At 36.2% G+C, this 72,089-nt stretch overlaps 2 protein-coding genes across 2 annotated transcripts; both read right to left on the bottom strand.

Moving 5' to 3' along the window:
* Positions 1–29,920: 29,920 nt before the first annotated feature.
* On the bottom strand, positions 29,921–41,253 carry LOC100367285 (proprotein convertase subtilisin/kexin type 9-like). The gene is made up of 6 exons (XM_006822757.2): positions 41,119–41,253; positions 34,401–34,641; positions 33,440–33,583; positions 31,498–31,623; positions 30,678–30,881; positions 29,921–30,111 (listed from the first exon to the last, which is right to left on the bottom strand). Exons 1-6 carry the CDS (start codon positions 41,179–41,181, stop codon positions 30,026–30,028), a joined length of 864 nt encoding a protein of 287 aa, XP_006822820.1. The 5' UTR covers positions 41,182–41,253; the 3' UTR covers positions 29,921–30,025.
* A 5,980-nt stretch (positions 41,254–47,233) lies between these two features.
* Positions 47,234–62,515, bottom strand: LOC100366986 (uncharacterized). The gene is made up of 13 exons (XM_085493079.1): positions 62,365–62,515; positions 60,929–61,005; positions 59,105–59,225; positions 58,431–58,524; positions 55,244–55,381; positions 54,352–54,461; positions 53,389–53,484; positions 52,508–52,591; positions 51,907–52,033; positions 50,140–50,245; positions 49,196–49,378; positions 47,693–47,767; positions 47,234–47,453 (listed from the first exon to the last, which is right to left on the bottom strand). Exons 1-13 carry the CDS (start codon positions 62,447–62,449, stop codon positions 47,370–47,372), a joined length of 1,380 nt encoding a protein of 459 aa, XP_085349205.1. The 5' UTR covers positions 62,450–62,515; the 3' UTR covers positions 47,234–47,369.
* Between the last annotated feature and the right edge of the window lie 9,574 nt (positions 62,516–72,089).

The raw sequence follows: 72,089 nt of genomic DNA, 5'->3' as shown, positions 1-72,089 counted from the left end.
CCTAAAATGTTTCCCACCAAATTGTGCTTCCTAAAATGTTTCCCACCAAATTGTGCTTCCTAAAATGTTTCCCCCCAAATTGTGCCCCTTGAATATTTCTCACCAAATTGTGCTTCCTAAAATATTGCCACCAAATTGTGCTCCCTAAAATGTTTCCCACCAAATTGTGCTTCCTAAAATGTTTCCCACCAAATTGTGCTCTCTAAAATATTGCTCACCAAATTGTATTCTCTAAAATATTGCTCACCAAATTGTACTCTGTAAAATATTGCTCACCAAATCGTGCTCCTTAAAATATTGCCACCAAATTGTGCTCCCTAAAATGTTTCCCACCAAATTGTGCTCTCTAAAATATTGCTCACCAAATTGTATTCTCTAAAATATTGCTCACCAAATTGTACTCTGTAAAATATTGCTCACCAAATCGTGCTCCCTAAAATATTGCCACCAAAGTGTCCTCCCTAAAAAGTTTCCCATCAAATTGTGCTCTCTAAAATATTTCACACCAAATTGTGCTCCCTAAAATATTGCTCACCGAATTGTGCTCCCTAAAGTATTGCTCACCGAATTGTGCTCCCAAAAGTATTGCTCACCGAATTGTACTCCCTAAAATATTTCTCACTAAATTGTGCTCCATAAAATATTTGTCATCGAATTGTGCTTCCTAAAATATCGCTCAGCGAATTGTGCTCCATAAAATACTGCCATTAATTTGTGCTCCCTAAAACATTTCTTCCCAAATTGTGCTCTTAAAATATTGCTCACCGAACTGTGCTCCCTAAAATATTGCTCACCGAATTGTGCTCCCTAAAATATTTCTCACCAAATTGTGCTCCCTAAAATATTTGTCATCGAATTGTGCTTCCTAAAATATCGCTCAGCGAATTGTGCTCCCTAAAATACTGCCATTAATTTATGCTCCCTAAAATATTTCTTCCCAAATTGTGCTCTTAAAATATTGCTCACCGAAACATGCTCCCTAAAATATTGACACCAAATTGTGCTCCCTAAAATGTTTCCCACCAAATTGTGCTTCCTAAAATGTTTCCCACCAAATTGTGCTCCCTAAAATGTTTCCCACCAAATTGTGCTTCATAAAATATTGTCACCAAAATGTGCCCCCCTAAAATGTTTCCCACCAAATTGTGCTCCCTAAAATATTTCTCACCAAATTGTGCTCCATAAAATATTTGTCATCGAATTGTGCTCCCTAAAATACTGCCATTAATTTGTGCTCCCTAAATATTTCTTCCCAAATTGTGCTCTTAAAATATTGCCACCAAAGTGTGCTCCCTAAAAAGTTTCCCACCAAATTGTACTCTCTAAAATATTGCCACCAAATTGTGCTCCCTAAATTATTGCCACCAAAGTGTGCTCCCTAAAACGTTTCCCACCAAATTGTACTCTCTAAAATATTTCTCACCAAATTGTGCTCTCTAAAATATTTCTCACCAAATTGTACTCTCTAAAATATTGCTCACCAAATCGTGCTCCCTAAAATATTGCTCACCGAATTGTGCTCCCTAAAGTATTTCTCACCAAATTATGCTCCATAAAATATTTGTCATCGAATTGTGCTTCCTAAAATATCGCTCAGCGAATTGTGCTCCCTAAAATACTGCCATTAATTTGTGCTCCCTAAAATATTTCTTCCCAAATTGTGCTCTTAAAATATTTCTTACCAAATTGTGCTCCCTAAAATATTGCCACCAAAGTGTGCTCCCTATAAAGTTTCCCACCAAATTGTACTCTCTAAAATATTGCCACCAAATTGTACTCTCTAAAATATTGCCACCAAATTGTACTCTCTAAAATATTGCTCACTAAATTGTACTCTGTAAAATATTGACACCAAATTGTGCTCCCTAAAATGTTTCCCACCAAACTGTGCTCCCTAAAATGTTTCCCACCAAATCGTGCTCCCTAAAATGTTTCCCCCCAAATTGTGCCCCTTGAATATTTCTCACCAAATTGTGCTTCCTAAAATACTGCCATTAATTTGTGCTCCCTAAAATATTTCTTCCCAAATTGTGCTCTTAAAATATTTCTTACCAAATTGTGCTCCCTAAAATATTGCCACCAAAGTGTGCTCCCTATAAAGTTTCCCACCAAATTGTACTCTCTAAAATATTGCCACCAAATTGTACTCTCTAAAATATTGCCACCAAATTGTACTCTCTAAAATATTGCTCACTAAATTGTACTCTCTAAAATATTGCCACCAAATTGTACTCTCTAAAATATTGCTCACCAAATTGTACTCTGTAAAATATTGACACCAAATTGTGCTCCCTAAAATGTTTCCCACCAAACTGTGCTCCCTAAAATGTTTCCCACCAAATCGTGCTCCCTAAAATGTTTCCCCCCAAATTGTGCCCCTTGAATGTTTCCCACCAAATTGTGCTTCATAAAATATTGTCACCAAAATGTGCCCCCCTAAAATGTTTCCCACCAAATTGTGCTCCCTAAAATATTGCTCACCGAATTGTGCTCCCTAAAATATTTCTCACCAAATTGTGCTCCATAAAATATTTGTCGTCGAATTGTGCTTCCTAAAATATCGCTCATCGAATTGTGCTCCCTAAAATACTGCCATTAATTTGTGCTCCCTAAATATTTCTTCCCAAATTGTGCTCTTAAAATATTGCCACCAAAGTGTGCTCCCTAAAAAGTTTTCCACCAAATTGTACTCTCTAAAATATTGCCACCAAATTGTATTTTCTAAAATATTGCCACCAAATTGTACTCTCTAAAATATTGCTCACCAAAATGTACTCTCTAAAATATTGCCACCAAATTGTACTCTCTAAAATATTGCTCACCAAATTGTACTCTGTAAAATATTGACACCAAATTGTGCTCCCTAAAATGTTTCCCACCAAACTGTGCTCCCTAAAATATTTCTTCCCAAATTGTGCTCTTAAAATATTTCTTACCAAATTGTGCTCCTTAAAATATTGCCACCAAAGTGTGCTCCCTAAAAAGTTTCCCACCAAATTGTACTCTCTAAAATATTGCCACCAAATTGTACTCTCTAAAATATTGCTCACCAAATTGTACTCTGTAAAATATTGCTCACCAAATGGTGCTTCCTAAAATATTGCCACCAAATTGTGCTCCCAAAAATGTTTCCCACCAAATTGTGCTTCCTAAAATGTTCCCACCAAATTGTGCTCCCTAAAATATTGCTCCCCGAATTGTGCTCCATAAAATATTTGTCATCGAATTGTGCTTCCTAAAATATCGCTCATCGAATTGTGCTCCCTAAAATACTGCCATTAATTTGTGCTCACTAAATATTTCTTCCCAAATTGTGCTCTTAAAATAATGCTCACCGAACTGTGCTTCCTAAAATATTGCTCACCAAATCGTGCTCCCTAAAATATTGCCACCAAAGTGTGCTCCCTAAAAAGTTCCCCACCAAATTGTACTCTCTAAAATATTGCTCACCAAATTGTATTCTCTAAAATATTGCTCACCAAATTGTACTCTGTAAAATATTGCTCACCAAATCGTGCTCCCTAAAATATTGCCACCAAAGTGTCCTCCCTAAAAAGTTTCCCACCAAATTGTACTCTCTAAAATATTTCACACCAAATTGTGCTCCCTAAAATATTTCACACCAAATTGTGGTCTCTAAAATATTTCACACCAAATTGTGCTCCCTAAAATATTTCTCACCAAATTGTGCTCCATAAAATATTTGTCATCGAATTGTGCTTCCTAAAATATCGCTCAGCGAATTGTGCTCCCTAAAATACTGCCATTAATTTGTGCTCCCTAAAACATTTCTTCCCAAATTGTGCTCTTAAAATATTGCTCACAGAACTGTGCTCCCTAAAATATTGCCACCAAAGTGTGCTCCCTAAAATGTTTCCCACCAAATAGTGCTTCATAAAATATTTCCCACCAAATTGTGCTTACTAAAATATTTTTCACCAAATTGTACTCTCTAAAATATTGCTCACCAAATCGTGCTCCCTAAGATATTGCCACCAAATTGTGCTTCCTAAAATATTTCCCACCAAATTGTGCTTCCTAAAATATTTCTCACCAAATTGTACTCTCTAAAATATTGCTCACCAAATCGTGCTCCCTAAAATATTGCCACCAAATTGTGCTCCCTAAAAGTTTCCCACCAAATTGTGCTCCTTAAAATATTTCTCAGCGAATTGTGCTCCCTCAAATGTTTCCCACCAAAGTGTGCTCCCTAAAATGTTTCCCACCAAATTGTGCTCCCAAAAATGTTTCCCATCAAACTGTGCTCCCTAAAATATTTCCCACCAAATTGTGCTCCTAAAAATGTTTCCCATCAAACTGTGCTCCCTAAAATATTTCTCACCAAATTGCGCTCTTTAAAATATTGTTCAAAAAATTGTGCTCCCTAATATATTGCCACCAAATCGTGCTCCCGAAAATATTTCTCACCAAATTGCGCTCTTTAAAATACTGTTCAAAGAATTGTGCTCCCTAATAAATTGCCACCAAAATGTGCTCCCAAAAATGTTTCCCATCAAATTGTGCTCCCTAAAATATTTCTCACCAAATTGCGCTACTTAAAATATTACTCAACGAATTGTGCTCCCTGAAATATTTCGCACCAAATTGCACTCTTTAAAATATTGTTCAAAGAATTGTGCTCCCTAAAATATTTCTCACCAAATTGTGCTCTTTAAAATATTGTTCAAAGAATTGTGCTCCCTAATATATAGCCACCAAATCGTGCTCCCTAAAATATTGCTCACCAAATCGTGCTCTCTAAAATATTGCTACCAAACTGTGTTCCCTAAAATGTTTTCCACCAAATTGTGCTCTCTAAAATATAGCTCACCAAATTGTAAAAAGTACATGCGTATCGAATTAACGGTACGCACAACTAATTAAAAGTATATGTACATTGAATTACTGGTACGTACTATTAAGTAAAAGTGTATGTACATTGAATTACTTGTACGTACTATTAAGTAAAAGTGTATGTACATTGAATTACTTGTACGTACTATTAAGTAAAAGTACAAGTACATTGAATTACTTGTACGTACTATTAAGTAAAAGTACAAGTACATTGAACTACTTGTACGTACTATTGAGTAAAAGTGCATGTACATTGAATTACTGGTACGTACTATTAAGTAAATGTACAAGTACATTGAATTACTGGTACGTACTATTAAGTAAAAGTACATGTACATTGAATTACTGGTACGTACTATTAAGTAAAAGTACATGTACATTGAATTACTGGTACGTACTATTAAGTAAAAGTACATGTACATTGAATTACTTGTACATACTATTAAGTAAATGTGTATGTACATTGAATTACTTGTACGTACTATTAAGTAAAAGTGTATGTACATTGAATTAATGGTACGTACTATTAAGTAAAAGTACATGTACATTGAATTACTGGTACATTGAATTACTTATATGTACTATTAAGTAAAAGTACATGTACATTGAATTACAGGTACATTCTATTAAGTAAAAGTGTATGTACATTGAATTACTGGTACGTACTATTAAGTAAATGTACATGTACATTGAATTACTGGTACGTACTATTAAGTAAAAGTGTATGTACATTGAATTACTGGTACGTACTATTAAGTAAATGTACATGTACATTGAATTACTGGTACGTACTATTAAGTAAATGTACATGTACATTGAATTACTGGTACGTACTATTAAGTAAAAGTGTATGTACATTGAATTACTGGTACACATACTATTAAGTAAAAGTACATGTACATTGAAATACTGGTACGTACTATTAAGTAAAAGTACATGTACATTGAATTACTTGTACATACTATTAAGTAAATGTGTATGTACATTGAATTACTTGTACGTACTATTAAGTAAAAGTGTATGTACATTGAATTACTGGTACGTACTATTAAGTAAAAGTACATGTACATTGAATTACTGGTACATTGAATTACTTATATGTACTATTAAGTAAAAGTACATGTACATTGAATTACTGGTACATACTATTAAGTAAAAGTGTATGTACATTGAATTACTGGTACGTACTATTAAGTAAATGTACATGTACATTGAGTTACTTATATGTACTATTAAGTAAAAGTACATGTACATTGAATTACTGGTACATACTATTAAGTAAAAGTGTATGTACATTGAATTACTGGTACGTACTATTAAGTAAATGTACATGTACATTGAATTACTGGTACGTACTATTAAGTAAATGTACATGTACATTGAATTACTGGTACGTACTATTAAAGGGGAGCAGAGGTGTGGCTTTTGACACTCTGTACATGAAATTTGAGATCTATGAATGAATTCTGTCGATAAAAATAATGTATATGTGCTGCGAAATGCCCTAAATATCGGGTATAAAACGGGCTGTGAAGCAGACGACAAACGCCCGTTTGGCCTGGTGTCACTTCGCCTCTAGAGGGCCAGTCAGATGATGTCATCAGTGAACACTGATAATTGAACCCATTCTTGCTAGTACGTCAATCCCTTAGAAATGCTACTATGAAAGACCTTATTTACTGACAACATATATGTTGAAATATGGGGAGGTGTTGTGTTGTGTTATGAATGCCATAACGATTCATGTTATGTTTATCAAAATCCCAAATAAAAATTCACGTTGCTGGTTGCGAGAAATCGGCGGAAGAACTAACCTGAAAGTGAAGACACGTACAGCGTTCTGGCTATAGTAAACAGTGAGTGAATAAATATTGTACGAGTTAAAACTAAATGAGAAATATGCTAATATCACTTAAACCACAGTACTCATTTTGCCCAACTTCCCACTTTTTAAACGATCGCTTAATTTCCGACCTTACTGTATTTTCCAACCGGAAAACGACCACATTTTTACCGTTTTTTTTTTCTCTCGCTCGCATATTGAAAACACCGACCGCTCGCTCAAACACTGGTCACCGGCACAGGAGTAGTCAAAATGTTTGGGGATATACAACGAGTGTTAACTATTATAAATTCTGAACGGCTCTTCAAATCTATACCACTCTGTATCATTCGCGAACAACTTCATCTGTGTTCAATACTAGAGCCGGTACAATATTGAAAACAAATGCCATGATATCTCAGTCATATCGCTATTGTATACACTACCTTTTTTTATTCTGGTTTGCACAAACGTTGAATAGCCGTCAAAAATTCAAATATATTTAGTTTTTAATTATCTATAATTTGACCCTTTGACCTAGATTTGATTGGGATGGAATATTTTATTTTAAACAATATTCTGACGTTACTTACTGCCCCAAAAATGTTTCAACACAATTTACAAGTACATCGGGTAATATATTAATAACCATTCTCACCAATGGCTAGCTTAGGAGAGAGTAGGAAATCAAACAGCCGCAGGTCGCCCGCCTTTTATGCATAGATTTCATGACGCCGTCTGACCGCGGTCGGGTACGAAAAGCTCGCACAGCAATTCACATATATTGTCAAAACAACGAATGAACAGAGAGGACTGGGAAATTAAAAAAGATTATATTGCTACAAAATCAAATAAATCTGACTGCATCAAAAGCTTGGAAACTAGTTATAATATTTTGCAAAAGACTGAGTGATCAACGACATCATTTTGGGACGCAATTGAACTTTAAGTACTTCATTGCGTAACTTACTGCGCAGCGATGCTGACATCAAGTGTGTGTTGACCGAAGTTTGACCCCCAAGTCACGCACTGAACAGGTGCGTTACCTTAGCAAGCTTTTTCTTTCATGCTCCGCGCGTCGATCTTGTAAAATTGTTGTTAGTTCTGCCGGTGCTGTACGCAAACTTGTATATTTTGAGATCGTTTACTTAGTGCGCTGCTTTTCTAATTACGCAAATTTGTTTACAATGTTGTACCGGCTCTAAAAATTTCAACATTGTAATATATCGGTTTCATAATAATTACGCAAAGTCAGTTATTTAATATTGAACACATGTGAAGTTTCGTCCGCGAACGATACAATGTGGTATAGATTTGAAGAGTAGTTCGGAATTTAATAATAGTTAGTACCCGTTGTATCCCCAAACTGTATCACTCAAAACCACTATTTCGATCACTCCTGTGCAAGTGACCAGTGTTTGGGCGACCGGTCATGGTCAGTGTTTTCAATGAGTCGGTGAAAGAAAAATTACGATAAAAATGCGGTCGTTTTCCGGTCGGAAAATACAGTGCGGTCGGAAATTAAGCGATAAGCGGTCATTAAAAGTGGGAAGTTGGGCGAAATTATTACTGTAGTTCAAGTGATATTAGCGTATTTCTAATTTAGTTTTTATTAAACTCAAACAATATTTATTTACTCACTGTTTACTATAGCCAGAACGCTGTACTGTCTTCACTTTCAGGTTAGTTCTTCTGCCGATTTCTCGCAACCAACAACGTGATATTTTATCTGGGATTTCGAGAAACATAACATGACACGTTATGGCATTCATAACACAACACCTCTCTATGTTTCAACTTTTAAGTTGTCAGTGAACAAGGTCTTTCATAGTAGCATTTCTATGGGATTAACGTACTAGCATGAATGGGTTCAATTATCAGTCTTCACTGACGACATCATATGACTGGCCCTATAGAGGCGAAGTGACGCCAGGCCAAGCGGGCGTTTGTCGTCTGTTTCACAGCCCGTTTTATACCCGATATTTAGGGCATTTTGCAGCACATATAAGTTGTTTTTATCGACAGAATTCTTTCATAGATCTCAAATTTCATGTTCAGAGTGTCAAAAGCCACACCTCTGCTCCCCTTTAAGTAAAAGTACAAGGACATTGAATTACCGGTACGTACTATAAACTAAAAGTACATGTACATTGAATTACCGGTACATACTATTAAGTAAAAGTACATTGAATTACTGGTACGTACTATTAAGTAAAAGTACATGTACATTGAATTACTTGTATGTACTATTAAGTAAAAATGTATGTACATTGAATTACTGAGCGAACTATTAAGTAAAAGTGTATGTACATTGAATTACTGAGCGAACTATTAAGTATAAGTGTATGTACATTGAATTACTGGTACATACTATCAAGTAAAAGTGTATGTACATTGAATTACTGGTACGTATTATTAAGTAAATGTACATTGAATTACTGGTACGTACTATTAAGTAAAACTACATGTACATTGAATAACTTGTATGTACTATTAAGTACAAATGTATGTACATTGAATTACTGAGCGAACTATTAAGTAAAAGTGTATGTACATTGAATTACTGGTACATACTATCAAGTAAAAGTGTATGTACATTGAATTACTGGTACGTACTATTAAGTTAATGTACATGTACATTGAATTACTGGTACGTACTATTAAGTAAAAGTACATGTACATTGAATTACTTGTATGTACTATTAAGTAAAAGTGTATGTACATTGAATTACTGGTACGAACTATTAAGTAAAAGTGTATGTACATTGAATTACTGGTACGTACTATTAAGTAAAAGCACAAGTACATTGAATTACTGGTACGTACTATCAACTAAAAGTACATGTACATTGAATTACTGGTACATACTATTAAGTAAAAGTACATGCACATTGAATTATTGGTACATACTATTAAGTAAAAGTACAAGTACATTGAATTACTGGTACGTACTATAAACTAAAAGTACATGTACATTGAATTACTGGTACATACTATTAAGTAAAAGTGCATGTACATTGAATTACTGGTACGAACTATTAAGTAAAAGTACATGTACATTGAATTACTGGTACATACTATTAAGTAAAAGTGTATGTACATTGAATTACTGGTACATACTATTAAGTAAAAGTGTATGTACATTGAATTACTGGTACGTACTGTTAAGTAAATGTACATGTACATTGAATTACTGGTACGTACTATTAAGTAAAAGTACATGTACATTGAATTACTTGTATGTACTATTAAGTACAAGTGTATGTACATTGAATTACTGGTACGAACTATTAAGTATAAGTGTATGTACATTAAATTACTGGTACGTACTATCAAGTAAAAGTGTATGTACATTGAATTACTGGTACATTGAATTACTGGTACGTACTATTACGTAAAAGTACAAGTACATTGAATTACTGGTACGTACTATAAACTAAAAGTACATGTACATTGAATTACCGGTACATACTATTAAGTAAAAGTACATGTACATTGAATTACTGGTACGTACTATTAAGTAAAAGTACAAGTACATTGAATTACTAGTACGTACTATTAAGTAAAAGTACAACTACATTGAATTACTGGTACGTACTATTAACTAAAAGTACATGTACATTGACTTACTGGTACGTTCAATTAAGTAAAAGTGCATGTACATTAAATTACTGGTACGTACTATTAAGTAAAAGTACAAGTACATTGAATTACTAGTACGTACTATTAAGTAAAAGTACAAGTACATTGAATTACTGGTACGTACTATTAAGTACAAGTGCAAGTACATTGAATTACCGGTACGTATTAGAAATATAAATTGTGACACAATTTTGCTTCTTCAAACGTTACTATGGTACAAACAATAAATATAAATTTAAAACAAACCAAAAATAATAAAACATTGGGTGAGATTTTTACTTTTGATCAGATGAAACCAGTATTCTCGTCGTATTTAATTTGCTAACAAACACGACGACGAAGATGCCCTTGACCGTAGTGTGGTAGAATTGCCAAGGTTTTTTGATGAAAAACCTGATCGTCATTTCATGCACATCTGCAACTCCCGTCGGATTGGATCCTCGAGCAAGCAACTTAGACACAATTTAAGATCTCCCGTAACCGGCGCAAATTCATGCCTAACAAATGATGACGACCATCGGAACTCGGTTTTGATTCAGTGATTATTTTCGATACAGCATCATTAAACTAACACCTATTACGGCTGAATAGGATATGTTTCGGATTTTGTGTTGTTAAAAATGGTTTGCTAAGTCCAAATAAAAAGGAACCTCCTCTATAAAACACTTCTCTTTCTGTGGATTCGCCTTAAAAACATTTCTATGTTTCAATATCTTCTGGTATTTTTGTCAGATCACGTCGTAAGCCTTTTTGCATTATATTTCCTATCCACTGTATTACACCTGATTGAGACAAAGTTCAGATTGGGAATACTTAGAAATGAAAACAAAATGTGTTGTGATTCATAATTTGCTGGTGAACGAGGTTACACATTTATGACGTAATCTGGTAGAACAGCACGCGTACAAGGAACCACGCAGATAAAACATTTAATCTACACTTTATTATTTTCAATGGATTATTAAATCCCGCGCGAATTTTCATGACAACTCTTGAAACGGCAACACGCAGTCAGTTTAAATCAAGATAATACCCGACACGCATTTGTTGTTGTTTATTCTTGATAGTCTGATTACCGATGGTGCGTACGACATTGTATTGTAGCTTTCAAACACGCAATACATCAACAAAATAAATAAATTAATACAATATTATTAGATGGGTTTTATTTTCGCACATTTAGCTGACAGCTAAATGCGCTAGAGTAAAAACCAGTGAACATGCAGAATTATCCGTAGAACATTTTGACTCCACAACAAACCAGTAAATCAAAACCGAGGCACTATAACGCCGCTGGTCTATGACGTCAAAAGATACGCGCGCGAAATAAGCGCATATATTCCGTGTGCGGTGCCGTATGTTGTCTCTTAGACTAACGAATTAAATTTAATATCTGTTAATTTGGACTATCAATACAAGCCCATTTTTATTATAAACAATTAATGTTGTTACTGATTGATAATGATCAATAATTGATAATATAATAATTTTGTCTGAGTACATCATATGATCCGCCATTTTGTCCACCCTCGTTCGTAGCTGGACGTGTTGTAAGCGCCCAAATCCTCACATTCAAGATCGGTTTTAATAGCAGAAAAGATCGGGTTTAATAGCAGAAAAGACAAGTTTACCTAGGTGCAAGGTATTCACGGCTTCATTTTAAAAGAATTTTACATTCATCTTTTCCTTAAAGCGAGAATAATGATACTTCGCGATTTGCATGGTCGAATCTGAATGCTTCTTTTCATCTCATTGTAACTATAACCACAATGACGCACGTATACAGAGTGTACATTTTGAAACTGATATGGATTCGACGGAGACAGGCAGACAATCTATCAATACGAGCGTTTGGAGACACCTACCAGGGACAGACAATTATCAGCAGGGCCCACACTTGTGGAATCACTTTCGCGTATCGCGTATGCATCATCTGAATGACGTTCCAGTGCTGCAGGACTAATTGGTTTGGATGATTCAGTCATTAACGTAAGATATTAATGAGCGGTATACTCCAATTATCAATTATGATAATCGAAAACATGGCAATGTCATAGTACAATTGGTGCGTTACGTCAATCACTCGTGCGCGGAGAGCAGCCTGGGTATTGATGAATACGCGCCAGGACATGTGCGCGCTTCGCCAATGAGAAACAAAATTAATGGTGATATTAAAGTAGACGCCCTTTAGTAGTAGATTGATTCATATCGCCCGACGTTACACGATCCATTATTATCGGCCGAGTGCAATGACGCAGTAGCCGGCAAAACATCATCGTGACTAGCTCATACGAATCTCGTACACTCTATTTAATTATCAACTACACGCTGTTTTGTTGATACCTCCTGTCTTGCGGATATTGACGTACACAGCGTTATGCTGTCAGTGGCGTGTGTACTTTGAACTTGTCCTAACTGACACCGACACCGGCAACGACACGAACCCAAATATTGCTGCCTTAGTCTTGAACCACTGTGCGCAAGATACCTATACATTGTCCCTGGAACTCCCTGTTGGTTTTGAGAGTTTACTCGGAAAAACGGTCACAGATTCTGGATTACAAGATTCGACATGGGATGTGCAGGCAGCAAAGACGGTAAGCTGAAATGATCTAGTGTTACGTTTTGAATTCCCCGATGTTGAGAATAGATCTTTGATGCAGCGTTTAATGACGAATTTCAGTGGTAATCCGTTGTAAGGCAGTGAGCGTTTTTGGTGAAGTCTCTGCTAACGAATGCCATGAATACGCCGTCTATGTATATACTGTGCATCTCTGAGATATCTGTTATCATTTCTCAAAATAGAAACTTAGACAATGCGTGCGTGTGTGTCTGTTGTAACAGAAACAGTCTCACTCTACCACGCATTATTCGCCAACTGTGTGGTACGGTTAAATCTAAAAAGGTAAAAACTTCAAATTAAATTGCGTGTGTTTTCTTGTTTTTTTTTTTTTTTTTAAATCGACAAAAAGCAGTTGTATTTATTAAACGGGGTGTTCGATGAAATATTGTTCATCATTTGACACCTTTACATTCGAAGCGAGTAGCATGCCGAGCAAACAGCTGTGAGTGTACATATGCGGGTGTCACCGTAGTGCTTAGAGTATACTCGGCGCTACAAAATTGATTCACACCAGGGAGTCACGTCTTACTGGGAATGCCAGCAGATATCGTTAAGAATGCCGTTATCTTTGCCCGTAATCCCTGTTAACACTCGAAGACATGTTATGTATGCTGTGGGTCAGTTGTAATATTGTTAATATACCACACAGTAACTCAGGATGGGAATATAACAGCAAGATACAATAATTGTAAGTCGTTCTCTTAGGGATTGACCATTTAAAAATTCGGGGTGGCAAATCTAATCTACAGAAATAAACTATACACACGTACTTCAATTCAAAAGAAATACTACATCGTTATAATAAAAATAATCTAGCTCAAAACTCAGGAACTAACATAATAGTATTCACACTATTCCAATCGCCCATCCCTGTTTCTAAAGGTCAAACATTTAGCCGGGCTCCAAGCCAATAGTGACATTGAGCCTGACGCCACGTAAGGGTAATCCGAGGACACGTGTGACGTCACAAGTGACGTCCTCAAAGAAGCCAAGGACAGTGAATTGATGAACTCGAACACCGCTCGTAGAGTGTGGTAGTGTATTTAACTTGTGAGGTCATCCAAATAAAGCCAGAGTGGGGTTGGATGTAATTGGTCCTCTGTATTTTTCCATAAAAAACTTATCTACCCATTTGTTTGCAGTTTCACACACAAAAATGGTTTTACCTCCAGCGACATTTTTCCCCGAACCACCTCCTGGTTTTCTTATTAGGTGACCCTTATTATGCAACGTGAGCTTAGTATAGATATTAAAAACATGTAATGTACACAGTGTATGCGTATATTTTAATATGTTGGAATATATGTAAATTTGATAGGAGATTACTACAAACAAAAAATGTAATTTCATCAAAACAATGTGATGTATTTGACCATTTAGCACAGTCTCCAACTTCTGATTAAATTCCGAGAGATCGATGCTCGTAAAATAAATTTGAAGTAGTAGGTTCAACCATTTTGCACGGAGGGGTTCTAAGTTGTAGTCGTTAGTGCACGCATGCTCATTAAGTATTGCTCTCTCCGGCCGTTCTCGAACTGACGCCAAAAATCCAATAAGTGTTTCATTATCTTGTATATATTTTGCGCGACAATAATCTTACAGTTATACACGTGAGCGTATTAGTAACGAACGCAAATATTTTCACAATATTAGAATTCACTGTCAATAATAATATATTCATCTCATGTCACCCAACAACATTTTGAGATGTAAAGAAAAAACAGTGTAAATATGCCACTTTTGACCATTTTCCATGAAAATGAAAAAAAAGGGTCACCGGATATTTGTTCATGATACAATAATCATGGAAAATGGTCAACACTGTCATTTTTACAATGGTTTCTGGTATCCCGATGGCATGAACTCATAATAATGATGAACATCGCATATAATAATGACTTCCCATCCAAAACTATAAAAGCAGTAAATTATGTATGATTTCCATTTGACTCATGCGACGTATACACACCAATGACGTGACGTGACGTGACGTAAAACACACGAAACTCTTGCGTGCCAGGTAACGACTCTGGCGATTTAAAGGGCAGTGGTCGTCTCTCCGGGCCGACGTGTTTGATATGGAACACCTAGCAACGTACATATCGTGTGTAGGCGACATTGTGTTTTCATGGGAAATTCCACAACCTTTTAATTGTTAGACATGACAAATGTAACATATCAAAATAAAGACAGTGTCCTTGCATTGCCTTTAATCGATCAACCGTGACGCAGCTATCATTTTCTACTCTGTGAAGTGAAATAAATCGTTTAGTATCATTTCAAAATAGAAATACTGTCATATCGAGTTAGGTCGTTGGCTATAACACGCGGCGCTGTATAACAACAACGGAAATGAGTTTCTCTCGTTTAAAGACGTGTTGCACCCGGGAATGCTGTTTTCCGAGCGAAATGGGAAATCCAATAAGTATTTGTGGGTTTCGTGGTCACGTGATACTTATGTCCGAGTACGCCACACATACGCCATATCTTATTTATTATTCTACTTTGTAGCTAATTGCGTTATTAATTGCGTATTCTAAATATCGAAAAGTGGCGTCTTATTTGCAGAAATGATCAGTTTATGGAGCTTTTAATTTGAATATATAATTACGGTTGTGGAATTGAATTGGTAACATAATTACTATTTTCGAAGACAGGTTAATCCGTGGCCTTTACACAAGCAGTAAAAAATGGTCACTGGAGATGTATTAAGCAAAATAAACTTACAGCGTACGGCAGACATGTAATGGTAGGGAGAAGCTAAAACGGGATCGTACGTATATTTTGTACGTGTTACATTTTTCGATTGCAAAATTGTAAAAATTTCCACTTTTTACATTAATAATTTAATAATTTCATTTAATAAAGTTTATGATTATGATTATGCGTCTTTATAACGCATATTTTAGCTTGCATCTGAATTTGTCAAAAGTATTGGAATTAATATCATTTCTAACAATTCTTAAAGAAATTTCGAGAAATATTTTGAGATATTGGTGTGTATTGAAATTGAGAGCCATGATGTTTAAAGTTCAATTAACTCGCACAGATTACTTGGACATCGTTTACATAATATAGAGACATGTAGCGTAGTGATATCTAGACTTGTTACACTGCTTCATTGCACTGAACTGCCATGATATGAGGGATTCATTTGTGACACTACGCACGTAAAAATCATATTTGAAATACCACGAAACAGTCCTAATTATGTGATGTGTACTGGTTCGGGTACACGAGCACTTGACTCTGAAGAAATAGAAAAAAAACGTAGTAGTTGTGATGATATTGGATTCAACTTAAACACAATCTAAATGTCAATTTATTAGAGAGTTTTTTGTTGACAGATTTATTTACCGGTGTATAAAATTCTGCTTTGAATATATGCTTGAACTCAGCCGTGACTTGATATTTTTATACTGTTGTATATGTTCGCGTCTATGTCGTTGTGCGCTGAAAAGCAGCTATGGGCCAGCCTGAAGATTGCTGACGTAAGGAAACAAAATAACATTTGGACACTCGACGTCGCAATCCGTAAATGTAGTTTTAAGCCGTCCGCATGCACTTTAGAACAGCTATAACTTATTTCTAGGTATCATTTATATTATGTTTCACGATAATCACAACATTCGATCGCTCTAGATTTCAATAATCTCAAAAACATCTCAAATCTGATATCTGGAGCAATCACGACGACAACATTCATCACCACAAAACCATGCTTAGTGTCAAAAGTCAAAATATGAAATAAATGGTAACAACTGTCGGGTTTAGTTTCATTCCAAATAAACGAGATTATTTATTTGTTTCCATGACAACAATCGATTGCTCTATTTAATACCTAAGGCAGTCAAGTTTGATTTCCTTCGATGTTGATTTGTGTGTCCGGAAATGAATACATGCTTATTTTTATTTCGATCACAATTATATAACCGCTTTCCATAGGTCCCCATATTAAATTTTTCCGTTTTTACATTTTATGTATTGTATATTTTATATATTAAACCTTTGAATGCCATAATTAGATCTCGACAAAATTTGTGTATTTTTCTATATTTCTTCATTACTTTTGGACCAGAGACCTAATTTAAGCATCGCGCCCTCTAGCGACCTAGAGCTTCTGTGACGTAATAGGGGCGCATGCGCAGTTTACATCTTCGACATTGTTCATATGCCGGACCGTTGTCGTCCGTCAATGCAACATGTTTTTTTTTTTTATCTTTGTGCTCAAGGACGAACCGACTACACAAACGAATACGCCATTGTGACGTACAATGGCTGTTCCGTCGCTAGAGGGCGTGAATTACATGATCCGTGTATTCTGTGACGCTACGCACATAATTGGAACTCAGTCTGTTAAACCCCAACCGCAGCTTTCTACAAAATAGTTACATTCGAGATCTGCTCATTTTACTAAAAAATATTCAAATCCAAACATTTTGTAAACAAAATCACTTCATTTTCATCATAGCTCAAAATTAATGTTGAGTTTTGAGGAAAAAAATCGCGGGAAAAGTGCCCATATTAATATGATCGTTTGAGGGAAAATAATCCCATTATGACGGAAATGGTTTAACACGGAATATAACTCTGCCGTATGAATGAGTGAGCCCAACAATGATCCACACAGCGTAGCAAAAATTGAATATCCACTGCGATTATTACACCTGTCAAGAGCAAAATTTATCGCGCAACCAGGCAGACACAAATAATATCACAAAACAGCGATTAGTAACATAACCTACACCATTAACACTCCAAGGTCACTGACCTTCATATCTCAACTATTTTAATTCACTCTGAAAACTCTACAGTGAAATTTCCCTGGTATGTAAATGAGATATCAGATGCACATCATCAGTAATACTAGTTTTAGCTTCAGTAGGGAGTTATTATAAACCGTAGTTTGGAAATGGAACAATAGAAACATACAACGTGACTAGAGTTTAAGCACGCGTTTATAACAGAGAGAAATCCTAATCATCGGCGATACGCACAGCGAATGAACGGCATTTAGAACTGTCGTGGCTCGTCACAATATGACAATATTTGTCGATGAGAGGGAGAATAATCCACTATTATTTCCCTAATTATTACTGTGATATTCGTTTGTATTATTGATTCAATATTATTCAATTGTGTTTCAGTTCTTTCTTATATTGTTATTGTGTTTATTCAATTCAACCGTCTTTATTACATGCTTATCTCGAAGAGAACTAGCACAAATAATGATAGCAGACGCCATTTCAAATGATATTCTCTTATTAGCCAATCATAGGTCATAGCACTATGAACCAATCAGCACCAAGCCCGCTAAAATGTGTTACGGTGACTGATCCTACCGAGCCTATAAAAGGCCTGAATACTTGTTCTGGCGCGCGAGTACATGTAACCTTTTCCAGTGACGAGTTAATAAAAGCAGTTTCTTGATATCGTTTATTTGTTTCCTGTTCCTTTGATCGACCGTCCCATGTTTTACGCGCCTTGAACTTTACGCTCGTTAGGGTTGAGATAAGTGTGAAACCCTACTCTCAATTCCCCCCACAGTATTAACATTCCAACTATTCAGTATATACACTCGTGGAGCTATGGTTCCCGTAACATAACGCAACATTCTTTTCGGGTTTCTGACAAAATGGCCGCCATTTGCTAAAATACAAGCTAGATATTTTCATGTCACAAACTGGAGAAATTCTAGGTATTTTTATTTTCAGCTTCTATCTTAAAACACAACTCTGTTACGCCAAATAGATGACTTGGTAAGTGAATTTTTAAATTGTAATTTTTAATTAAATGTTATTGTGTGATTATTTATGAATCTAACATGATCTAAATTGATTCGTCATTCAGTAGCGTTAACCCTTTGCCGTTCAATGTATGTTTAATTGCTCGTTCTCGGATTCCGTGTCAGGTTTCAGTAATATCTGTAAAAAGCGCCTATCCAATTTGATGATTACGTATAGTTTCGTGAGTGAATGGCAGATGTCATCGGTCAAGTGAATGTCTGCATTTATTGCAGACAGAATATGATAAAAACATTGGCATAAATGCGTAATCTGCAACTATGCGTTTCAAACATTGCACGAGATTAAGGCCGGCAGATAACACTTGCAATCCTCAGATAAGTACTCAAATGCGGCACCAGGTCATCTTCGGCTGCTCCCTCGCCGACCCAAAGACAGAGACCAAAGCGTATTTTTACTGGTATTAAAAGTTGCATAAAATGTTGATAATGTGGATGGGTTATAAGAAATAACCTGCAGAATATAATTTTAAGCGAGGCCTTGAAGGGCGGGGTGGTTGTCGAGTCATGCACGCGCGATATATGGGTCTCATATAAACACAGATGGCAATTGTGACGGTTACGCAGACCTACTAAACCGAGACGTTGCCAAGCTTTAATTAGGTAATTTTGCGTGATTGGAAGGTACCGAAAATAAATGCGATATTTACTACATGTGACCCGTCTTTATGAATGCGGCATAAAACTGAAATAAGAGACAAGTTGTGAAACGCGTTTTTTAGATTCCTATAAATCAGGAAAAAAATACCAATCTTTTACAAAAATACGATCCATTGGGGGTAATATTAAGCCAACCGATAACAAAATTCGGCCGAATTCGGCGTTTTTGTGTGGAAAAATCCCTTAAATACTAACACCTAATTACACGAAAAACATACAACACTTTCCTGGGATTTCTGTAACCAAAAACTCTTGACCGCACATCGCGCACTACCTCTCCCGAGCCCTCTCCCGGCGACACGCTTCTGACGCTTCTGTGGTATGGACATGACGTAATTGACGGATGGTAGAATGGCCTGCTCATGGCGACATCTTTGTTCAGTTTCTTTGGTCTTGTAGTCGCCTCATTTTTCTCGTTTAATTATTGCCAAATAAATACAATTATTTGAACAGAAACTGTTGATTATACAGAGCATGCAACTACGCCAATACTCCGGATTCTCTGCCGAATTTCAATTCGTGAAATAATCATATGTAATTCGACAAGTCCGACTCCGAGCTTGGTTTTAGCTTCATGCTCGAACGGCAGATGTTATCTAATCAATCATTGGTCATCTACTGTATCTATTGCTGCCTGAATAAGATAACAACATTTGCATAAATACGTAATCAGCAACCATGCGTATCTAAAACATTGCACGAGATTGGGGCCGGCAGATAACAGTTACACATCTAAGACAAGTACTCCGTCAAGACAGCATCTCCTTACTTGCCATCGCTGCGTGTATACATGTATTCAGGGCGTTTGTAGTCAAACATAGACCCCGAATACCGGCTCTGAAAAGTAACGTTTCGAAGCAGATTTAGTGTAAGGCGACTATACACATCCATCATTACCTGCGATGTTATTTATTCAAAAAGAACAGACAGTATGTATTACGTTGATGTTCTCCCCGTGATAGCTTTCCTTTTACACTTGTTCTTCAGAAATCGCTAGAATGAGAGGGATATGGCTCAAGGGAATACACAATCTCGGAAATCTTTTCAGCTTGTTGTTTGTTCTATCTCATCGTGTTTCGTGGAATCATAATCGTTAAGTTGTCAGAGAAAAAAAAAAAAAGATGTGATTTATGTATACGATCTTGTACAATTTACACGATTCTGATCAACAGTATGGATTTATATTTATAAACACGCATTCGAGTAAGTTCATTCCAGACCAAATAATGATAAAATTAAAAGCAACTTAGTAATTAGTCGCATTGCCCGTAAATAAAAAAACAGAGATGTATTGTACGCCTTGACTCATTGATATAAAAGAATAATTCAACGCAACCACGTGTAAATCGAAATGAACAATTTAAGGAATATATTTCCCGGGAACGTCCATCGGAGCTTTAACTATATTGGTTGGTGTTTTAAACACCCCTCCCCCACTCCCCAACCGCCTCCTTCGGCAACTTTTCAATTGTAGAGGGAAAACTCTATGTTGGATCACAATTCGGATATCAACTCGATCGAAATTCGATTCTGCCCTTTTCCTGTTACAGCGCAACAATATTAAAACTTCCGGTATTAAACTTCCGTTTCCGTCATTTTCTAACGTCTACACATGACATATGTACGCCCTACGTTCAAAATAACGGCTATTACTAGCTTGGATAAATATTGGAATGTCGGTGTGTTTATCAAACGAGGTCATCGTTGTCATAATAACGTTAATAGTCCAATCAATCAACCTGAATGAATCGATCGCTTATCTCTGTGGGTGTCACATTGAACGCACTTGCAAATATTTATTATGCTGTCAATATTACACATTTTGTTATATTTTATGTTTCCCGGTCCATTTTTTACAGAACATACTATTATTAAAATTATTATAAATTCAATTTCAAGTAATCCATGTGTATTTTACTAAACAAGAGAATTAGCTTCTTACTAATCAACCTGTTCATGCAACTTAAACATCTATGAGGCTCTTCGACGAAACTATTTTAAGTGTAAATACTTTGGCATTAGAGCATTTAATTGGCGCCTCGGGTTCTAACGACCGTGAAACATGGCAGATAGAACATTAGCGTTGTGAATACTAGGTAATCTCCGGGCATGGGACGATTCTTTCAAGTTTCTATGTATTTTTTTATTTAAGGTTGTGGGGACTACAGAATACACGCTTTCGTTCGTTATAGCATGGAGCTACTTTTTACTTCCATGGTTCTCTTTTTCTTCCATTTACACGTCTTACAAACACTTTAACCATAAATGTCTAAGGCGTGGCAGAGTAAACAGTCGTTGGCACGATCACGTGATTATCGGGGATTTGCCTCACGGTTAAAGCTTTGCAAAATTGCAAATAGTCAATACAATTAGTATTTACCAACAATGTATTTATCAAATTTCTGTAATATGTTTATAGTGTCCCCCTATTTTTTATATTAAACGATACTACCAAGGCATGTGAACCACGTGTGTATACAATGATGTCGCTATGGTAACATAATACTGAGAGAAAGCTATTTTGAAATTGTGTATTTATCATTTAGCCTAAAAAAAGACTGGAATTGACCCTTCGTTCGGTGAAAAAATATTCAATATCCAACTGTCTACATTTGAGTGATGTTATCATACTCCGATCCCTATCGCTGTGATTTTGCCCAAGTATCACGTGGAATAAAAAAAAATACGAACTGAATGTGAGGGTTCAATGACAATGAATTCTTACTGGTCCAACCGCAAATTGGACAAAACCGAAAATGGTGACCACCTGGACATGCCATAAAACATATCACGGCACAGTGAACAACATACAAGCCATAAGTTACACACTGTACAACATAACATGCTAACACTAATTTGGTTGGCTGCAGTGACCTACTAGAGTGATATTACACCACCTATCATTATTACATCGTGAACATTCCCAGAAAAATATACTCCAAATTCACCCCGATTCCTCGCCTTTTTACATGCTATTAGATAGTGGAATGAGAACACGTAATATTGTCGAGAAGTCTTGCGAAATCATTATGTAAACAACTGTCGAGCTCACAGCGTGTTGTTCGTGAATACGTCTATAATCCAGCTACAGGCTAAACGCAGTTCGAGGTAGTCTGTTTCTGAAGGCCTTTATGCGATGTTGCTTCTGGCATTCCGTAATGACCCGCCAGTGTCTTGTTTTTCTTACCCACGCTGTACTACGTGCACAGTTTCGGTAAATGTCTTTGATCATGGCACCCCGTGACATTTAAAATACGGTGATGAAAAAAAACAAAAAAAAAACTGGCCGGATGAGAGGATGCCTCTTACTGCGTCGATTGTGTTTTGATCTGTCAGTGTGATCAGTCGTTTGTTAATACATAATTTTGTTCTTTTGAGGAGTTGTTATTTTTGGAATAATGAACCACTACACAATAAAAAAACAGTTGTCTATTTTTACGGCGTTGTACACTCATGCAGGCAAGTTTTATGCCACATACCAACGCTTTGGCGCTAGAGGGCGCGTTTTACACGAAATAAGTAAGCGCCTCATTGAAGGTAGAACACTGCACAAAAATGAGAATATTGTCATTTTCTTTGCTTTTACATATTTGATATATCATGTTACAAATAAAATAATAAATATAGGGTCACGGTACTCAGTTGGCAGATATTCGACCAATAAAATATAGTGAAAATATTGTTTTCTATGGCAAGCATACATCTAAATATCTCCAAATTTTGTTCGGTGACATGTGGTGCAAAAAAGATATATAGTGTCTCACTAAGTACTTTTTTATGTCTAGAGGTATTTAAACAATTGGCAATGTTTGTTTTTGAATGTCCTTTCATTGTGGTCTATGGAAACCGCTTCAAAAATGCCATTTCCTACTACGTATAAACAGTCCGTATAGACTGTGAACGTTCATATTCTGTTGACTAATTCTAAAATCATTAATGGTAGACAGATTTTGACACGAAATATTTTCACTGCTATATGCTCTAAAATATGCGCACATGAAAAAAAAAATAACCAAAAATAGCATTCCGTCTTAACCGCAACATATGACTATTCTTAACTTTATTAGCAGTCCGAAAACGGGGACTTATAAATTGACCTCTGTGAGCCAGTGCGTCCGCGAATCCGTATGTTCGTGCGTCCGGACCTGTATCTTAGACATTCCGGAGCCGATTACATTCAAACTTCACACAAACATAACATTATACATATGCACATCAATTTGTTTCTCGATCTGATTCAAGATGGCCGAATGGCGACCATTTTTGTACTGAAAAATCATCAAAATCAAGCTTTTCTCGGCTGCTTACAGATGGGTTTTGTTCAAACTTGGTACATACATTGGACATTATTGGTCCTTGATGCAGGTCATTTTGTTTTTCAGATCAGATTCAAAATGGCTGACTGGCGACCGTTTTGTTTTAATGAATGCGGTTCTAGAGCCATATATCTGACATGATTTGACTGAATATGTTCAAATTGTATATATTCATTATACATCATGTAATCACGGCAGGCATCCATTTTGTTTTAATGAATGCAGTTCTAGTGCCATATCTCCGACATGCTTTGAGTGTTCAAATTTGATATACTCATTATGCATCATGTAATAGATATACAGATGTATTGGTTTGACCATTCCAATCAAAACGGACGAATGGTGCGGCCATTTTTGTGCTAGAAAATCATCAAAACTTAAGCATTTCTGACATTCCAGAACCGGATCTCGATCGTTTATGGGTAGATTTTGTTCAAACTTGGTACATTATATTCATTATACATCATAGACATACAGATGTATTTAGAATGGCCGACTGGTGGCCATTTTGCTGTTCCGGTGCAATATCTCACAATATGGACAAGTACTCGTTTGACAATCATATACAAAATTACTGAATATCAAGCATTTTAATGTTTAAAAATCATAATCAAATATCAGCTTCTGGGTCCATATCTCTGACATGTTATATATATCCCAACTATATTACTATAAATATAACTATTTAGACTTAGTAGACTTACCGCAAATGCCGATGTTTACTTAAGCGTGAAGAATCACAACAAATATAAAACACAGTGTATCTCATATTTATTCAAAATGTATTACCCTCCTAAACCATCTCTACAATTGTTTTTCTAGTTATATGCATGCTTCATATATTCGTATAAGAGAATAAGGAAAAAAAGTAAATTTAATATTTTCAAGAAAAAAAAACCTCTATTACATCATTAAATTTAACTAACTGGACTTTGCCATGCATGGCTTGTTTAGGTTGAGCCTTGAGTCCAAGTTCATGACCAAGTAACTGAAATTCAACAACTAAATTCCGGAATTAACAAGGCGCGTTGGTCATATCACATAATCGGCGCCACGACGTCGGGTTCTAGTGCTCGAAGTGTCCTAATGATGCCGTCTGTCAACACGTTTCCCGCTGAACGCTTCAGTAGCGATCGATTTGTGTCGGTAATAGGCCGAAATGACACACCATCTTTTGTACGGCAGGTGTGTCATTTGTTATTTTGCTCACCACAAGAAATTCCCGTAAAAGCGAAATTGGGCAATTTTTTTGAATAACTTGGGTATTTTTTGTATATTGGTCAGTCAGTATTTATTTTTGAAAAACGTGCTGAACTGGGCAAAAACGATTACAAATAACACAGTAGTTTTCGCATGTTTTGTACGTTATTGTTCGCATCTCTGTTTGCTAGAATTCACTGCTCTCGTGCCAACCCTTCGACGTACTCCAGCTACACAAGACATATATGGAAAGAGCCAGCATCCAATTTCCTTACACTCGAATATATTCAATGGCGGGTAACCACGGTAACATCATGGTAAATTAGCACCCGTGACGCAAATTTCTCACGAGACTATTCATCTAGCATTAATTGGTTGAAGTGAAGATGTTTACAGCTATGTGAAGTTAATTCATAACGCGACTAACAATATACTGTATGCTATTCATACACGCACTCAATGAGCCGGTCGTACGCTCGCTCTCTGTGCCACAACACACCACGTATTCCGCTGACATCAATACATATTTCTATTGGACTTAGGGGCAAACTCACGGATACCAATACATGAGTCTTAGGTAATGAGGCATACGTATGATAAGTACCGTCGTTTCAAACTCTTATTTACATGGGCGATTAGAGCGACTGTGAAAATAATGTAAGCTCTTGTTTTGCTGAAGTAAACGTCAAACTGTTCCATAATATACATCGCTTTGCAGTACCACCCACGATATATTACAGTTACTTTTTTAAAATATTTCTGGGGATATTTCTGCGACCTGATTTTCACATTCAGAATGCCCGCCACTTTAAATAATCATGGCTTGATTTCAGTTTGTGTGGTCCCGATTACAATTTGTATATAATGTGGTGCCCAACACGTTAATATCTGACGATGACTTTCGGTCGCAAAAAGATGGAAGCTAACAGCAACTACTCGTTGTTAAAGCGGGAATTGAGTCTTAGAGCGACGATAACAACACGCGCTAAAAAACGCAAAGGCCCATGGGTAGACGCTTGTTTGTAAAGAATTACACACTATAGCCATCTGGCGCATGCGCAGGTGACGACGTTAACGACATTTCCGGTAGTTGATAGATCACGTGCCGATACACCCGGATCGCCGCCACAAAACCGCGATTTACGATTTGGGGTCATATCATAAGTAGAGCAAAATCTCACACTTTTTCAACATTCATGTAGCTAATTAAAAAGTTGATAATAATGGGAAATGAAATGATATTGCAGATGATTTAAAAATATACGTGTTTTTGCCTTAATTAAAATAAATTGCATTTCTATATATAATTATAATTTAATTGAATTTGATTAAACTGTAATTTCATTCCAATAATTTATTGAAATTTAAAAATACCTTTAATTAAAATGCAATTCTAAAATATCGGGTGATTGTTTATTTCTTTCCCTACTATCCGGTATGTCATTGACAATGGTTGGTAAAACTGAGGATTCAATCTGTCAAGATTCATCCTAAATTTTGTATTCTAAAAAGCTAACATTTTTTATTGTTAAACTAAAAATTTGAATCTCGTCAGAATTTTGAATTTTTGATTCTTTTGTTTCAATATCTTGTCAAATTTGATTATACAACCACACGCTAGAGCAACTTACCACACGCGACTTCCTTAATATAATGATATTTAGGGGTATTTTTCCTAAAAATTTGGTTGTAGATATCAAATCTTCTTAAACAGGTTGTCTGCTTTTTTACAGAACTCGACGAAACGGAAGTTCTTCAAGCATTCAAACAGTTCGACAAAGACGGCAACGGATTTATCACCTCCGACGAAATTCAGTTTGCTATGAATAATTTGGGTCAACGTTTCACTGACGAAGAGCTAAACTTGATGATTCGTGGAATGGATATCGACGGCGACGGTAGAGTGAATTACTCAGAATTCTTAAGAATGTGGCGAACGTGAAAGAATTTGATTTTCTCGCCTTTTATATGAAGAGGCACGTTTTGATTTGTTCTGTACGCGGAGGTTCTGTTGTATTTGACTGCTCTGGCGAGCGGGCAATGCATTTACGTGAAACGACCAAAAGCGTGAGATATCTCGAGAGTATGACACCTTGTCTGCTTGTTCGTTTGTTCATTACTATTCAAAATGAAATGTTGCGCAGTTATCCGCGTCTAAGTCACAACGTCATATTATAAGGTCCGCCAATTACCGAAACCATATCTGTGGAGAACTATAAACAGTTCAAGGATAGTACGTTTCAGCTTTCGTGAGAAAAGTCTCAGTCTCGCATGTCGTGGATATGTTTAACGAACACTGAGGGCAGTTCACATCGATATCGCGGATTTTTAATGCACAGTCATATCACATCTTTGCTTGGGTCAGGTAGTGTGTACTAATATTTATAAAAATATTTAAACTAGGTTTTAAGAGGATTTATAACATCATTTGTGCTAGATATTCACAGAATTTAGGATGCAGTAAAACAATACATATCGTTGCCATGGAAACTGGCAGTAACTACAATTACATAATTGTGCACTATCCTCGGGGGCGGACATCCGGGTATTTTCACCGCCTGGCAACCCGCGGCGGTGAAAACAAAGGCTCAAAACTCGCATAAAACGGTACTTTGGGGTGATTGTTGAGACTCCCCTGAACAGTGCAACAAAATTAGCCCTACGTGTGTAACATATATAAATTTGGTTGTTCGCGATTACTTTAAAGTTGAGTTTGTGTTGTTTTCTCGAATTTTCACCGGCTCGACCGGCGTTCCACAGCAGCGCACACAGAGCCCATAGAAATACATGTACAGTGGTGCGCGTCTTAGCAACGTGGAACGTCTGTGACGTAGCTCCGCCCCCGAGGATATTTTGGTTTCTAATTAATTATAGCTAAAAGCATTTCAAAGTATGCGTTATCATTCCATAAGCTGTTTAGCATCCTGAATCGACGACCATGTCAACCGGGATCCATCATTTGAGCTGTACGCATTGTTTTTGACTTGTAATATAAATATAATATATGTTCAAACCATTGTTGTGTTTAGGTCGCAATGATTTGCCTTGCATACTGGACGACGTATACCTAGTATACGACCCAATACAATGTTAACGATGTTGCAACATTTTCGCTATACATTTACTTAATTTGACCCAATTATTAGTGTTCAGTGGTTGGCATGGCATGTGTCCTTATAAAACAGGGTATTAATATTATTATAGCGACTGATTGGTCGCTTTTTGTTGTATTTGATTATTTTTTTATGCAATAGAGTTTTTGTAGAGTTCCTGGTCAACACAACGTATATTGGTCATTGTTGCTGAATACTCCATTACTATACGCTAATATGCCTTATTCGAAAATGGCCGCCGAGTTCTCGTTGAGAGCGAGAAAACGAGTCACGAGACTTGTTTTTGTTCCGAATAATCAATCTCCCACGCAGAGTTGTATTTTAATTTACGAATACAACATGTATATACTGTGGGTGTTCTGGCCGCATGGATCTCCGGGAAGGAGAATACCGAATATTGTTTCATTTTCTGACGTCATCGGAACCATTAAGCGATGGCAGTAGATAATGGAAGATTATACTGTAGGGGTTGCAAAACAAGTCTTGCGGCTCTCGCAATCAACGAGATATCGGTAGCCACTTGCATATAATGTTCAGAAATTCAAACAGCGATGCGGGTTTCCTGGATGACGTGGTATTTTTTCCAGAGTACGTCTCACTTTTTCTGTCATTTTGTATTCCATGTTCGTAGCTGGTTGCTGTAAACTAAGATAATCCTACTTATAAAACTACATATATTTATGAAGTAGCTGCAGATAAACGTGTGAACTGTGTCGGCGAACTGAATGCATGGTACGCACTGGACATACGCGAACAGTTGCCCGTACGCTTCGCGTAATCGAACAACACTGATACCATCATATGCCCACCTGAGACCCGTATGTCGTCTTATGACCAGACACGTGACATATGCTTTTCAGGACTTCACTCATATTACAACATAATAATAAAAACGCAGTTGAGTGTCAACATTTTCTTTCTTTATCACAATAATCCTTACCTAAGGTGCCCGAGAAATGTACACTCCTACGAATATTCACGCTTGAAAACCGAATTGAAGGCGATCGCTGCGCATAAGCGTGCCAGGTGTGTGCGTGTACATAAAACGGTTACATTCGAATGGCTGCTTGAAGGTTTGTAATGATGTAGCGGATATATGCACATGGTTTGCACTTGCGCTATATTCAATTTAAATATGTGCGATTCAGTAGTCAATACAACACACGCATGCGCAGTTATGAACGTACTGTCCTTCAAAATATGTGTAAATTTCACATCATGACGTTGAATAATTAACTGTTAAAATCATACTAACTTGAGTTCGATTAATTTAAAGAATAATAGTTTTTGTGAAAATAAAAGTTTGTCCTTGTGATGATAAACAAGTTGACGTCTAGAGAAACATCATGCATCTTCCTGGGAGAATGTTTTGTGCGGTGATGGCGAGAAAACTAGATATAAGAAAAAGGTACTGTAACAGAGGAAGTAAAACAATAAGCTACAAAAAAGAAAGTTGATTGGCAACGTGTGTGAGACAAGGTGAGTTTTCTTCCTCTGAAAATACTACTAAATGCATTTTAACTACGACTTTACTTTTACTTTGTGGACATTTGCAAATTTGATTATCGATGCCGAAAATTTCCACCTGACCTTTGTCCTAAGCGTCGTTTGCGCAAATTGGACAAAATATTGCTGCCACAGACATTAAGTACGTGTATATGCCAAAAAATGCCAAGAACGTCCGTTTTCAAATGTTGTGTACGTTTCAGTTTTCATGCACAAATATATCTGCAACAGCGTAGTTTGAGATATTGCAATGTGAGAAAAATGACAAACAAAACCAATATTGAATTTGAAATACGCGAGAAATCATGAGACCAAAACAACTATAATATGGATCGCAAAATCGCTGGTTCGTCCAGCGGGAACCAAGACAGACAACAAGAATCGCGAATGTTGTGTTAACTTTATTCGGCTTATCAATCTACCAACCCCGGCCCGTAAACATGAATAAACTGAAAAATATGTCAATAGAATGTTATTACAAGCTTATTAGGCTAGCTCGGTCTTGCAGCAAACAGCAATGGCCCATACGCTGTTGTCATTTCCACCATTCACAGCCTTGCACGCATCCTCGACTGTAAATAAAAATAAAAACGTAAGTCGGGTCAGAATATTTTCGCTGGTAGTGTAATGGTGGACGAAACTACAATGTCATTTGTATCAGTTACGCCCTTTGTCGGAAGTTACAGTTATTTGTCGATAGGTGGCGTAGCTAACGCATTTTTGTGCATGCCGGCCAGGTCATTGGAATATGTGTTGCTTCTTCAAGAAGTACTAACAGGGTCACACTTGACTCCGAACTGTCAATAAAACCTACAGTGACATTCAAGTTGCTTCTTACCGTAACTACTCAGAGGAGAAGAAACAACATAACTGACTGGTGGCAAAAAATTAAAACAAAAAAATTTAAAACAAATCCAGGTCATGTTTCTCAGAGTTTTAAAAGAAAAGCGAACAGTAAAATGTCCACGAAATGTCATTATATAGTAAAAAATAAAATCCGTGTGCGCACCAATTTTTGAAAAACAGATTCACTGGAAACTACTTATTTCCTGGGTCTGAAACATACGAGGTTGTGTGTATTGTCAATGCGCCAACGAAGCTTCCTATCACGTAGACATTGATAAAGAAACTGACATACCTGCGTCTTGATGCAAATCGAAATGATCTATATATGCCCCATCGTTGTATTTCCAGAAAGTATAAGACATACAACCGGTCATTGTCCAACCATTGTCGCAAGTCACAGAAGCAAAGTCGCCATGCTTACTACCACTTGGTGGACTCCATTTCTCTTTGCATATCATGTCGGGGGCGCTGCAACAGGCGGCGTAAGACCATACACCTTAAAAACACATCCTTAATAACTTAATAAGTGTCTAAGCATATTGCAAATATCCAGGATCATCTGGATTCGCAAAAAATAGGTACATCACTAATTCTGAGGGAGGAAAGGTTCGAGTTACGTATACATTTCATACAACAAATGTTTGTAGGTTAATCGATCACCTATCGATCAACTAGGAATGAAGGCGCTATCGATATCGAACAGATAGTCGCATGATATTAAGCGACACTGAAAACAAATTTACACAATTTCTCGAAGTGCAATATTGTTTTATTTGGTGAAATTATTGTCTTTCTTTCCCTGCCGTTCGGCCCAGTACCTTTTTTAATAAATGCATCGGAAGTTTATAAATTGCGACCTCTAGCGACGAAATAAATGTTATGACGTAAATGGTTGTCAGTGACTCGTTGTCTATATCGTCGACCATATTGTTTTTTTTTCTGTGGTCAATGAACATGCCCATTTAAAGGCAGATTCTTAACACAGAACAAATACACAACCAAACAAAACTGTTTATTTAAACGATGTTGCTCACTGCCTATTTGTTTTAACGTCACAAAATCAATTTGCCTCTAGAGGGCGGGACAAACAGTAACTGTTCATTGTACGTTACCTGCACCACCATATCCATTTTGAGCGAAGCACTTCATACTGTTGAAGCTGGAAAGTTCGGTTTTTTGATCGGGAGCGTCCGGAAGAGCACCATCTATTTCGCGCCAGTTCGTGTATGCCATGCAGTCTAAAATGCGAATAGGACGAATACAAAAATCATGATCTTTTTAATTGTAAGCGTATTTCTTATTTTTTGGGGGGAGAAAACTTGAAATAAATGTCTTGGCAACGCTTCAGTTTATATTGCTAAAACACAGATTTAAAGAACCAAAAGTACTCTGTCATATATTTCAACATACTAGTAGTCTAGAATAATATTCTTATTCTTTTGTTTTTATTTAATATAGAAGGCTCTTTGACTTTAGTTTAACCATTTTGGTGTAGGTAATCTCACAGGTGTTTGTTATTTACGAATGGTGTTACTTGTTTATTATTAATTTAATGCACACCATTTGGTATTGAAAACATATTACTGCAAGAGTCTCTTAGGTACCAGTGAGGGCGTGTTTGTTAATTATTGAATGAAGAAGTGTGGCTAACTTATGAAGTTCAATGTGAAAAGTGTGGTATTTACAATGTCTAATTGTGTCAAGTGTGGCGTTTACAATATCTATTTGTGTCAAGTGTGGCGTTTACAATATCTAATTGTGTCAAGTGTGGCGTTTACAATATCTAATTGTGTCGAATGTGGCGTTTACAATATCTATTTGTGTAAAGTGTGGCGTTTACAATATCTAATTGTGTCAAGTGTGGCGTTTACAATATCTAATTGTGTCAAGTGTGGCATTTACATTATCTAATTGTGTCAAGTGTGACGTTTACAATATCTAATTGTGTCGAATGTGGCGTTTACAATATCTAATTGTGTAAAGTATGACATTTACAATAGCTATTTGTGCCAAGTGTGGCGTTTACAATATCTAATTGTGTCAAGTGTGGCGTTTACAATATATATTAGTGTCAAGTATGACATTTTGACATTTACAATAGCTATTTGTGCCAAGTGTGGCGTTTACAATATCTAATTGTGTCAAGTGTGGCGTTTACAATATCTAATTGTGTCAAGTGTGGCGTTTACAATATATATTAGTGTCAAGTATGACATTTACAATATCTAATTGTGTCACGTGTAGCGTTTACAATATCTAATTGTGCCAAGTGTAGCATTTACAATATCTAATTGTGCCAAGTGTGGCGTTTACAATATATAATTGTGTAACGTGTGGCGTTTACAATATCTAATTGTGTAAAGTGTGGCGTTTACAATATCTAATTGTGTAAAGTGTGGCGTTTACAATATCTAATTGTGTAACGTGTGGCGTTTACAATATCTAATTGTGTAAAGTGTGGCGTTTACAATATCTAATTGTGTAAAGTGTGGCGTTTACAATATCTAATTGTGTGAAGTGTGGCGTTTACAATATCTAATTGTGTAAAGTGTGGCGTTTACAATATCTAATTGTGTAAAGTGTGGCGTTTACAATATCTAATTGTGTCAAGTGTGTCGTTTACAATATCTAATTGTGTCAAGTGTGTCGTTTACAATATCTAATTGTGTCAAGTGTGGCGTTTACAATATCTAATTGTGTAAAATGTGGCGTTTACAATATCTAATTGTGTAAAATGTGTCGTTTACAATATCTAATTGTGTCAAGTGTGGCGTTTACAATATCTAATTGTGTCAAGTGTGTCGTTTACATTATCTATTTGTGTATAATATGCATTTGTGTCAAAAGTGGCGTCAACGATGTATATTTGTGTAAAGTGTGGCGTTTACAATATATATTAGTGCCAAGTATGGCGTTTACAATATACATTTTGTCAAGTGCTCTGTTCAAAATAATCATTTAGGATAGCGTTTTACTCATTTGCATACACACACAGCGACAACAATAACATTAACGGGTCATATGAGACCCTTAACAAAATTCAGTTTGTCTGACCTGTTGGGTAAGGGTTGTGGCCGCCAACCTGTATGTCGCAGCTGGCCGTACTCCTTGAGTCATCCGTGCATTCTGATTTGTCTCCTCTGATATAGTAACACTGCATGTCTTGCCACTTGCAACAACGTGCTATTGCCCTCACCCCTACAAAAACAAAATATCATGTTTTCAAGCAACCACGCCCTCTAGCGAGGACGATGACTGAAATCCTTCAATATGGAAGTTGTGTAACCGTTCGTAATTTAGAATATATACGTAATAATTGTCTCAAAAGTAATATTTCGTAATGCTAACGGTTTGGGCGATTTACAACAAAGGGGTGTTGTGTCTGGGCGTGACTTAAAGTGGGAGGTTTGTCACCTGCGCACGCGCGGAAATTGAGTCCCAAGCGATGATAACAAATACGCGCAAAAAACGCAAAGGCTCATGGGTAGACGCTTGTTTGTAAACAATGACACGATATGGTCATCTGACACATGCGCAGGTTACGACTCCCTCGCTTTAAATGAAAGATGTATATGCTACAGGCCAGTAATATAGGTATGATATGAACGATTAGTCAATAGTCAATTATTATTTAATTAATGTAAACGATTAATCAAGGTTGAAAATACGAATTAAAGTGTCTTGACTTTTGATATCAAATCAATGTCACTAAATATCATTTCATCATTAAATACTCTCTGTGCAACAAAGGCATCATCCTTATAAATATGTATAAATTAATAAATTCGACTGAAACGAAAGTAATTGAATGTCATCGTTGTGTACCGTGCTCTTGATTGGATGGTTTGATTCAAACGCCATTGAAATTTATGAATATTTTAAAACAACGCTGAAAATCCCTTTGTTGCGCACGCTTGATCTTAAATTTATATATGGTATATTTTCCCACCCTAGCACCAGTAGTGCGCATGTGCCGCCTACCTTTGCCAACCAAGTACCAGTAGTGCGCCCCTACCTTTTCCTTCGTATCCGTTCTGTGCCACGCACACCGGTTTACCGCCGCTGTCTGCCTTGATGTACTCGCCGTCTCTGGTGCCCGCGTTACCGTTCGGCAAATAACTATTACATCCGGTCATTACTTCGTCGTCGTTGCATTTTATCTCTACCATAGCGTCGTCATCAGATGCCGAGAGTGCAGACCAACGCGAAGTACATTTTGGGTCTTGTGCTGCAGTGATGGCATCAGCGCCGCTTCCCTGGAAATGATATATGTGTTTTATGTTTGAGAACAAGGGAAAGAAAACACATTCTTAAATCACCAGAGGTAAAAGGGTATTATTCGTCGCTTCGCCTCGTGTTCAATGTGGGTCCCATGGCGCGACGTGTACAACCCGTTTCAACTACATTTGTTCACACGAGATTCAAACACTCGATACGTGAAGAGAGTGGCGTTTAAACAAATCTAGACCGATACATTCCCAAGAGCAAATCAAAAAAGTCCCAGAAAATTAGAATTGTAAAATTGTCACAGAACATGAGAGCATGACAAAGAAAGAGCTTCATGACATGAACACATCGCTCATGACTTGCGCCATCTAGCGACGATCCGCCTATGTGATGTGAATGAATCTAATGGGCACCTTTTACAGCGCTGATATTATAGTAGAAGTGTAATCGTCTGTTAGTAAATACTTTTTTGAAAAGTTTGTTTTATTATAAATGACGAACGACATCAATTGGTTGCACCCGTTTGTGTCATTTTGACGTCACGGAATCGATTCGTCGATAAAGGTCGACAAGACTAAGGTGTTCGGGTGTTAATATAGTTGTCACATATTAAGCTGCCGGGCGCACACTCAACATGGTACAATCGCGACTGCCACCAACGAGGCAGCGATGGCGTCACCTAGTGCCGTCTGCGCCACAAAAAACATATCAGAACGTCGATCCAAGAACAACACAATTTAGGTAAGACGCACCCAAAATCCCAATTGGGCGGCGCAGACGGGTGACAAAGACAGTGAGAATGCTTGTTTTGCCTGTGTACTAGTATTTTACGAGCGACAAATCGTACAGTGGTATAATTTCCATATGTTTGTATTTTTGCTGAATACTAGAACTGCACTTATTCGAATGACCGTGTATGCATACAGTTTTTCACGCCATGTATAACCTCACTGGCGGTTCCAGAAATTTGGTAACGGGCGGAGGAGCGGGGGGGGGGGGGTGTTACTGGGATTGAATCGTCCCCCGACGAGGCTGAGGAGATTTTTGTTGCCAGCCGAATGAGGGGGGACCTCTAGGGTATATAGTAACAAAGGGAAGAGGTAGATAAATACGTTTGAAGGCTTAGAGTGTCAGATACAAGTCAGTTCACATTTTAACGTACTGTTCCGCATCACAAAACCCTGTTTATATGTCGGTGGCAAGCTGCAAAACAGTTAGCCAAAATAATCCATGGTGCAAAGCGCTCGCGGCCAATCTAAGCCCATAATATGATGAATCTATGTAAGTATGTGATACTTTGGTTGATACATTTTGTGTGGTTTATCTGATATATAGGAATAATCACGATGCACAGATGCAGCGCTTGTACGTGTAGTTATCACGCAATATTTCTCTTCATTTTGAGTGCAAAGCATTCGCCACTCTTACAGCATGGCCTTTTTTTTCTCGAAATTGAAATAATCTAAAAATTACGAGGTCCGTGCGCACCTAGAACAGCGAAACAGCAAACTGAAGGGAATTGGGGAGACAGATTTTAAGTTCATCTTCGCAAGGGAACAACTTGCCACAATGGGCATACACAATTTATTCAACTGTTAAAAAAGAACAAAAAACTATCCCACATCACACCGTAATTAGATGACGACAGTATCCCCGGGCCAATTTCCACGCTTTACCCACAATAATTCGAATGGTTCGCTCCTGGCGTTAAATAAGGCTAAGAGTGATGTTTACTGCCATCACCTACCAACTCATCTTCGTGTTAATGAACATTTCGTGCTAAAGACAATGTTTATTTTTCGTCATCGCGTGCTGCACCAAATTTACCAAGGTCACGTTTGTTTATTTTACATACAGGAGTCTTTTGATCGGGAGATATTCTCCCGATATTTAACCCCATTTGTGCACCCCAAGAAAAGTTGTTGAGAGATTCGTCAAAAATATAGCAATGCAATGGATACAATTTAGTGAGAATATCCTTTTCGACTGGGGAGATAATAATAATTTTATTAACACTTACACATTCCCCGGAGGGATTGGCAATGGTTACAAAAGTTTAAGAAGGAATAAAAGGTTACCAAGGTTACAAAAAATAAATAGATAAATTAAAACAAACTAAGCTAATACATTACAAAGAATAACACGTATAAAATTAGGATACTACAATAGATAGAAAACAGAATGCAAAACGTGAAAGAAGATTGTCACTGGGGTTGCTGTCTTATTTCAAAACACTTCTTTAGGTACCTTGCTACAGGGAGTGTTAGACCACAATTATTTAGCAAGACTATGAATTGTGTCTTTGGTGACAAGTTTTTAAAGTTTTTAATTTTGGTTTTTGCCATTTCGAATAGGACATTTCTTTCGGGGGTATATCTGGGGAAAGTGTCTGGCAGGAAAAAGAAACTGACTACAAGAAAGAAACTGACTACCTACAGTCGTTGTTGCACTGCGTCGCGTTCGATATGGGTCCCATTCACAACCCATACAATGCGAGTACATTTATACCGTGTTCCTTTACGCCGAAGTAAATTACGTTGACGCAGAGAAAAACAAATGTGAACACGTCACACCGGTATGAAGGGGTTTAAAAATGGCGGGGTTTGAACATCTTTGAAGATGGGTATTATCACAGGCGTATCTAAATATGCAATAGTTTTGTCGGCGTAAAGAACAGATGAGATCATGTCACTTAAAGGTGCCTGGAAGCAAAACCGGCAGATATCGCAAAAGGGTGTTGCACATTGGCGTCCTAAACTGTCTTTTGTTTAAAGCATAGACAAGCTCATAGTGTGTGTCAAATTTTAAGGCAGTTTAGGTCGTTATAATATCGGCATGTATACATCGTTAGACTCGAAATACGCCGCCTAGTTCCAAAGAGCCCGTGCCAAGTGTCACGCACGTTTTTGTCTAAGATATTTGACCTCTTAGCCCGTGCTAAGAATCAGAGCGTGAATGTTATTGACGTTCCAAATAGAACTAAAATGAGATAAGTTCTACGTTCAACAAAGTTAAGTGTACATTTAATTTAATTATTTTAGTAATTATGACATTGTACATAGTCAAGAAGTGTCAACTATTATTGCTTGTTTAAAAAAAGGAACACAAAAGACAGAGAACTATTTGTTATGTACGAGTCAGCGTCATTGTCCTTAGCGTCAGGATCGCCATACTTGAGATACTCTTATCTTAATTTAATTACCGGGTACAACTTATGTCACGTATTTTTTTTATAATTTGCGTTTGCGCACAGCTTCTTAGCGCAGCCTTAGAGGCCAGAAACATTTTAACCTCGGTCTTGGATTCTCAGAGCACGGGCTAACGAAATGTGCGCGAAGTGAGAACACATCAAACACTGTTTGTTTACATGAATTTAAACGTTATACGAGAACAGATAAAAGAAAGAAACAACCGACCAATTGAATCAGGGCAGTAATATGGGCAATCAAGGGGGAGGGAGCTCACACGTCAGTTGATAATATTTCCAACAACTTCCTTACCGAACTGCCTACTTGCACAAGTGACACGGTTATACATTGGAGTGCAGCCGCCGTGAACGCAGTGGACGTCTCTGCTGCAGTAAGCCATCCCGTGGTGGACCATGCAAGGAAATACACAACTGATACAATTCCGAAAATATCAAATCGTAACATGACTTGAATACTTGAACTTGCTGTACTAGACTGCAATGTCAAAACGGCGACTACATTAAAATAGCTGAATTCGTGCGTAGATCATCTTTAAGGGATAGGCCATTTGAATTCTTGGGGGGGGGGTTAAGTGAGTTGGGAATCCGAGGAAGGGGACAAATTTCAAATTGACTTTAGTGTTGTATTTAGCCACGATGTGCGTGCATGTAATCGGCTGTTAAACTATAAAGGGAACAAATATGAAAGTGATGAAATTGTCCTCACTTCCACACTCTAGCTACAGTAATTCGAATGGTTCACTCCTGACATTAAACATGGCCAACGATGTTAATTGTCATCTTCGTGTTGATTGATTTCGTGCTAAAGACACTGTTTATTTTCGTCATCGCGTGCAACATCAAATTTTACAACTGTTCGCTTCCGGGCCTTGCCCAGATAGTAAATTATCTCGGGCACTCACGAGATGCCCCAGATAGCTTTTCGATTTTAGACTAACCGAGATGAACTATTCCACTACCTGTGGGGACGGTCATAGTGGTATGGGAAAACAAATACTATTTACTCAGTGATTTTGCCTGGCCGCGACATACTCCGTGACGCTCGCGATACAAAATCGACACTCAGAATCGAAAATACGGACATATGATCATCGCCAGGCGGACATTCTTGTTTTTGTTTATGCACTTTAAATGCGGCGCGGTTGTGTATTACATGTAGTATATACATCATTTGAACGACCCAAATAATGATTTTTCTCCGAGTATATGTTACTATTATTTCCGCGTTTTTATCAATTATACACACTATTGAATTAAATATTCAGATGTACTCTTAGGCAAAGATAAAGGTCTAGCTTCTCTTCATCGCGTGCATCAGTTTAAAGCCTGTGCATCACACATTTTTTTTTCAATTTTGCGTACTGGTAAAGTGCGCCACATACGGCAGAATAGGAAAATGTGAGTTTTCTGTTTTAGAGTATATTTTGTTAATCCAATTCAACCTTCAGTGCACGAATTTTAAATCATTATTCAATAAATATTAAATATTTGACATATATAGTGTTGTTGTTGCTTATCATTCTTAAAAACCGCCGGAATCACTGCATCATCTTAATTGTTTTTTGTTCAACTTGGGTGCAAAAGCAAAATATATTTCGACCTTATAGTACGAATCGCATGTTATTTGGCTTGTTCCGTTACGGAATATCACAGTCGGTATTTTATTCTGCAACTTAATTTCAAATTCGAATAGATTATATGTATATGAACACACGTAAATTGAACAAAACATATTACAATAACAACAAAATCAAAATCAACAGCTTTCTTCAAGATAGCGGTTCACGTTTATATTATAGAATTGTTTACTACATCTTAGTTAGATTAAATGCGTCAAAGCGTTTCTATGCTGTCGCTCAAAATGATCCTGTTAACCACAACAACGATACTGGAAGACAAATACGTGTGAACCCGTCGACTCTTAAAGTTATTAGGAATTACTAACGTCTTAGTTAGATTAAATGCGTCAAAGCGTTTCCACGCTGTCGCTCAAAATGATCCTGTTAACCACAACAACAATACTGGAAGGCAAATACGTGTGAACCCGTCGACTCTTAAAGTTATTAGGAATTACGCGGCGCATTATAATTATTCGGGAGTTTACCGATTTATATGAATAAACAATATTCACTAATAACTGTATAAAAACTTCAAGCACGCATCATTTTGCAAATAAAGATGCAGAAGTGCTTTCTGGAGTAATTTCTAAAATGCGAGACATTGAAAGGAGATTAACCAGCAGTCTCCAAATTTCTTTTTATGACGTAGAAAACATGGTTGGTGACGTAAAACGCATGATTGATGACGTACTAAAGCATGTTGATGACGTAGAACGCATGGCTGATTCGTAGAAGCATGGCTATCACAGAGAAATTAAAATTGCTGGTGACGTAAAGCATGTTTCATGATAACCTTCTATAACATGTCGTTGACGTACCTGAAGCGTGTCTGACGAAATACTAAAGCAGTGTTTGCGCAAATTAACAAAATATTCAGAACCAACTCACGTGCCCACAGTTACCCAAGTTATTATATTACGATGGACACGCTATCGATATTTGAACTATGGGGTCACTGTAATATTATAATAGCGGTAATTCGTGGAAATGTTTACATAGTTATTGTTGTAACATTATCCATTACTGATCTAACATTATTGACGTTTGCACAGTAGTGATACAAGCACGCATATCATGCTGAAATATTTTATTACACGATGGCGACACTCAGACAATATACATGATGAATTGTATACTCCAAAAGACAATACAACCACACACACGTTAGACCTGTTAACATTATCGACTAGAAATTTGCGAGCGCCGTCAGTTTGGACAAGCGTTATATGTATCAATGGTCTGTACGCGAGACTACGGACAAAACATGCTTCAATGGACCGTAAATTTAAAAAAACGGCTTTTGATATTACGAATTCTGCAGGTAAAACAGATGACGTGTAGAAGCCTGTACGAAACTCCTACAATTTGAGACGATACGCGAGTCGGACACAGTCACTCAGTGGAAGACATTGACAGTCAATTGCGACCGAGGCAGGGGCGGACAGGAAAAGTCCAAAACGGCCGTCTGCTCTATGCTACCCGTCTAGCCTCAGCACTATCTATTGTGCGTGAAAACCGGGAACAATTACAAATAAACTGCCACTCCCATTCGGTACAACCATCTACATACTGCGTCAAAATGCTCTGGCCCAACAAACTTAAAAGCGCAAACATAAAAAAAAAGTAATTTTAGAAAATAAGTCAGAATGAACGAAAACAATTTAAAAAAAAAATATTACCTTAATACAAAATAAACAAACGGTCACCAGTACCGCGAGCAGGTGTACGTTAATTCCCGTCATGTTGTACAGTCTGTCTTCGAATTATGGTGCATTAGATGAGTACGTTGTTGTCCTGTGTGTTCTCCCTGTCATCTAGTGTTCGTGACGACGTCTCGCTGTGAGATCTCGTAAATCATTCGTGACCAAAACTAAAAATGTAGAACTGAATAATTCACGACACGCAACGATGTAGTTAGTTTCGTTACCTGCAAAAGTTTGTGTAAATAGAGTCCACCTGAACTCCGCTACGAAAAAAATACAGGAACAACAATCAGTTTAAGCATCAGAATCATTAAGTAAATAATTTCTAAATTTATTCATTGGTGGACTTTTTTTTATATATTTGACGAGAAAGCGATGCCTCATACCCGTAATACTGGTAGTGATAAATTATAAAGTTAAAAATACGACAGAATTGGTATTTATCTCGCAAGAAGTTTTGATGCAAAAACACGTCCCAAAAAAACTTACATATTAGGGTCAATGTTGTTTTTCAAAACACCATTCCCCTGTGTCGGCCCTTTGGAGACACAGAGATTCTGTGACGTCAAAATGACGTATTGCATTGGTGAAGACAATGTCAAACCGTTATTTGTGTTTGTGTAGTCGCTTTTTTCTAGAATATAATAAAATCGTTCAAAAACTTAATCATCAAGAACGAGAAAGACGGTCTCATGTCACATATTCACTCAGTAACAACAATTCGTCACTGGATGGTGTGAAATTAAAGGACGGTGGTCGTTGCACCGCGTCCTGTTCGATATGGGACACGTAGCGACGTATACAACGCGTGTAAAATAAACTGTTTATTTACATGAAATTGCGCGACGAACACTATTCTTTAACATCTTTCACAACTTTTTTGCGTGAACAGGTTTACCATGAAATAAATCCCCAGATATGTAGGTTCAATTGAATTTAGCACGCACAGTGAGCTGTCCTAGTTCATCTAAAAATGGGGATGACGCGTCTCCATGATTATTGCGTGTAAGAACGGGGTTGTGCGTGATAAGAGAAGATACACAGTAGAGTCCACTATTTAGTGATGGTACTCTTTTACGTTAATGATACACAATCGCTTCATTATGTGACTTGTTGCTTGTAGGTTATGATGAATGTGTAATATTGCAAATGTTTGACATTTTATTGTGTTTTTTTTTTCCAATTATAAAACACAATATTACAGTATTGACCTTTACCGCCATTCTTCGTCTGAGTTCTGGTGGTGGCGCTGTCTGCGGCTGATATGCCAGCGTGTGTGTTCGCGACCACACTGACAAGTCGCGCGAGCATTCGGCCGTTACTACCATCTACTACTAAGAAGTGAGCCACACATTAACATAATTATGTACAGCCAAATTGAAGATCAAAATAAATTTATCACGAATTGGAAAGGCGCCGCTTTAAATTTATAAATGCGGCCCAACGTCACCAGGCGTGATATGAAAAACAGAGGCGGCGGCACGAAGTTTCTCCTTACAAACCTAAAAAAATAATTAAAATAACAGTGTCGATCATAAAGCAAACTGTTCAAATAGGACGAAACAATTGGATTTGCGAGGTTCTCTCCACTCCGCGAAGCGCTCTCACATCAATCAGATTTTCTATTGTCTTTGCTTAAAGCAAGCTATTGTATCACGATATTCATTATTGTTGTTTGGTCATCAGTGCTGTCGCGTCAAGCAATGAAATACAACTCGAATCCTCCGACTGTGTCTCATCTATTGGCTAATGGTGATCCCAAACTCTCTTGGTGGGAGTATGTTTAAAATTAAATTTGAATAAAACAAAAGGCGGGAGAGAGAATGCCCAAAATGCAGCTTGAGATAACATCTGAGCTAAACAAGCCAATTCACATAGCTAGTGCTTACTTTTTTCCGAAGCCTGGCAGGCAGCCTGTGAATACAACCGGAATTATAGCTTACTAGTACAACATATGGACATAACGGTATACAAATATATACAGGGGAGTAGTACATTCTTAAACGTATCAAAATGACTAGTGACTGTTTTTATTTTCATGTTGTTCATGAAATAGAATACGACTTTTGGTATACCAATATCACTACAATATAAATAAATAAACGCTGCTCGGACTGATAAATATGATATATAGAAGATAATATTTGGTAATTGTAGTCCTAAATAACTATTAAAAATAGCTAGACGTTTCGAGCAATGGCTCTTTATCGATAATCTTAGTTTTATGCTATCGATAAAGAGCCATTGCTCGAAACGTCTAGCTATTTTTAATAGTTATTTAGGACTACGATTACCAAATATTATCTTCTATATATCACTACAATATAGAACGTCACGCCTGCGCAGTGACTGTTTTACAAGAACCGGTAGTTTGCAACCGAAAACAATAAAATTACGATGTTATTCGCTTCCGGTGAGTTTGAATATACGTATACGTGTCCCTGTTAATAAAACAACTAGCGGACAGTGTTATCACAATATATCGTGAGCTAGGGATGACAAGGTTTTTGTTATTATCATCATCTTTATGATATTTTTGATTATTTTGATTGTTTTTGTTTTTTTCATCCTCACTTTATTGTAATTTAACTCAAGATCCTATAAAGGATACGGTAACAATAAAGTTTATTATTATTATTTTTTATTATCACGCATTCGCTTGCTGACTAGCATAAATGTAAACATATGACGTCACAGTGCGAGGCATTCTGTAGATTAAGGTAGAGATGCAGTTTACCTGACAGGTATTTTAATTAGTTATTTAGGAAACCAAGACGACCTTCTTCGTCAACAAACTATATATTTTCGGAAAGCTTATTGTATGAATTTTAAAATTTTGTTAGTATTTTTTTCTATGTACACTGTAGTTTGAAATATGCACAAAAATATGCTTTTTTAGTCAAAAGCGATTTAAATAAAAGTAGCTTCTAAACCATGCTTCTGTTTCCTGTCAAAATTGGTTTATGGGTACATCTGTTTACTATGAAGAAAATACCGTATTGAAAACTGTCTACCTGTTGTCAATTTTGCAGGGCAGTAGCTCAAATTCCACTACTTCAAGTTTATGCATAAATTAACACCCAGGCTAGTTGTCTGTACGATTGTTGTAACACTGTTCAACCAAAAACAATGCCCTGACGGCGTTTTGAAGATAAACACATTGTCAATCGTTTGTGAAAAATTCAAAACAAACGGTCAAAGCGTCTAGGAGCTATTTTTTTAAAGTTCTGGGATGTGCACTAAAAAGAAGCTAACTTTAAGATAATTGCTAATTTGCATAACAATTCACTCAGTAAGAAATTTGCTAATGTTCATAATTAACATGGCTGTAACAGTTCCAAATTTAAATGTATTATCATTTTGTTAAAAGTTAAATATAGTGCATAATATGGAGATCCAGTCATTTCTTTTTTTCACCATGTTTCTTTTTTATTATTTTTGTACAGCCTTGCTAAATTTTGCTAAGCATTCAAAGGTAAGAATTTTGCACCTGTTATCTATATTTTAAAATCGTTTTTTGAGTATGTTCCACTATTCACAATTCTACAAAATTTTAACAGTCTATAGCCAAGACTGTTTGGATAATAAAAAGCAAAAAACAAAATTCACGAACCTGCATCTCTACCTTAAATGGGTATATGATTACACGCTAATTCGAGGTGCCTTTTAAGGGGCGGTAGTTAGTCAGCAGCACAAACGTAGGAAGGTGCCCGCATGTACAATTTGGAATTATACAGTTCCGCGTCATTGCACGCTATTTTTTTAAGCGACCTTCTTTGCGAGGAGTGGGGAAGTTCGTATAGCGTGGTGAGATGCGTGACTGGTCGCAGCAGCAAGTTGCTTTACCGTGGCCCGAGTTCCGTTGAATTTTGTTGCGTGTTTATATGTTCGTAATATGCCTGTAACTTATATTGATAGATGACCCGGTATATTATTATTATTGAATTTTTCGTCATACATTGCCTTGGTCAATTGTTTATGCAAAAAAGTTATTTTTTTATCAAAAACCATTACAAAAATAGCGTTAAAACTATTGATGAACATTTCGCCAATTAAAAGTATTCCACGTCTGAGGATATACCTGAAAATAATGAAACATTCTAGTCGTATATACAGCAGAAGTGTAAACGGGTCGCACCATTACATCTGGAGGGGTGGCGAGACTAGTTCACTTCGAGTAAAGTCAGTCAGTAATGTGTCTTATTATTTTTCTCATAGTAGACTCAGCTATGTGAGCCACTCATTCAAGTTCAATGTTATCTTTTCAAACCAGCAATAATGATCATTGCACTGTAAAATTGAGAAGTTACACAAATGACCTACGTTTCGAGAGCTTGTTTTAAGATTATAGCTTTGACATACATGTACCTCTGCCATGGGTTGATGTCTGTACATTTTATAAAAAGTAAACCCACAAATTTCACATTTTTTTTAGCATTTAAAAGGCTAATACTGTCTTTAGGCTAGATAGAGTATCCCTTTAAACATTTCTTTTATGAAATTATTGCGGACGTTGTCAATGTCAACCATACCAGCAACAATAATCAACATTTTTGCTCTTTTGACGCACTAAAACGTGCATGGCGAATTGCAACAGAACAATACTATTCACGCACGTACATACCACAAACATACAGCATTTACTGTTGAATTGTTATAAATGCGTTAAATATAAATGTCTCAGCATTAAAGGGCGGCGGTCGTCACGTCGCGCTCTGTTCGATATAGCGACGTACACAACACATGTAAATTTCATGAAATTCGAGACCACGCTGCGTGACCGTGACGACCACCGCCGTTTAAGTGATTAGTTCCAACCCCTTACCATAATAATAATACACCTACAAATTTCGAGATTGTGGATGGATATTACGTATGAAAAATTAACTATAAAATATGTCTTTAAGTCAGCCTCTTATATTAAGTTAATTTTATTAAATGGCCAAGTTAGGGAGCTTTGTTTGTCTCCATAGAATTCCCAAAATGAAATGCATGCAAGGTGAGGGCAAAGCAAAATATCTACTTTTCAATTAAAATATAATTTTTTACAAATTTGACGTTTTCAGAACGTTCTAGAAGTCATGTTTACGTATCTGCAAAGTGTGAATGCACTTTTCACAAACTTAATTTATCGAAACAGCAAATGAGTCCAATATTTATTTTTGATATTTTAAAACTTTAATATAATCACTCTACAATCACTTATTGTTACAGTTATATAAAAGTTTAAATGTATAAACTGGAAGACATTCTTGAAAACTCATTTGATCCATTTTGACACTCACAAGTGATAGGAATCAATAATCCTAGGGGGGGGGGGGAGGACATACAGGCATTTTCACCACCTGGCAACCATCACGGTGAAAACAAAGGCAACAAAATCTCGGTAAACGATACTTTGAAATAGTTGTTCAGACCCCTCTGAACAGTGTAACAAGATTACCCTGCGTGTGTAACATATATAAATGTGGTTGTTCAGCATTACATCAAAGTTGAGTTTGCGTTGTTTTTTCAAATTTAGCTATTTTCACTGGCTTTTCGTTTGGTGTTACACAGCATCGCGCACAGAGTCCATAGTAATACATAGTGCAGTTGCGCACTTGTTAGCAGCGGGGAAAGTCTTGTGACATAGCTCCGCTCCCGAGGATAGGATACTTTCTTCAATTCTTCAGCAATACATAGCGCCCTCTAGTGACATAAATGATAGTAAAGAGGCCAATTACAGCCATGACATTGTTTTGACCTTAATGAATGAATGGTTTGTGAGTGAGCTATATATTATATAACGAAATAATCATAGACTGTTTATGGCGCCCTCACAGTGACCTGTTGGAGAGGCGTTTCAGGTGAATTCAAAACAACTCTAGAGGGCGCTACTTAAAGGTGCGCCTGTCAGTAAATATCCATATGCTTTAATTCAGGGTTATGATGTAAAACTGAAACATCATATCCTATAGTGAAACATCCCTAAACTCAGGTCAGGTTTAAGGACAATGACAGTGAAAACATAAACTCATTCACATCAGGAATCACAAATTCTGCAGCATGATTGGTCAAACTTAGTCATGTGATATAGCAAATTACGCCCATATAGGATTCTTAATCCATTTCATTGGTTAAGAGCAGTTACAGGACATTATATAGTACATTTCTGCAAATAGGGAGCATCATCAATGTTATCAGTATTTTAAGGCATTAATTAATTATAAAAATCCACTGATAAACTACTAGATGTAGTTGTTCAGTATTGATTCATATTTTTCTTGTTGTCCGGATATCTTCTTTGGTTCTCCTTGCTCCATGGCGTATTTCTGTAACAAGAAAGGATATCAACTAATTAAAAGAGTTTTGATGGGTATTTTTGAGAAAAAATAGATACAATTAATTGACTTTTTGAGTGCAAAATTTTTGGTCCAACATTTTGCTCACATTTATGTTTTTTTCAAAATATTTTTTACAACAATTTTAGACTAAAATTTTTTTTTTTAAGTTGCTTGAAAGTCTTGATTTTGTGTTGCCATAGAATCAAGTATGATCTTATAATATTTACCTCCAATTCTTCAAAGGATGTCTTATTTTTTTCTATTTTAGCTCCAATATCGTTAGTGTAACTACTGTATCTCTCCTGTAAAAATAGACAAGTATAGAATCTTAGTTACTACAGAGTTGTGATGCAGTCAGTGTGTGCATGTATACATATTATAGACATTTGTATCTGTCTGTTGCTTGCAAAAACACTGTTTTTATGAATTTGAACCAAAACAAGTATCTGTAAATCCATTGTGGTGGAAGACTAATGACCTAGGTCAAATGAAGCCGACATCACTAAAACCTAACTGAAGTATTAGTGTATCCATAATGTCTTTTTTCATGTAACTCTATATTAAATCTGGGAGTCGTCACCTGCGCATGCATCAGATGGCCATAGCGTGTCATTGTTTACAAACAAGCATCTACTCATGAGCCTTTGCATTTTTGCGTGTGTTGTTAACGTCGCTTGGGACTCAATTCCTGCATAAGCACAGGTGACGACCCTCCCATTTTAAAGAGCCATTATCTGTCTAAAACTATATAAACAGAAACTCAATGTAATCCCAGGACAAAGCAATATCCCCCCAAAAAAATCCCCTCTCAAGAACCATAAACTTTCTGTTGCCATTGGAATTAGAAGAAATGTGATAACAATTTGACTCAAATCACAAAAACATGGTCGCCACTGGTTCTTGTGGAATCTTAGTACTAACCTTTGATATGGAGTATTATGTAAAGTATTAATTATTTATGAGCCGATTAAAAACAAATACAGGTGTTTACAAGAAATTGCATAATTTTTTTTGATTGATACATGTATTGATTGATTGATTTGATTTGGACTGATATCGTTTCCCAGCTCAGTCTCTGAAACCAGTTCTACGATGCTTTCTAGGAACAGTAGGTGGTGTCAAAAAGTGGGTTGTGTCATTTTGTTTTATTTTCCTTTAATTATGTATGCGCATAATACTAATGATATTTTGAAAGCCATGAAGAACTTAGTGAACTTAGGGCCATCCCTAAATTAATATTAAGACCGCTCCACACACAGTGCTCAAGACTGCATATTCAGCAAGAAAAAAATACTATTCACGAAATGTTTAAGTAAAAAATCAATTAGTTAGAAACAGCTTTTCTCTTTAAACTATCCCATGATGCACTGTATCATAATAGAGGTAATATTCTTTATGGACTATATACGGCTTTTGCAACCCGAGGGAGAGCGAAGGGAGGACTCAAGCTTGCGAGGGCAGCAAAAGCTGTATGACCGAGGGCAGCAAAAGCCGTATTCAGTCCATGAAGGTATTATCATATACCTTATACGTCTAATTACAATTTTTCCACAAAGTGACCTCAAACACAAGACGTGATTTAGAATGACATGTTTATTTTGATTGATGCATGCTGAGCGGGCTGGAACGGGCATTATAAGGGAAATTATTGCCCCTGATGTGAGGGCACACCTACCATAGTGTAACAAGATCGGGCAATATGAGGTATATGATAACAAGTAAACACTAACCTGAACTAGATTCGGCAAAACTCCATCTTTGATTATTTTAACTGCATTGCGTAGTCCTCTAGCGAAGCTATCCATAGCGCCAATATGTGCAATGAACATGTCTTGCAAATTGGTTGACTCGCGCCGTACCTTAGCGTCAAAGTTCAAACCACCTGGCTTCAGACCACCTTGATCCAGTACAGCCTGTTGAGATAAAAGCATGTTATGATTCAAGTAGCAGCCACATCTCATGCTTCACACTATATTTATGATTGGTAACGAGTCTGTATGTGTGATGAGATATTATTCTCTGATATGATCACTGTAAGATGATTTATTTTTACTTTTTTAGGGGCTGGTAGCTAAAACTTCAAATGATTCGATAAAATCTTCTATGCAAATTTTCTCTAAATGTATTACTATTTTTAAAATTTTGATTTTCCCAAAAAAACATTGCAACAATTACATTACTTAGCAGGTTTGTAGAAAAAGAATACAGGAGATTCATTGTTAGGTCAAGGGTCAATGTCTCTTTGTAAACAGGAAGTTTGAATTTTCATATGCATTGTATATGCAGCATGGGAACCATATAGAGCTGTCATGAGGCATCAGGAATTGAAAAATAAAAATCTATTATAAAGAGAATTCACTACTAAATTGGTGATTGGAAGCCAGTTAATATGCACCAATACAAGGGGAAAGTTCCAGCAAAAATTTGAATTTTTTTTTTTTTGACAGCAGTATCAAATTCCCCACTCAAACATTTGAACACGTGTCAAATACCCAGGAATGGGGTGAAGCTCTACTGTCAGTTTATTATTGGGAATGCCAAGACATTCAAAATCCCCACTGTGGGGATATAGCTTTGTAGTGGATTTCACTGTAGCCTGCACGTCCCCAAAACCCAAAACTCCTGTCTACCTTGGTGGAAAACATACATAACATACATTAGGAAATGTACACACCTTCATGACTAGGGTGGTGTTCTTGATATCCATTGGGAACTGATCAGTATCCCAGCCAAGATCAGGTGATCCAGTATTAGAATCCACCGATCCAAGCATTCCAAACCTAATGCAGATAAGAACTGAATCTGAATACACTTTTTCCAATGCCAAGGTTAAATTTTGTCACAATTAACAAAATAAACTTGACCGGTAGCTATAAAATCTTATGTCCATTTGGTGCAAAATTAACAAAGACAGCTGAGAAAGGATTCCCATGTGCCAAGAGTATTTGAAGCACATGAAGCAGAAATAGGGAATACATTATTAAATTATTTAATTATTTATATATACAAGATTTGTATATAATATGAATTAATCAGATGTTTTTTAACAAGTCAAAATTATCACTATTCACCAAAAATGACAAAAATATTCATCAAAATTAGAGAATTGAAGATATCATCACCACGTAAACAAATCTGAGAGAGGTCTCCCCATGTTGCATATACATCAAAGCAACCAGACTTGCAGAAGAAGGAAAAGTAAAAAGTTAACACGGACGCCAGACAATCACTTATTTGATAAGCTTCGCTCCACAAAGTCGACAGCAGAGCTAAACAATTCTAGTTTGTTGTAGATGCCTTCACTAGCACTGGTTGCATCTCTCTGCCCCCACCAGTGCTTGAAAAAATTACAGTTATTCATATTAAAGACACATTACCATGCGATATGTTAGTCATATTTTGTCTGTTTTCAACTCTAAAATAATCCCCTGAGGAATACCCCAGAGCTCATGAGTGGTTATTGACTAATTTATGCAAATTAGATAATCATTATTCACAATTTCAATCCAAATCATTGCAGGTCTGCACACTGTCTTCTGGCACTTCTCAAGATATCAAACAAGTGAAATACATGTAGTTCTGCTGTCCTGCAAGAATATTGTGGTAGACAAGTAAAGCAATGCACACCCACAAACAAATAGTTTGGTTTTAGCTGTCACTTTAACTTCATCAACCAAATTGTTCACAAAAATAATTGGGAGTGTACAAGAAGAATTCAAAAATAGCATTTACCAAAAATAATAGCCCAAAATAGAGAATTGAAGATACCATCATGAAATGAACATATCTGACAGACAACACTCAAGTAACCTACATGACAAGTATCAAGAAGTCGAAAAAAACATTTGTTTTTACTAAAAATTCCAAAAATATTCACCAAATATAGAGAATTGTAGGTACCATCACAACATGGACAAATCTGACAGAGGTCAACATGCCAAGTATCAATGCAATTCAGCTGGTTGTTTTCAAGAAGAATTCAAAATAACATTTTTTAACAAAAATATTCACCATTGAGAATTTAAGATTTTCTGACAAAGCTAAGCACCAAAGCAATTGTCCTGGTAGTTTTTGAAAAGAAAACCGACAGAAAAAAGTTGTAAAAATTAATGAAAAGAAGTCAAACATGAAATTGTTAACAAACAACGCCGGACAATCACCTATATAAACAGCTCCGCTCTGTCTTCTACGATGACAGCAGAGATAAAAAAAAATGGTAATTATCATGCAAATTAGGTAATTATTATGCACATAATTTTACCCCCAACTAATCAGGTCTTGCCCCAAAACATTGTACCATTTTCCTTGATTTGTGATAATTAGCATTTGATACAGTTACATATTTATCAAATTATAGAAAAATTCATAATTATAAAAACTATTTATTAATTTAAAATTAAATGAAATGTCACCGTCACTACCTCAACCCAACTTGACTTACGCTGATGCCATCACAATATCATGTTCATATCCGTGTCCTGCCAGTGTGGTATGGTTTGGTTCAATGTTCAGTTTGTACTGATTGTCTAGATTGTAATGTTTGAGGAAAGCAATAACCGTCATAGCATCTGAAAATAGAAATATTAATTATTTTTCTTCAGTAATTCTTTTTGCTAAAAGGGTAAAATATCAAAAATACAAATTCATTAATTCTTACAAACTTACAAACAAAAAACTGGTAATGATATTATTTCTCGACTTTGAACAAGCTCAAATATTTAGCACTCTAATTAATCCAGTTCAGAAAAATTATCTTAATCACTAGACATTCTCCCTGAAATTATTCAACACTCTTTTCTTATAATCTTAATTATTTCTGGAAATGAACCCTAATTTTGGAGCCAACAGAAAAAATTTGAGTCAATTGTCATTTTTTACTCAAAAAATTTGGCTATTTTTGTCCAAAGCTTCTGAAGGAGAGTGCAAACTATAAACGTGACTATTTTGTGATCATGAATTTGTGATGTAAAGAGGAAACTAGTGGTGAAAAGGTTAAAGCATGAATAGACTCCTGTGATTGGATAATACTTGTTATCACTTACCGTAGTCATACTGATGTTTTGTTGGCTCTTTAGGTTTGGGTTCAATCAGCAAAACTCCTTTGAAACCAATCTTTTCTTTATAATCTGGAAAAATAAATATTGATTTATTAAATCATAATATTTTTATGAATTAGATGTTTTAATTTAATTTAATAAGAACATAATAGACCAATATTTACAGGTCGTCAGCAAAATTCTTATGAAATATTATGAACAAGCAGCCTGATATAGCTCTGCTGTATAGTTGAAAACAGCAATTTTTTATAAAAACAACAAAAACATTCACTAAAACTAAAAAATTATCATCTTATTACTTGTTATCATGAAATGAACAAATCTGTCAGTGGTCCACCTAACATGTCTACATATACCGGTAAGTATCAAAACAATTGGACTAGCCATATCATAGAAGAGGTCAAAATATCATCATGAAATGAACAAATCTGACTGAGGTCCACTTGAGGTGTCTTAATATAAAATATCAAACAAATCTGGCTAGCTGTTTCAAGAATTATAAAATTTTACAAAAAATTACATAAATACTCATCAAAATTAGATATTTGAAGATATCATCACATGGTTTTCAAAAAGTGGAAAATATCGCATTTTACCAAAAACGACAGAAATATTCATCAAAATTAGATATTTAAAGATATATGATTTTCAAGAAGTTAAAAATGTAAAGTTGACAATGATAGGCAGCAATGGCGGAGCTAAAAAGTTATGTGTGTTTATTACGAATCTTAAACAAACAAAACCCATTTAATCATTCTCTTGACAGCTAGATCTAAGAATCCATTTTTTTTTCAAAATATACAAACTAAAACAAACTAACTACAGTTGTCTAACTTCAAAGATTAGACCTGCATAAATAAACTTACCAGCGGCCATTTTGAAAAACTTAGCCATATGGTTCATTTCTGTTAATACGTCTGTGTTCAGTAATGTGTGGTATCCTTCACGTCCACCCCAGAACACTGAGAATATAAACAGGATATTTTAAAAAGTTTTATTTTATTTTAGTTTATTTGAAATGAAATGAAATTTATTCCTCTCATTCACAGACAATTATTCTGCCAATTGATTTGCGCGAGGAATGAAATGTGATTCAGTATTGTGCTAAATGAACAGACTGCTCTGAGAAACAAACTCGTCTTTATGATGCAAGGTGAACACACCATAACTATGTACTGTACAACTATACCCATTGAAAGAACACTTAACTGAATACAAAATGTACAAGTTTTAATTGCAGATCTCCTAGTTTGAGCAATATGTGCAGATTAGACAATATTTGCTATCATCCATAGTCATATGTGATTGAAACAATCAAGATAACGTTCAGAATGTCACCAGCACAAAAAATGTTTTCATAAATAAATGCACCTTTGTAGTATTTAACAAAGTTATTGATATAAAACAGATAGAAATACTCAGAACTATTTAGATATTATGACTATTATGACTGTAATTAGCAGGGATATTTTATACAAGGAACAGGGGCGCAGCGCCTTCATGCCATGGCCAAGCGCCCCCTTACCCTGGGGAGCAGATCCTCGGGCAACCATAAAACTATGATTGACCAGGGATCACATGTGGCCACAGTCTTCAATTGTGACCTGTCTGATAGTAATTTTGGCCTTAAAGAAGCCATAGAATGCTCCATTTTAACTTAGAATTATCAAAAAAAGGAGAATTCTATCACCCCCACTTGGTGGCGCCGCTGAATTGCAGTGCTCCCTCTTGCATTTTTTTTTCTAGAAAAACCACTGATTGGAGTAATCCAACTTAAAGCTAGTTTTGTGAAAAGTGACAATATCAAGAATTATCTATTTATATATTACCAAAGTTTTCAGCTCCTAGTTTCTTAGCAATTTCCAGTCCTTTCTTCACCTGTGCAGCAGCATATGCAAACACATGGACGTCAGGATTGCTGGCTGCACCATTCATGTACCTATAGACAATAGCAAGAGTCATCATTTTGATCATCTTTAATCTTCTTTCATTGTCACCATATTCCACTTATTTTATGATTCTTTCACCCCAAATTGATAGTAATTTTGATATTAGTGGTGCATGCACACCAATTTAAAAAGAATGCATGTCTACACAATACTCCAAAGCCTGCAAAACTTCAACAATAAATGCCTAGTATAGACTGTCACTGGTTTTCAATTCCAATTATTTTTTACCAATCATGGAAAAAATGAAAGTAAGTCAATGCCTTTACAGTATTTATACGTTATTAACTGTTGGAGGCTTCTTCAGCAACAGGCAAATTACTCCAACTCATTGGTGATATTTAAGCTTAGTATGTAGTATCATGAAAGGATTAACACAGCATGCTTACAAGTGATGGCATAGAGCAATCTACTAATTAATCTGACTGAATGCAGTCATTAACCTATTCACCACTACACATTCTCTCTCCAAAATTCTTCTGCACTTTTTTTTTATATTGTTCAATATTTCTGGAAATGAACCCTAATTTTGGAGCCAATTAACAGACAAAATTTGCATCAATTTTTATTCAAAAAAATTGATTATTTTTCTTCCAATCTTCTGAAGGAAATTGCAGACTATAAACGGTACTATTTTGTGAATTTGTGATGAAACTAGGGAACTGGTTGTGAAAAGTTTAACCAATAATCTAACCACTGTACATGTTTACTTTCGAGGTTTTGGATATGTTGGAAAGTACACAGATTAACGAAGTTTCACATTTTTTTTCCTCACCTTGGATTTGAAAACAAATTGCATGTATTCCATAGCAGCTTTACACCAGTCTTCTGCATTAACTCTGAAGCCAAGTCTGTTAGTATGTCAAGATTCTTATTCGTTTCCTCCAAAGTTTTACCCTCAGGTGCGATATCCCTTATGATACAGTAAAAACAAACAATATAATGCTTGAGGGCAGAGATCATTCTACAGTGAATGTTCATAATAGTTTGAAGTTTGTTTATTTTATGAGCATATTGTGTACGTCAATATTGTTCCTGTATCAAACATAAAACAATTATTTTTTTCTTGGATATGATTTATTTTAAGCCAAGAAAAAAATCTTCATAATTATCGTTATTGTGCATGGAAATTAAAACATGTACATTAAAAATTCTTTTGAAAGATGTTTTGCCAACATTTAGAAACAGTAATAAAAACAAGCAGTCCCTCGGCTGAGATAGCTTCGCTGTTAGCAATGCACATTTCAATTAAAGAACAGAAGATATCATTAGAAAATGAACAAATCTGAGAGAGGTCTACATTGTACCTAAGGTACCTATATGTATAGTATCAAAGCAATCAGACTTGCTGTTTCCAACAAGAAGTCAAAAATATTACTTTTTTACTAAAAACGATAAAAATATACACCAAAATTATAAAATTGAAGATATCATAACATCAAAGAAAGCTTAGAAAGAACTCCTGTGTGCTGAGAGTATTGGAGACACATTAAAAATTAATTCAAAATTACTTGAACTTGAGATGTTGATGGAAACGCAGAAAACTAATTATGCAAATAAGGTAACTAATATGAACAGATTTAAGTGTAAAACTAATAAGGTCTGCACAATGTACCAAGTTTCATTGAAATGTGATTAGAACCAAAAAAATATTAATTATTATGCTAATTAGAGAATTAATATGAACAGATTTTAACCCAAAATTAATAAGGCTGTCTATTGTCCTAGAGCATTTATGTACCAAGTTTTATTCAAATGTGATGAACAATACTTGAGATATCAGTATTAATTAAATATGTTAATTAGGTGATTAAGAAGCATAAATATTTATCAAAAACTAATATGGTGTATAGTCCTAGGTTCATTGAAATGTGATGATGAGTGCTCTTAAAAGTGTCATTAAAATCCAATGAGTGGTTCTTTAGACATCAGTGCAACAGCCATGGAACAGCAAAAAGTAATTATGCAAATTAGGTAATTAATAGGCACAATTATTTATCCCAAAATTAATCAGGTCTCTGCATAGTCCTAAAATCTATGTCGCAAATCTCATTGAAATGTGATGATTAGTATTTGAGATATCAGGTGAAAAGCTGAAAATTAACTAATTATGCTAATAAGGTGATTAATATGCACAAATATTTACCCCAAAACTAATTAGGTCTCTGCACAGTCCTCAAGTAACTATGTACCATTTCATTGAAATGTGATCATTACTACTCGAAATATCAAAAGCTGAAAATTAATTAATTATGCAAATTAGGTAATTAATATGTACTGATATTACCCTAAAAACTATCAGGTCTGTGCAGTGTCATATGACATCTATGTACCAAGTTTTATTGAAATGTTATGATTAGTACTTGAGATATCAGTGGAAAAGCCGAAAATTGATTAATCATTATGTAAATTAGGTAATTAATAATATTAACAGATTTTTACCCAAAACTAATCAAATCTGCGCATTAGTTCAGAGCATCCATGTGCCAAGTTTCATTGAAATCCAATGATTGGTTCTTGAAAAATCAGTGGAACAGTCATAGAACAGCTTGAAATCAGTTAATTGTCATTCAAATTAGGTAATTAATATTCATAGATTTTTACCCAAAACTTATCAAATCTGCGTGTTGATTTAGAGCATCCATGTGCCAAGTTTCATCAAAATCCAAAGAGTGGTTCTTGAAATATCAGTGGAACAGTCATGGAACAGCTTGAAATCAGTTAATTGTCATTCAAATTAGGTAATTAATATTCATAGATTTTTACCCAAAACTTATCAAATCTGCGTGTTGATTTAGAGCATCCATGTGCCAAGTTTCATCAAAATCCAATGAGTGGTTCTTGAGATATCAGTGGAACAGTCTTGGAACAGCTAAAAATCAGCTAATTATCATGCAAATTAGGTAATTAATATTCACAGATTTTTACCAAAACCTAATCAACTCTGCGCATTATCCCAGAGCATCTATGTACCAAGTTTCACCAAAATCTGATTAGTGGTTCTTGAGATAACGGTGGAACAAAAAAAGTGACATACATACATTTTGTACATACATACAGACATACATACATACATACATACATACATACATACATACATACATACATACAGACAGGGTAACTGCAAAGACTCCTATTTGTGCTTCGCACACGGAAGTAAAAAATGAATGAATCTGAGAGCAGTCTACATGTACTTACGTGTATAACATGAAAGCATTCAAACTTGCGATTTTTTAACAAGAAGTCGAAAATATCATCTTTTAACAAAAATGACAAAAATTTTCATCAAAATTAGAGATTAGAAGATATCATCATGAATTGAACAAATCTGAGAGAGGTGTACCCGAGGTACATATACACCATGTATCAAAACAAACAGACTTGAAGATTTGAAGAAGAAGTTGAAAAAGTAAAAAGTTTACACGGACGGACACCGATGACAGACAATCACTCATATTATAAGCTCCGCTCGACAGCGATGCTAAAAATTCAGTTTTTCTAAATAATAAAAATAAAACCATAAATTTAGTGACAACTTTAAAATAAAAACCTGTATGCATGCAACGATTTTGAAAAACAAATTAACCAGACAATTTCTTTATTGTTTTCATTAAGTAATATCTGTAATATTATGTAGCCTAGAATCTATACAGTGTTCCACTTAATCTCACTTCACTAATGCCTAGGTATGTGAATTTTGAAACAAGTAGTGATTAAGACGGACAATCACTCATATGATAAGCTCCGCTCGACAAAGCCGACAGCGGAGCTAAAAAAGCTCTTGTTAAAATATGTTGTCATTTGTCCTTCTCAGACATTATTGAATTTCAAATCAATTTTTGTTTAAAATAAATTTGCTGTGCAACAGTTTTAATCACAGTCCACTGCCCATTCACTCTGGGCCACAGTGTGATAAAACAAAAATTCATATCCCATATGGAAATACAAAAACTTTTATCTACCTGTCATGAAAAGTCCAATACTTCACACCAAGTTTAGTAAAAAATTCAAATGCAGCTCGCAGACGTCTTTTAGAATTCTCAATACTGTCACTCCCTGAAAAGACAAATATAATAATATTAACATGGCCAAAGACAAAAACAACAAGGTTTACTAAGGGTATATAACTTTAATAAATCCATATTCAGTGATATGCAATTAAATTGAATGTATTTTGTAATAATTTTAACGTGGCCAAAGATAAAAACAAGGTTCAATAAGGGTATACTGTGGAATACTTTATTTTCGCTTGTAATTAATTTTCGCTATTTGCACTGAAGTAATGATTCAGTGAAAATAAAATCCAGCGAATATACCTTTTTTCCTACTATCAACTCATCAAAAATCAGTGAAAATAAATTCCATACAAAACATCCAAAAAGTCTATTCAGCGAAAATTAATTCCAACTAAAATAAAGTATTTCATAGTGAAACTTTAATAAATTTATACACAGTGATATGCAAATTAATTGAATGTATTTTTAACCAATAGCATCAGAGAAAACATTGGAAAGGTTGAAAAGGCTTGATAGCTAGACTATTACCTTAGTGTACAATGCATTTAATACATGCTTTTTGAATATACAAGAAAATAACAGCTCACAGAATGTTTATAAGTGTCAGTTTATACACTTACCGTCTTCCCATGGTCTTTCAATTGTTGGGAACCCAAAAGGATCGGCACCAGTTCCTCGGAATGTATGCCAGTAACATACGGAAAACCTCAACCAATCTGCCATTGACTTCCCATGGATCACCTTGAAAGGAAGAACGTGATTGGTGGGTGTGTCATACAGATGGTACACGGATTGATCTATATAATTCTTGCGCATAGAAAATTGTCGTTCACTGCACTGGTGCTGCCTCGGTCGCTGTTTTTTTTTTCGGGGTTGCTTTCAAAGTTTTGAATGAACTTTAGTCATCCGAAATAGACAGCGAACGTGCCCGAATGGATATTAAGATACTTTGTTTTGATGTTTAGGGTATTTTTTATAGCAAGCAAAAATGTACAGCAAATAAATTGCGTTTAAGAATTTCGCAATTCATATCAAAAACGTTAATCTTGATTAATTGAGTGATTCACACTGCTGAAACATGGTTACTAAAAAGAGTATCCGTAGCTGAAAATAACATTTACTGTGTATTTTTCGCAGTTTTTTTCAGCAAACAATGTATGTATGCTATTGAGTAATGTGAAACTTGTTATAATAGATAAAATAAAATATTGCATACTAAAAGTGTTGTTATTTTGTTGGAGGTTGTCCACGGTGGATGTCTGTTTGATGTGATAAAATAAATAACACATGAATATTCGGGCAATGTCACGATTTGTTGTTTGCCCTCGGGCTGTTGGTCATGATTATAATATTGATGATGCTAGAGCCGAAGGCGAGGGTATCATCAATATTATGGTCATGAACAACAGCACCATCCCTTGAGCAGACAACAAATCGTGATATTACCCTCACAAGCATGTGTTATTATTTAACTGATATCCACAGACAGTAATATACAATGCAAATTGATTCAGTTTGATTGATTACCATGCATGTGGATTGTGCTATTAAACCAATACTACATGTATCACGGAATGCAAAGGATGATGGGAAGGTTCAATTGTGCAAGGTAAATTAAGGTGGAGAAGCCTAGTCATAATTCTTGAGAAAGTTGGTCATAAATTGCAAAGGGTGATGGGAGGTTCAATTGTGCAAGGTAAATTAAGGTGGAGAAGCCTAGTCATAATTGCATTGGCAGTGTTCATTGAATTATTATCAAAAATCATGAAGCTCTTGTCCAATGGTACCATGAAATAACATTCTGTGTGTTACAGTGACTTATTTGGAGAAACTTGCCCTATTATTTTAAAAAATAATTTTTTCAAGAATTCCATAGAGCAATTCCATGTTTTGACATGTTTTAAAATCCAGATTTTTGAAATAATTAAGTACCCTAATCATTAACAATATATGATTTTTCAGCATATGTCTCCAGGCTACAAATTGGGATATAGCATAGAAACCTATGGTAAAAACATTATAATACTGTCAAATAGACTATCAACTAAGACACAACCATAATTTTTCTCAAAAACTAAGTTAGTGGCCCCCAACTTTTCAATATCTTTATAATGCCTGGAAGTACAATTTATTTGAAAATGAATACATCTCAGTATTTGCATTCATGAGTAGTCTTCTACTTTAATGCTCTATATAAAAAAATCATCTAATACACACTTAGCCATAATACATGTAATACACAATGGCACCAAACCAAAAAAAATGTACCTGAGTCAACACTGACCAGTCTTTTCACAGAGTCGAATGTATATGGTATATTACAAATATTTACATTTAGAGATTTTGTGACCGTCCAGAATTTCACGTGACTTGTAATAGTATATTGCATATCATACCAATGTATACCATTATCATATAAATGTATAAATAGTACTAGTGCTCACCTCTTTGGCAGCATAGTGCTTGAAACACATGACATCTTCGGGACCAGCATTCGGCTTGTATTCAATCTTACCAATGCCTATAAAAAAATGAAATAATTATTGGGACGAAGGGAATGCTGTTCACAATTGGTTAATTATCAATTGATCAAACAAATAATCAAGTATTTGAATCAATCAATCAATCAATCATTGAACTATGACGTGGGACCAATGTTGTTCACATGCAGTGACAACTGTGTTCAGTTTTGTGAATATTCTTTTCTTAGAATAGATCACCAAATAACTCCAAAACATTATGTGTTGTCAATGGAAAAGACCTATCAAAAAAATAGCAATGCTGTAACTTCAACTGGGTATCAGCGATTATTATAACTGATGAAATAAAACATATAATGATTCATAACTCTACAGAATCTATATCATCTTATGTTTTTTATACATAAATAAGATATTTTTATATGATAAATTATTCTGAACAATAAAACTAAACTACTGTAAAATACTTTATTTTCGCTTAGAATAAATTTTTGCTATTTTCGCTGAAGGAGTGATTCAGTGAAAATAAAATCCAGCGAATATACCTTTTTTCCTATATTTTACATTCAACATACCAAAAATCAGCGAAAATAAATTTCATACAAAACACCCAAAAAGTATTTTCAGCGAAAATTAATTCCAGCGAAAATAAATTATTTCACAGTATTTGTTTTGAGCATTTGTTTTCTTTCTTGCTTGAATTGCTGATTGTTTTCAGATAGTTTTGATTAATGCATATTTAATCCATATATCAAATAATATAAAATGATAAATTGGCAAACACAAATATGTATGTTTCGATTACTGATTTATTGTATCATAGGCCTGAGGCCATTGTACTGAATAAATTCATATATCATTAATTGATATGTGTTTATTTGCCAACTTGGTAGAACTAACCAAATTCATTTGAGTTTGTACTGACTTTGGGCCCTAGCTTTAGAATAGCAGTTTGCTTATAAGATACGGTTCCAGCAGTGTACAGAATGGGGGGGGGGCAATTTGTTTAAAATATATAAAACGCTAATATTTAATGACTATACCCGAAAATAAAAACGACAATCGTTGTTTCTTCATCCATCTTAATTTTGTGTGCACTTGTTCAAGTTCACACGGGGTTGACAAAATATAACACCACGCCCCTTTTATGTTGCCTTTCGGCGCCTTGGGACAAACAAACGTGAACTGCAAGCCTATGTTCGATGTAAAGAAAAACAGTTGGACGATTGAAAGTATGAGTACTACAGTAGTCATCTCAGTATTGCAAAAATAATCGAAACGGTCTGCAGTCGGAAACACGGGCCCTTAAAACAGAAGTTTAGGGCGAATCGATCCTGACCTAACTAACCAGCCCTGAGAACTCCCGTTGCAACAAAGTACGTGCCTCAGTCCTTACCCACCTGAAAAGAATTCGTTAGCATTTGCGCTTTCACCAGAACTCTCTTCAGACTTCCTCAATCTCTTGGTTCTCGGCGAATGTGACATTGTACGACTGTTACAGACACGCTGACTTAAACAAACAACGCTGTTCTTCGATCAGAGGCACAGCTGATGACTTTTGACATTTGTAATCATCGTCGTTAGAGGGCGATATATTAAACAAGAAGCGATAACCAGGGGGGATTGGCACGAGAGGGCGCCATCCGATCTGAATGGAACGTTTCGACGTCAGTCGTCCGTAGCCCATCGTCCCGCCCCACTCCCTATATTTAGGGGGGGGGGCTATGCTTGTTCCCTCATTTTTTTGACCCCCCCCCCTATCTAGGGAAAAGAAGAAAATTTAACCCCCCCCTTTCACGGGCTTTTCCGATGAATTTCACCAACTATCTAGGGAACTTTTCAGTCTAGAACTCCTTTTAAACCCCCCTTTTTTGTATATCTCGGGAAGTGTTTTGAAATACACCCCCTATTTTGAGAATCTCGGGAAAACAAGCAAAAAATACCCCCTTTTCTACGATTTTCTCGGGAAAATGTTCCCGAGACAGATCGTCAAAAAGTACCCCCATCGTCAAAGCAACAACGTCCCGTTTACAAACAAATGAAATAATTTCAGCAATTTCTTTACAGAAAAATCCTCAACAAAACTTAGAAACATTTCATAGACAAATACAGGCTCCAAAATTATGTCTATTGCAAAACAATTCAACCGACAACCAGTTTGACGCCACAATTTCTTGCTAGAGCCCGACTTCAACGCGTGATTTTATTGCGTTCAAAACTGTTCCATTTCAAACTGCGCATGCACACACACTGTGGTTTCTCGAAATGCATACTAATTAGGTAACTTGTTACTGATAAAAGTCACCGAAAACATTTTGAGCAATTTTGAGCAATAGTACTAGAGTGAAATTTAAACGTGCCTCTGCATTCTCCATGAATATCGCAACTTGCTATGATTATGGTAAAGAGAAAACCTGTGCTTACTTTCAACAGTTAGGTGGAGTCCGATCAAAAACGTGTCTCAAAAATACTTTTACATCATTTTTTCGATTATTTTTTCAGCTCGTAACGATAGAATCAGGCAATTTAGAACTAACATGTATGCTATCGGAAAGCATTTTGGCACAATTTTGCTGAAAAGACGAGTTTTTCATTGCTCATGAATATTAATTTATGCAAATTAGACGATTATTTCAACCAATCGTGTCATGCAACTCCCCCCCCCCTGGGGGGGGGGGCATTGACTCTGCAGGTCGGCGTTCTTCTACACTGATCTCAGGGGGGATTGGCACGAGAGGGCGCCATCCGATCTGAATGGAACGTTTCGACGTCAGTCACCCGTAGCCCATCGTCAAAGCAACAACGTCCCGTTTACGAACAGATGAAATAATTTCAGCAATTTCTTTACAGAATAATCCGCAAGAAAACTTAGAAACATTTCATAGACAAATACAGGCCCCAAAATTATGTCTATTGCAAAACAATTCAACCGACAACCAGTTTGACGCCACAATTTATTGCTGGAGCCCGAGTTCTACGCGCGATGTTATTGCGTTCAAATCTGTTCCATTTCAAACTCGTTGTGTCGTCACCGGAAGCGCTGTCCCAGCACAAACCTCGAACTCCGCACAGTTCGATACGCGTTACTTATCATCACTGCACAAAGCAGCTTTGCATAGAACGTAATAGTAGTTTATAAATAAATAAACGCTGCTCGGACTGATAAGTATGATATATTGAAGATAATATTGGTAATCGTAGTCCTAAATAACTATTAAAAATAGCTAGACGTTTCGAGCAATGGCTCTTTATCGATAGCATAGAAGCAAGTGAGCAAGTGAGAAAAGATAAAGAGCCATTGCTCGAAACGTCTAGCTATTTTTAATAGTTATTTAAGACTACGATTACCAATATTATCTTCAATATATCAGCTTTGCATAGAACTCATTTGCATGTTCGAATATGTACAATAAATGACTAACTTTATAAATTTACAAAAACCTTTGTGTTCTGTGGCAGTTAGACGCAGAAAATCGAACCCGTTCAAGCCAGAAATAGTATTGAAATATTCACCAGAATACAAGATGAACGGAAATGTTAGGAAACCCCCTTCAGTGAAATTAGTCTTTAATGTTTCTTTCCCAACTATATTCGTTAACAGAACGTTTCTTTCCTCCAAGTTTTAGTGTATCACGTCATTCACGTGCGCCATTTCACTACTATAACATTACCTTGAAAAACATAGTCCGCGATAAAATGGTTCGTATTTACGTTTTTACTGAAGTCTGACATTAATAAATAGTTCGGATGTCACATACGTTTTTTTCCACTTTTTGTAGTTCGGTTTCATATGAAACAACCGCGGAAAAATGGCCGTGCGTAGTGAGGTGATTGACCAATCTCCTTCCCAGAGGCCTTTGCGCTTTACGCAATAGTGCCTCTGCCACAGCAGCCTTCAATTTTGTGGTCAATCACCTCACGACGCACAGCCATTTTCTTGTACCTGTTACCTGGGACAGCGCTTCCGGTGACGACACAACGTCCGGGGGCGGACATCCGGGTATTTTCTACCGCCTGGCAACTCTCGCGTTGAAAACAAAGACCAGAAACTCGCAGAAAACGGTACTTTGCGATGGTTGATGAGTGTCCCCTGAACAGTGTAACAAGATTAGCCCTACGTGTGTAACATATATGAATTTGGTTGTTCAGGATTACTTCAAAGTTGAGTTTGTGTTGTTTTTTCGAGTTTTCACCGGCTCCACCGGCGTTCCACAGCAGTGCGCACAAAGCCCATAGAAATACGTGGTACAGTGGTGCGCGTCTTAGCAACGTAGAACGTCGGTGACGTAGCTCCGCCCCCGAGGATAACGGCAAATACATTGTGTCAACACAGGTGGCGCTATTCAGCACAGATGGTGGTTTGCGGCGATCTGCGTGTCAATGCGGCAAATACCGTTAGGTTTAGCGAATTTACGAACCGTTACGAAAGAGTTTGCTCGTTCGAAAGCCGTTTTTGTAAAAGCGACAGCCTTGATCGATACACTGTTCATTTACACAATCTTTCCTGGCACCATACGCACTCACACTGTTAGCGGCGGAGTGAAACGCGCCCATGTCATGCCATTAACCGATTACTGACGTCTATGTATTTCATGTCTTTGACATGAAAGCTATAAAATATATAAAATACAATACCTTGCTATCGTTTGAACATTTCCAATATTTAATTGGCCTAGCGGTTTTTGTTTTCATTCCATTGGAGACGAGTCGCTCTTCATTCCATTACAGGACGGTATGACCCAAACCACCTTCTTACGTCGCTCTATTCACTTGAATTGATATGGGAGCTATTAAATATAATTAATACAATATATTCAAACAGTTTTGAACATTTCAATTATTTAATTGGCCAAGCGATCGTGTCATTCCATTACAGACGAGTCGCTCTTCATTCCATTACAGGGTGGAATGACCCAAACCACCCTCTGACGTCGCTCTATTTACTTGAATTGATATGGGAGCTATTAAATATATTTAATACAATATATTCAAACAGTTTTGAACACTTCAATTATTTAATTGGCCAAGCGATATTGTCATTCCATTACAGACGAGTCGCTCTTCATTCCATTACAGGACGGTATGACCCAAACCAACCTCTAACCTCGCTCTATTTACTTGAATTGATATGGGAGCTATTGAATATATTTAATACAATATATTCAAACAGTTTAGAACATTTCAATTATTCAGTTGCTGATTCAGTTGCTATTCAGTTGCTAACTGAATGAATGATGTCTGAACATCATATACAAAAAACTATTTCCTGATTATAGCGACGTTATATCCATCTCATCAGACGTTGAATTACGTCACCTTCGGTGGTCGTCTAATTTATTCAATGACATATATCGCTCGGCAGGCAAATGGGTTTTTTGAGCTGGACCTGTATTTGGAGTCAATACAAAATATTTTGATCCATTTTGTTTCCTGGGACGATAGACTTGATGAATTGGTATGGTGACATGACGTCATTCTTGGGTATTTTTTTTTAATTTTGCATAAATCCGAAATGGTCATCACGATACTATAACACGGCATACCAACACCTCCAATTAATATTTGTTTGTGATTTAAAAAGCGACATTCTTGTTAAAAGGTACTAGAATTTCTCTTGAGCGAATCATGTGATCATATTTTAACATTCCTTATTTGCATAACTCCAAGATAACCGCCTTAGTATTATACTATTGATTTCTCCATTAGAATTGTGTTTAGTTCAAAAATTAGTCTAGTATTTGTCAGATACGGGAAGAATCTGTATCATTGGTATGTTTAATTCCTGTGTGATTTTTATATGTTTGAATGGCTAAAATATACGCATATAATAACATTAAAGTGCCTGTGAAATGCCTGCTATTTTTTGGCCAAAATCATTTATTGGTGCATCAATATCAGTATTTTTTACGTTATTAAGTATAAAATAATCTTTCAATTAAAGTGAAAAAATGGGTTTCAAATGTAAGTTTCAAATGTTATTTTAATGTATTTTAAAACGAGGCTCTTCATTAACTCCTCATTTGCATACTAGTACTCAAATACCTTTTGTGACGTATGAAGGGGAACTTGCTGGTCAGCGTACATTGCCGTTGATGTATGTAAGACGCATTTCTTATTCAATTTTCTCGTTTTTGACTAAATTGCTACTCAGGTATTTGTTTCTCGAGGATGAGTGGACCACATAGACCACATATTATCGTTATAAGTTTATCGTACAGGGTTGAATTAGATACAAAATATATCCTTTCTGACGCGCCTCGTCGCCGCGATCAACCATGTACTGTACATTCACTGTCAATTGTATTGTACTCGATGAAGTCGGTTGAAGTGCCGACTAATATTGCCGTAGAACTCTCAACGATCGCTATGTCTATGTCGACTCGAGTTATCGCGATTGTCATAATTACGACATCACATTAAAGAATACGTGGACGCAAAATATTGACAGTCCACTTATTACGCAGATCAAGTTGCAAGAAAAGATCACAGAAGTGTGAAATCAACACCAATCACAAAAAAATTCAGAAAATTTTAGACAGCATAGTTAAAAACATGAGAATGCTGCGTGCTTTACTGTTGACGCATCGGTTTTCGCGTCATGTCATTGCTACCTCTTACATAACACGAACTACATGTATATTAGTCTGGAAGCTACTTCTCAAAAGGCTTTCAAAAATGGTTTAAGCTGCACCCACGTCAAACATTGTGGAAACAGACTTTTCTTACGCAAAATTATCTGACATTTTCAAAAATGCCTGTTTACAGGGCTGAAAATGCCCTAAAAGTGGTGAAAATTGACATGTTGTTATGGCAACCAGAAAATATTATGAAATTATTAAAAGATCTATATTTTCAATACATATGAAGATATAGAAGTAAAGTTGGTGCCAAAATGTGGATTGGTCCAACTATTTATGACATCATATATGCTAATTTGCATATTAGCTAATTTGCATATTACTTAAATAGCATTGCAATTAAGTTAACCATGTACAAGCATTTATCTTATCGGAAATAGATAACTAGGGGTTACCGAAATCCATAGTATTGTGTGTAGTCATGAAGCCAAGATCGCACGGAAATATCGTCTCGTACACTGCGATATTTGGAACGTATTTCAATGAGTACGCGAAAAACCCCGGGACGCTTTAATAACAATGCGATTGGCACAATTTTTCGCTTTGGGAGAAATTGTTTCTTTGACCAAACAAGGTATATATTTCAGTGAAATATTTAAACCATATATTTTGATATTAAATGTCCAACAGGCTTGATAATCGCCAAATCATTCGGTTCTTTTACATGTCAAAATACGAGACAAGGTTTTCATGGGATCTTGGCTTCATGACTTACAACATACTAGCCCTTAATTATCTACCCTTGGTCTCATTGATACTAAACATTCCATAAACAGTTGTTACTTCCGCAAAATGGTTCAGAAACATTCTATTGTCACTTTCAGTTTAGAGTGTGATCACGATTATGACATTTGCATCCCTGGTAAATAATAAAATCAAATCATGTTTGTTACCAGGGATCCAAGTGCTATTCATAGGATTACAGTCCTAGCTGAAAGTGATTGTGGACCATTATGCGAGGTGTGGGGCATACTGTGGGGGAAGGGGAGGTTCGGGTCTTCTCAGTCACGGAAGTGAACACTGAAACGGACACGTCATGTAACTGGAACTCAATCTCGTTTATTCTTCAACAACAACGTAATACAGATATTAACTCGTAAACAACTGGAAAGCAACTGCTCAAAACGAGCGCAAAAACATACAATGTTGCCAATTGCCAATATCGCGTCAAGTAACAATTTGTAGGGCGGGAGGCGTTCCCATTGCCCGATTACGAATACGGTGTTTACTCCGACGTTCGGAACAAATATTGGCCAAATTACAACTGGGTGTGCTAGTTTCTCATAGCATTACATGCACACACAAAAAATGAAATACGAAGAAAACATGGTTATGAATAAAAGATCAATAATTCAAATGAATCTCCCCACACATACTAACTAAATGGTCAGTTTGGCTTTCAACTATCAAAGTAAAATTTGCGAAGATTCCAGAGGATCTATTGAGGAAACAATAAACAAGAGGAGCAAAATACCAGGAGGAATTCTTGGAAAAAGCAGAAATCAAGATGCAGTTGGGAGATGGATTGAAATAACAGCTGACCGCTCACAGATAACTGAAAATATCAGAAGGTATGCGGTATATCAGATGAAAGCAAGTGGCTCTACAAAGAGGCAGGACCCTCCCGGATAAAAAAAAGAAAAAAAAGAAAGATGTGAGACGGTTAGTCAAGGTCCTTGCCAGCATGTTGAATCCATTTTCTAAATCAGAGAAGTTAACTTCAATTTCAACAGGGGTTTCTACTACTCAACAGAATGGTGATCAACTTTGTGTTTGTGAAATGTCGACTGATCAAAGCTGAATCATCAGAGTCTGCTGAAGCATCAATTTTTGAAACGCTATTGAAACAGAAGCTTCAAACGTAAACTTAAAGTTATGGGACTAAATTTAATCATCAAGGCAGAACATTAATTTAATTCATTTTTGCAAGGACACGAGAGCTTCACCTATTTTCTCACAAGTTAGTTCCAATTCCATGGGAAATAGCGAAATCGCATGGCACACGTTACAGATCACAAAAGTCTAAACTCCTTGAGGATCTCGAGATAGGTATCCCAGTCATTAGATGCCCAGACAACGTGGTCCTGGTGATTGACACTTTTGCCACTATCCAAAAGCTCAAACCTACACCAAACAAAACGAAGCCATCAACCTTCACCTGTGGATCTCAGAAGGCACCCAATGACTGGGGCAATTTTATGTCAAACAGTGAGAACAAAGAGAATCTTCCTGAATTCCTGGTGGATGAATGGTCGAAGGATGGTGATGCAGGATATTCTGATATCATTGAAGAAACATCTTTGTTTGTTTGTCATGGTAAAGAATGCCACTGAATACTCAAAGATGCTGTCCCTTCTCTGACATACTTTGCTGGAGAGGCTGACACAAGACCATTGTTGCACTGCGAGCAAATTGCGGAAACTGTAGATTTCAGAGCATTTGTCCTGAAAACATCTGACACTGATGTGATTGTTCTTGCTGTGTATTTTCAAAAAGAAATTGAAATTCCACTGATTATCAACAGACAGGCTACTCAGAAACGATAGAAATACATTGACATTCAAGCTATATGCAGGGAAGTTCAACATGGAGAAGATGTCTGCAAGGCACTTCCTGGTATGCACAAATTCTCACGACGCGATACAACAAGCAGTTTCTGTAGCAAAGTAAGAAGACATTCTTCAAGTTAATGAAGAAAGATGCAGATTTCATGTCTGCCATGACAGATCTGGGTGACAGGCTTGACATTACAGCAGACCTACTGACCAAATGTGAAAAGAGCCTGTGTTGCATTTATAACGAGCCAAATGCAACCAGTGTGAATGAGGTGAGGTACAGAAAGTTGTCAAAGGGGGCAGACGCTCATGAAATATACCACCAACACAAGATGCCCTGACTCTACACACTCGCATAGCAAACTATCAGTGCCTCATTTAAAGCTGTGAGCCCCAATTGACATGGCTGGGTGGTAGAAGGAAACACAATAAAGATCTTATGGATGACTCAGGATCCAGCACCAAAAGCATTGCTCAGCTGCAAAACCTGCAAAAATTGTGACACACGGCACTGCTTGTGAAAGAATACAGGATTTCCTTACACAGATGCATGTGGATGTTCGGCGACTGCGCGAACTCTGAAGATACTGGCAGATACATTGAGCCTGAGCCTGAATCAGATGCTGACACTGAATATGACTAATGATGATTTAAAACACTTTAAAAACACAATTGAACCTTGAAAACATTAATCTAAGAAGGTTTTGTATGATTTCCCAAAACTAGTTTTGTAAAGTAACAGAACATAAGTTTGAAGTATTTGCACAATTTGCTGCAGTGCAGATGCACACTTTCTTCAGAGTTGTCATTACTGTTTTCATGTAAAACCAAGACACATGATATGGTGAATAGTTTGCTATAATGCTTGTTCATTTCGCATAATTGTGCTTAGTTCTGTATGCAAATAATTTGTATAAATAAAGATTTAATTTTTTTCAAATCTGATTGCCATTTCATAGTTGTATTGTCTTATTTATAACATGTTATCAATATAGAAAATAAAATGATAACCTTCTGAATAATATTGGGCAAAAGTAGTGTTGTGAAGACTATATGTTCCTGAAAAAACAAAACACGCAATATATACAATTTTCTTTGATAAAACAGGTTTGTTGGTAATTTTTGAAAATGCAAATTAGCTAATTAGCATATATGATGTCATAAATGATTGGGCCAATCCACGATCTACATTTTGGTACCAACTTCACATCCGTATTTTCATATGTATTGAAAATATAGATCTTTTAACGATTTCATGATATTTTCATGTAGCCATAGCAACATGTTAATTTTCAGCCTTTTCAGGATATTTCCGTTCTGGAAACAAGCATTTTTGAAAAAGTCAGAACGTCTTGCATAAGAAAAGTCTGTTTCCACAATGTTTGACGTGGGGTGCAGTTAAACTCCAAATTGGCCTTAGCTTCCAGACTATATGGTCTTTTCAAAATGATATCCAGAATCCCAAAACATTTGTCCAAGTTGTTCTTTTATAAATGAGGGCAATTGTTTCGTGTGGGGGTCTATAGTATGAGAGTATAAAGAGAATGTCCATCCCAACTATTTCTCATTGATTTTAGGGCTTTTGTATACTGATGTTACAACTTCGGATCATTTGAAAACGCGTAAATTCTCACACCATTACGCCAAAAATATAATGTTTAAAAAAACGCGGACCGAAAAATATATATCGTTAATATTATTGTTAAATGACGCAGTATTATAAAAGTATAGTACGAGAGCATGGCTTCCTCTCATATTTTGACGTTTGGTGGAGCACTTTTAATTCGGCTAGAGTCGGAAAGCCGAAAACAGTCGACTGTTTCAGGATCGGTGGGCGTGGCTACAACACGAGAAATATCTCAAATTTACTCGGATACGAATAATCATTTTCAACCAAAAAATCAATAATTGTCTATTTCAGTGGAACACAAA

The sequence above is a fragment of the Saccoglossus kowalevskii genome, chromosome 18, assembly GCF_978046115.1.
Source record: "Saccoglossus kowalevskii chromosome 18, keSacKowa6.1, whole genome shotgun sequence".
NCBI classification, from domain to species: domain Eukaryota; kingdom Metazoa; phylum Hemichordata; class Enteropneusta; family Harrimaniidae; genus Saccoglossus; species Saccoglossus kowalevskii.
This window is presented reverse-complemented; position numbering and strand designations above follow the sequence as displayed.

Excerpts from the sequence above, each read along its gene's own strand:
- LOC100366986 (XM_085493079.1), bottom strand. The coding sequence starts at position 62,449 with ATGTCACATTCGCCGAGAACCAAGAGATTGAGGAAGTCTGAAGAGAGT. Across the intron at positions 54,462-55,243 it reads AATTTGTTTTCAAATCCAAG|GTACATGAATGGTGCAGCCA; the intron begins GTGAGGAAAAAA and ends TATTGTCTATAG. Across the intron at positions 52,034-52,507 it reads AAAACATCAGTATGACTACG|ATGCTATGACGGTTATTGCT; the intron begins GTAAGTGATAAC and ends TTCTATTTTCAG.
- LOC100367285 (XM_006822757.2), bottom strand. The coding sequence starts at position 41,181 with ATGACGGGAATTAACGTACACCTGCTCGCGGTACTGGTGACCGTTTGT. Across the intron at positions 34,642-41,118 it reads TTTGTTTATTTTGTATTAAG|GGAAGCGGCGCTGATGCCAT; the intron begins GTAATATTTTTT and ends TATCATTTCCAG. Across the intron at positions 31,624-33,439 it reads CCACAACCCTTACCCAACAG|ACTGCATGGCATACACGAAC; the intron begins GTCAGACAAACT and ends TTCGCATTTTAG.